Source organism: Malaclemys terrapin, chromosome 7, assembly GCF_027887155.1.
Source record: "Malaclemys terrapin pileata isolate rMalTer1 chromosome 7, rMalTer1.hap1, whole genome shotgun sequence".
Classification (NCBI taxonomy): Eukaryota; Metazoa; Chordata; order Testudines; family Emydidae; genus Malaclemys; species Malaclemys terrapin.
Window position 1 is genome coordinate 70,737,903 of NC_071511.1, and position 71,914 is coordinate 70,809,816.

At 43.6% G+C, this 71,914-nt stretch overlaps 2 protein-coding genes and 2 long non-coding RNA genes across 4 annotated transcripts in view; 1 reads left to right on the forward strand and 3 right to left on the reverse strand.

The window, feature by feature from the left end:
- The first annotated feature begins 618 nt into the window (after positions 1–618).
- On the forward strand, positions 619–27,623 carry LOC128840476 (uncharacterized). The gene is made up of 2 exons (XR_008445653.1): positions 619–788; positions 25,992–27,623. It is a non-coding gene; the product is annotated as an uncharacterized LOC128840476 (long non-coding RNA).
- On the reverse strand, positions 8,380–14,823 carry LOC128840475 (uncharacterized). The gene is made up of 2 exons (XR_008445652.1): positions 14,169–14,823; positions 8,380–10,321 (listed from the first exon to the last, which is right to left on the reverse strand). It is a non-coding gene; the product is annotated as an uncharacterized LOC128840475 (long non-coding RNA).
- Positions 27,624–30,306: 2,683 nt separating the features above from the next.
- Positions 30,307–40,726, reverse strand: LOC128840474 (uncharacterized). The gene is made up of 6 exons (XM_054034509.1): positions 40,581–40,726; positions 37,595–37,662; positions 35,756–35,870; positions 32,975–33,087; positions 32,041–32,155; positions 30,307–31,104 (listed from the first exon to the last, which is right to left on the reverse strand). Exons 1-6 carry the CDS (start codon positions 40,645–40,647, stop codon positions 30,914–30,916), a joined length of 669 nt encoding a protein of 222 aa, XP_053890484.1. The 5' UTR covers positions 40,648–40,726; the 3' UTR covers positions 30,307–30,913.
- Positions 40,727–49,756: 9,030 nt separating this feature from the next.
- The window catches only part of MAT1A (methionine adenosyltransferase 1A), a 29,552-nt gene continuing 7,394 nt past the window's right edge, over positions 49,757–71,914 (reverse strand). The window contains exons 2-9 of the mRNA XM_054034818.1: positions 69,231–69,308; positions 65,162–65,284; positions 60,985–61,097; positions 57,245–57,388; positions 56,184–56,402; positions 51,397–51,579; positions 50,723–50,856; positions 49,757–50,166 (exon numbers count right to left, since the gene is read on the reverse strand). Of these exons, the coding sequence (XP_053890793.1) occupies positions 50,058–50,166; positions 50,723–50,856; positions 51,397–51,579; positions 56,184–56,402; positions 57,245–57,388; positions 60,985–61,097; positions 65,162–65,284; positions 69,231–69,308 (1,103 nt within the window). The 3' untranslated portion in view covers positions 49,757–50,057. The remainder of the gene's footprint in view (positions 50,167–50,722; positions 50,857–51,396; positions 51,580–56,183; positions 56,403–57,244; positions 57,389–60,984; positions 61,098–65,161; positions 65,285–69,230; positions 69,309–71,914) is intronic.

A 71,914-nucleotide genomic window follows, 5' to 3' on the forward strand; every position in this document is an offset into this window, starting at 1 on the left:
TAATATGTTTGAAAAGATATGGGAATTGCAGCTAGAAATCTGGAACATTAAGAGCCAGATGCAGAGTATGGTGCTGTCTATGGAAAGAATCCCATTGACTTCAGTGGGACTGGATCAGGCCCTAATGGGGCAAATCAAAAAAATAAATCAATATATAGCTGTGTGTGACTAGTAAATAGGGTGACCAGATGTCCCAATTTTATAGGGACAGTCCTGATATTTGGGGCTTTTTCTTATATAGGCTCCTATTACCCCCGACCCCCATTCCAATTTTTCACATTTGCTATCTACTAGTAAGTGATGATGTTGATGATTTATTAAAAAAAAAAAAAAAAAGGACAAGCCATTTCCCTGCCAAGAAGTCCTTAATTAATAACCAACAAGTGACTCTTAAAATAAAGCTTTTGACATTATGCAAACCCACTGCTAATCGTTTCACCATGTTTCAAAACAAATCATCAGAGGCACGTGTGGTGAAGACAGATTAAGCCTACCTGAACATTACTTTAAAAGGATCATGTCACTTTAAGAACAACAAAGTGGGAGGTGATAGAGGCACCTACAGTACAACTAATCAGCGGTGTATACTTTAATGTCAGCCTTACTTGATCCCTTCTGTCTCACAGGCTAATCATGCTCCCAGCTAGCTGCCTTTGTCCAATATGCTGAACAACTTTTAAGAAAAACTTACTCTATTTCAGGCTGACAACCGGGAATGGAATCCGATGCAAAGCAACTTGATGGTATCAGTGAGATTTGAAAGATACATCTAAGACTTTAATAAGAAGGTAAGATTAGACAGGAAAAAAACAGAATTGTTAATGATACCATACATCATGCTTTCTTAGTTCCCTGTAAGAGTAGAAGAAGAAACAGTGCCGGAACAATTCAATCCAGAAAATTAGTTTATTAGCCAGGTTGCAAAAATAAGTGACAAATATGGTGACAGTTAATACTGGTGTTTCTAATTTCCTTTTTTGATCATTTTAAATTGCTGATTTTGTCATTCAATTTAATAATCTCGCTGCTAAAGCAATGTAGTCTATGATAACTAAATGGATATGGAGTATGGTCTGCAAATACATTGCCCTTGACAGTCCTTTATTATTTGAAACAAAGCTCCTGTAATGTACAAAGATACTAGATTCTCAGCCAGTGTAGACCGGCATAGTTTCATACTGTTGACTTCAATTCTAGATTGATTTACTCTACTGCTACTGGTTTCTGTTGCTTCCATTTTAAGTATTCTCAAAAGTATGAAAAACTAATTATAGATGTTCTATCATAGGAGGAGTTACTGTCCTATATATATATGGCCCCTAATTACAATAAGTACAGGAGACAGGTGGATAACAGACATATGCCAACAATTCCAAAATACACACAAAACATACCTGGATCAAATATTAAGAAAATTCTAATTTTTCATATTCTACAAAAAGACCCACAAACTTTCATTGAAATTTGGGTTCACACATTTTAAATAGTAAGAGAAAAATCATGGGTCTATTTCAACTAATGCAGTGCTGCTGTTTATGTGAGACAACAAGCTGAATCATATCACAATAACGGAAAAAAAAATACATTTGTCAGTGAAGTCCCAGTGATCAGAAATTGTCTTTTATTAATAGTATGAGATAAAATGATCAAATATACTGTGTAAGTGTATTGTTTCATAATGTATTCTCATTTAGTATTTTTCTTTTCTACTCCTTATTTTCATTGTATCAAAATATATGTCAACACCGAAATTTCATATTGTTTATAGAACCCCATCAAGCTAAATTTACATTAATTTACACTGTGAAATTACCAGCTTTATTATGTAATACTGTGACTAAACAATGAAGTCATTTCCCTTTAAAAAAATAAAATGAAGTTGCAACAGTATAATATGCTCAAAAGGAATTCCAGAAATAGATGGAAATATTTATGAATAACAACTACGAGCTTGATCCTACACTGAATGGGAATTTTTCAACAATAATTTTTCAGTGGAAAATGCCAATCTGTTGAAACCAAAACTTTTCATGGGAAAGGGGCATTTTTTATTACACTTTTGTTGGAAATGGTTTCTCATGTCCAGGATAGAATTTCTGGAGAGACAAAGAGAGAACACTCGTGTTAGATGCTGAAGACTCAGAAATTTCTCCCAAACATGCCCTAACCTCTGGGCTACTGCTATTCTGCGGTGGCTCTCTGATTTTCCACAAAAAGGTATCCAAAGGTTTGTTTCACCCTAATGGGAAATTTTTTGAAGTCTCACATTTTTGCGGAGTGGGAAAACAGTTTCCCACCCAGCTCTTTTACTACCCGTTTTAGTGCTTATTATTGTAAGTAGTAAAAATGACTTTTAAAATGGGACTTCTTGTAGCAGTAAGCACTATGCCCAGTAGTAGGTGTTTTCAGGATAAGAGTGTTTGTAAGGGGGGGTGGTTGGTTGTTGAAGAGCATAATTTCCATTAAAAAAAATTGACAGGCATTTAGGAGACTAAGTCTCATTGAAAGTCAGTGAGATTTAGGCATTTCCGTCACTTCAGTGCTTTTGAAATATATATTTGTAGGATTTAACTCAGGAGTTGAACATTTTTTGTTGGAAAGTGGCCTTTTTTAAAAATGGAAACTTGTTACATAAAATTTCAGATCATCAACATTTTCTGGCTCTCCAAGTTTTCTACCAAGCTTTTGACTGATGTGTTTGCCAATTTTTTCAGAAAGTTTAATCAAAATAATTTTACAATTTTTAATGACACATTCATTTTCCTCACTGAAGAGCCCTGCAAAATAAACTAAAAATTTCAAAACATTTCACAAAATTGTTTCCCTGTTTTGACTGGCTCTAGTTATTGTGTCTTACTGTTACAGAGACGGCCCAGGAACCCAACTTCTAACTGGTATATGCCCCAGGAGACTTGCATAGTGTAGCGTAGGCCCTTTAGGAGTAATTACTTTCTTTAGAGGAGCTGTATAAATCCATTCGATTGTTGTAACTATTAAAATATGGGTTTGGCAAACAGTAACAAAATGGGCATATAATGGAATATCATTTAAGTTAATGGAGACTGAATTAGATGAAGCAGAATCAGTACACAATTGTTATTTTTAATCCATTTTACATTATTTTCCCATAACCTATTTTAGAGCACCTGTCTCCACACAAGAAAGGATTTGTATATCCTTAATATAAGAGACTTTTAAAAATTTCCCAGTTCTCCAGCTGATGTCAGAACAGAAGCAGAATAGTACAGAACAAGCCCATATGCATACTGAAACAGACTTACGTTTAAAAAAAAAAGGGGGGGGGGAGCTAGGGAACTTTGATCATTGGAGAACGTTCACCAGCAAAAACCATCCTAAGTTAAGTGTTAAAACACCTTTACCTCCTGATTGTTTAGGCTTCAGAAAATGTCACATCTGTCTTGATGTGGATGCCTTAATTTATTATATACCCCACTACTAATATTGCATGCTTTATTTTTAAGCTGGTATGTATCATTTTAATTACCAGTAAGTACTCTAATATGGTAAACCAACAATCTAACTTAACTCATACTGTTTCCGTAAAGGGATGGCCTAGTGGTCTAAAAACCAGGTTTGAAATACTGAGACTATGTAGATGGAGGGAGAGAGAGAGAGAGAGATGTTCAGGCAGATGAGACCACAGTCTTTCATGCCTCAGAAAACTGAATTCCAGGATTGTGTCCTGTTTGCATTATGTGCACCTTATCAACCCCAATGAGTTTTTTTGTAAGAATCAGAAGTTGCTTCAATGTCCTTGGATTAAAGTTTTTCTCTCTTTCTTACTTTGCTGATTGTTTGTCTGGCAGCTAGCTTCTACCTGAACTGGCTATATTTCACTAACTTCTAGCAAATGAGCAAGGGATGGTGCTGCTGAGACGGTGACCACTGGCTGCTACTCTCCTTTACAAAAGCTCACATGAAGCCACATCAGATGGGCTTCTACTTGATGGTTATGCTGCTGCTGAAAAGGTGAAATTCCATCCTTCCACACAAAAAGAGGAGAGCTCCCTAAAGAGGGAACAGCCCAGGCCAATAGTCTTAATCCAAAAGTCACAACCTAACAAAATATATATTGGATCTATTGTGCTATCAGCGCTACACTTAGCCCATCAGGGCAGTGAAGAAAACTCAGGATCTTGTTAAATCTTGTAAAGATTTCGGGGGGGAAATCATGGGTATAGTTTGACTTCTGTATTTGGCTGGGGGCAGGGTAGAGGGATTTAACCAGGGCCACAGATGGCTAATGAGCAGGAGCCCCCATCCAGGGCAGTGAGTGCCTTGGAAGCCACATCTGGCAACCATGCAGGCTCCAGAGGGAAAGGAGGCCAGGGGAAGTGTGGGGGGATAGCCTCCCGACTCCCACGCGGGGGTTTCCTGTTGACTCAGAGCCAACCCCACTTGGTTGGTACACCACACCCACTCCCTGTGCGGCAGCTGGCAGAGCCGAGCCAGTCAAGTCACCGCTGAGCTGCACCGCCAGGGGAGAGGTGATTCTATGGATTTTAAATTAGCAATTGTTTTCTGTGCATTGATTTTTATTTATTTCATGGCACTCTTGTTGTGCAGTACGTGTTTGCTTCCACGGTCTGCTGATTGTATAGGAATTAGTATGTTTACTGCAGCATGGGAACATCTGAGCAGGTAGTCTCATTAAATTGTCCCTCACCAGCCAGGCTGCTCTGCCTGCGAGCTCCCATGCACAGTTGATAGAGCTCATTGCTATAAAATAATCTGAGAGAAAACATTCATTTACAGCAAATATTTCCAGCCCTGGGGACCAATCCTGCAGTCCCTTACTGATGGGAATAGTGGGAGGAGTCCCACTGAAGTCAATAGGGCTAGCCTCAGTGGGGTTTATAGACTTGGGCCCCTTCTTCTGTATGTGCTGAAAAGCAGCAAACCCCTTTCTGTAGGTGGCAGCGAGGAAGGATTCTCCTGAGCTCAGGCTCTCCACACATCACCCACGGAACCCTCAATGCTAACGAGAATGGGTGATCCCAGCAGGTTGCATGCACCCTATGGAAACTTAGGTGGAATCCCTGTGGTGGGGCCTGGCCTTCGCACGCTGGGGCCAGGCAGTAAGGAGTAGAGCTCCCCATTCAGTGCACCTGCACTTTGCTGCTATTCTTGTGTCATGAAGCAGGAACTCCCCACCCTACTGGGGATCTACCAAGCCCTGCAGTAGCCCGGAGCCACTGAGCTGCTGTGGTAGCTACAGCAACTGTAAACTGCAAGCATGGCCCCAGGTGAGGGAAGCACTGACCCATCTCTCTGTCTCTGCCTCCCGATACCTTCAGCAAGAGCCCGCCCTGGAGAAGGTGGGTTGGGAACTCACTGACCACCTGCGGAGTCCCAGGCTTCCCATGCCCCAACTGGGCAGGAGCAGGGAAGCTGCCCAGGGAAGAAAACTGCATTGAGTTTCTATAACCTATGAGAAGTCCTTCCCTATAAAGGTAAATGACACTCTGGAAAAAGAAATCTGTTGCAAACAGACTGGAATTAATTGAAATGATAAAATCAAGATAACAATCCCTTGCTACATTCTTCAGAGAGGGCAGCAAAGCAGGAGAACCGTCCAAACAGGTTCTTCCAGTCAGGTCCAACAAATATTGTATTCTTGTTCATGAAACATAAAAAATCATCCAGAAAATGCAGCTAAACTATACAAAAATCCTCTTGGCTGGCAGTACAGTGATGACAATAGTCAAGAAACTAGTAATTATAAGCTCTTCAGGGCAGGGACTGTTCCTTACTGTGTTTGTACAGTTCCTAGTTCAATGGGGTGCTCTTCTCAGTTGCCCTTCAGGCACTACCATAATAATGTTGAGACTTGAATGTCAGAGGCGCCATTCCAAGACAAGGAGTTAAATATTACAGTCAGCAGCTTGGACATACTTCACTAACCAAGTGCCTGCTAATTTCCTTGGTACCTCACTAATACTCACTGCTAAAAACCCACACTCAAGCTTCAAAGCTAAGGTATGTCCATATTTGCTTTACAAACCTTTAGCAGTTAGTTCTTGCTCAATGAAACACAAAGCATCAAGCTAATTCACTGTCAGGGATATTTTTTTCTATTGTTGCAATGTCTTGTGGTCTGTACCTGTCATTTAAGGGATGATGTTTCTCCAGGAGTTATTCAAGAGTAACACAATTACACTGAAACCATTTTAAAAAAAAGCAACCATACGTTTATCCACATGTCCTGTACATTTCCAGCTGACTGACTGTTAGCTGCTAGGTGCTATATGAGTGGCATTAGACACTAGTTGCTAAGGGGATATCCTAGTAGAAATGAGAGTACAGACTCGGTTATATTTGTTGTTATGAATACTTCAGATCATACGCCTCCATGGATTTTGGAGCCATTGTTTCATTTGGTCATTGTGTCAAGTTTTTGACAGCCTTCCCCAAGATGAATTCCATGTCGAACTTGCTTTGTACTTTTCCAGAGAGTAGTCAATAGTGTAAGATTTGTTGTCTTTGAACATTCTACAAAAGTTACCTAAATATTATGAAATCTAAAGAAGGACAGAATTATGAAGCACTTTGAACTGATCATAAGAACAAAGCTAAGAGTAGGGCACTAGGTTATATTCGCCACCCCCTTTGTGAAAGCCATTTTAAGATGTATCTGAGAATTGAAAACAAGAGACTAGCACAAGCTAGCTACTCTCTCTACCTATGCCTTTTACTCTCACTCTCCATTTCACTTTCCCTAGGCCTATGAACCCTTTTTGACCAGCTGCAATAAAGCAATTATTACTGCCAGAGACAGAAACTATATTAATGTGCTAGAACCTGCAGAAGGCTAAGAAAAGCCTTTTATATAGCTTCAACAAGGTGCTGGTGGGAAGACCCCAAGATGGGTTCCTTGAAGGGTAAAGGTGACTGGGAACTTGTCTCCTCTTCCTCCCGCACTTCCCCCACCCCACCCCAAAGTGCTATCAGGAGTGCCTTCAGTGATGATGATTAAGGGCACCAGGATCATTTCTGTTTCACACCTGTCAACAAAGACTAAGTCTTCAGATCAGAGCCGTAACTAGGTATTTTTGCGCCCGAGGCAAGAATCTAAAATTGCGCCCTCCCCCCGGGGCGGCTCTTTGGGGGCGGGTCCCTCAGTCCTTCTCGGAGGGAAGGGCCTGCTGCCAAATTGCCACCGAAGAATGGATGAAGTGGCGGCAGTACAGCCTGTGATTTTGGGGGGCAACTCATGATTTTTGACTGCTTGGGCTGGTAATGTTGCTTCCAAGATGGTCTTTGGTTCCAGTCCAGTTCCAATCCTGAGAGGAACTCACAGGTTAAGAGAGGAGGGAGGTGCTGGATATCAGCAGGGGCCACTAGGGATCAGCATGTGTCCTGAGAATGCTGGGAGTTCAGGTTTGCAGGGCAGGATCAGGGGTGGCAGGTATGTAGAAATTTTGGTGGTGCCCAGAACCTGCCCCTACCCAAACTCTGCCCCCACCCCACCTGCCCAAGGCTCTGGGAGGGAGTTTGGGGGAGGGAGGACGTCTGGGGTGCAGGCCTTAGGCTGGGGCTGGGGATTGGTGTGCAGGCTCTGGGAGGGAGTTTGGGGATGTGAGGGGGTCTGGAGGGAGGGGGTACAGGTTCTGAGAGGGAGTTTGGGGATGGGAGGGTTGCAGAGGGATGGGGTGCAGGGGTGAGGGCAGTGGGTTGTGGCTGCAGATGAGGGGTTTGGAGTGTGGGAGGGGCTCAGGGTGAGAGTAGGGGTGAGGGCTCTGTCTGGGGCTGGGAATGGGAGGTTTGGGGTGTGGGAGGGGCTCAGGGCGAGAATAGGAGTGTGGGGGGTGAGAGCTCTGGCTGGGACTGAGGATGAGGTGTTTGAGGTGCTGGAGGGGCTCAGGGCTCGTGCAGAGGGTTGAGGGTGCGGTGGGGTGCTGAAAGCTCTGGCTGGGGGTGTGGGCTTTGGGGTGGGGCAGGGCTGGGGATGAGTTTGGGGTGCAGGCAGGCTGCTCCGGGACAGGGGCCAGAGAAGAGGACTCCCCCCAGCCCTTTCTCTGCCAGCAGCAGCAGCAAGCTCTGGGGGAGGAGCCCGCACTTTCCCGCCCCCCCAGCAGCACACTCACCCCCACCACTGTCACTGCATGTGCTCCTAGGGGCCCTCTCAGGTCCAGGAATCTCCCTCGCCTCCCCGGTGGTGGGTGCCAAGTGGTGCTCTGTGTGCGCCTCCTCCCCTGCTGTTGCCCCTGACTGTAGCTTCACTGGGGGTGAGGGATGGGGCTGCCTCCTTGCCCAGCATGGGGCAGGAGTGGTGACTGCGGACAGGGGTGTTAGCCAAATGGGCTCGTTTCCCCCTGGAGCTGCCCAATTACCCCAAGGAGGCACGGGAGTCGAGAAGACGGCTTCAAGTTCTTTATTGATCAGTCAGCTGAGCGGGTGTCCCCCTCGACTTATGCCAGAGGGAGGAGCACACCTTACAAGCGTAGAGCAAGCCTTTTTATACCCAGTAACAAATGACTTAACGTGCATACTTTCTGCTGACCTAAGGAATTTTTAAATTCCTTTCTAGGGGTATATAGGATACATCTGTTGGGTCCCCTTGATTGATTGCCTTTCCAGGGTCCAGGGGTAGGGGTAATGGGATACATCTGCTGGGACTCCTTGCTGTTGGGCCTCTTTGATTGATTGTTTTGCTATACATTTATATACGGGAAATGGGGCTGTGGCCATAGGGAACAGGCGAGTATTTGGCCTTTGTTCTAACAAGGTTCTCCCCCCTTAAAAGCATTTTGAGAGCCTTATGGCCCCCAATCCTCAACTTTAACCGGTTGATATAATGCCATCATGCGTTGGCGTACAATTTGATTAGCCATTTATTGGACTAATGCAATTACACAGGGAGCCACTTTTGAGCCCCCCACTTTTGGGAGCTTCCAGCAGTCAATGCGGAATCAACGGACCGCCTCTCCCTAATCAAGTCGTCATATACCTTAATTCCTAATTTATTTTCCTGGATTTGGGGTAGTAGAAAGAATAAGGGCCTAATGTACCCAACATAACAAATTCCTGACCAATTTGGAGGCAATCTTTGATAAGCATATTGCCCACATATCCAGTAATGGCCTTTTAGGGCCCATTGTCCATTCGCAAAGGGGCCATCCCAGGCTTCGGGGTAGTCCTCGGGGCCCGGTTCTTCGTAATACAAAGAGTTACCCATCTCCAGGGGTCCCCCTAATACAATAGATGTACCGTCAGGATTACAATAGTCACATTTCCAGGCCCCAGCCCCTTCCTTTCAAGCGCAATTACAACCAAATTTAGGGCTATTGGTAGTAGACCAAAAATGATTAAAATGGGTTACCCGAGTTCCATTAGAATGTTGCCATGCCCACTGATACCAGCGTACCACATGATCCTTACTGTCGGTATTATCTTGCTGGCAACTTAGAAAGAGGGCATCAAAGAACCCATCTTGTCCAACTGCCTTACAGCCTTTACCAGTATGCTGTTGGTAGGAACATTGTACCCAGCTATGATTAGTGAGTTTTACGTGGGTTTGGTTCCATCGTCCCTGATATTTAGAACAGTCATACGTATGGCAACTAGGGTGATCATAGCAGTCAAATCCTAGAGATAGGGTCCAGTCACATTGGCTTTGGCCCACATACACCCCTTCTGGTTTTGTTCGGTTTAGACAAAGGATCCCCATCTCAGAGGAATAGAGTCACCAAGGGCTACTATCCTCATCCCAAACTTCTGTTCCTTTGTGGACTATACTTAAATTACTGATCCACCATTTAGCTTGCACTGGCTGGGCTACCCAAGGCCATTCATTCCAATCCCCTGGACCTCCACAAACCCAGCAGCTACTAAGATTGAAGGAACTCGCTATTATTTCTCCCAGTTGTATAAACCTATTCTCCCAACCATAGCCGTGATAGACACCTATGAACAGAAATATCAATAATGAGTTCATTATTGCTTTTTCCTAAACAGTCCTTTTAGCCCATCGAGTCCTTGATACTCCCAGACGGTGTCTTCGCCCGTGCCACCCCGGGCTTCCGGGGCCGGGGTGGGCAGAGGGCCGGTGTCCTCTTCCGTGGGATTGGTTCCCTGGTCAGGATTCAGAAACCGCTTTACCCGGGTGTGATGTGTCCATTTGTCGCTTCCAAGAATTTTAACTGCGGCCTGGCTGATGAGCGAAACAGTGTGTGGACCGTCCCACCTTGGCGTAAGGGGGTCGCGTTTCCACTTCTTGACAAGGACCTGGTCACCGATCCGGAACGGATGCACGGTCTGGTCCAAGGGGAGAGCCTGGAATGGCGCCGCGTCGATGCAGCTGTAACAAAACAGATTGCAACCCGGAAACCTGTTTCCATAGTAAGTCATTTCCCACTTCCCAGGTTACATCCTCCCGGAATCCTGGGATAAGTATTCGGGGTGGAAATCCAAAGACTAGTTCAAAGGGCGAAAGTTTAAGACCCTTACGTGGGGCTCTTCGAATACGGGTGAGGGCGAGTGGCAAGGCATCAAGCCACTTTAAGCTAGACTGTGTGCATATTTTAGTCAAAGTATCTTTGAGAGTTCTATTCATTCTTTCTACTTGACCCGAGCTTTGCGGCCTCCAGGGTGTATGTAGCTTCCATTGTATACCGAGTGCCTGGGACACCTGTTGCAAGACTTCAATACAGTCATGAGTGGGGCTGGTCTCATAGGAAACCCAAGGGTCAGGCAATAGGGTAGCTAGGTTGAGGGAGCTAACTGTCCTAAAGGTTAAGTTAGGGGCTAGCAAGAGCCCTACCTCATATCTGGTATGTCAACTGGGATTTAAATGCTTTTCCCCAGCGCCCGTCCCCAGTATTTGAGGCACCCCGTGGGGGACCACAACCTCAGTGTCCCCTCCCAGGGTTAATTTTTCAGCCTCTTGTACAAGAAGAGCGGTTGCTGCAACGGCCCGTAAGCAGGCAGGCCACCCCTTGGTGACAGGGTCCAACACCTTTGAGTAGTATCCAATGGGTCGCCAGGTTGGTCCCGACCTTTGGCATAGAACTCCAGCAGCCACCTCTCCCCTCTTGTGAACGTATAGAGTGAATGGCCTCCGAGGGTCGGGGAGGGCTAGAGCGGGAGGCTGAACCAAGGCTTCTTTTAGCTCTCGAAATGCTTTTTCCATCTCTTTGGTCCACGTCCAATGGAGCAGACCTTCTTTAGTTAAGGATTTATACAGTGGTTTGGCTCTTCCCCGTAGTCAGGGATCCAGAGCCGACAAAAGCCAGTCAGTCCCAGAAAAGCCCTTAATTCTCGGGGGTGCCGGGGTTGAGGGCTATTAAATATAACCTGGATTCTTTCTTTACCCAGACTACGACTTCCTTGGCACAAATGATACCCAAGGAAAGTGACCTGCTGCTTAACCAGTTGTGCTTTTTCCCTTGAGACCTTATACCCCTGTGCCCCAAGGTAATTAAGGAGCTTTACAGTCTGCTCTTTACAAGCTGCCTCTGTTTCAGTACTTAAGAGCAAATCATCGCAATACTGGACTATGTTACATGAGGGGTGTCTAGCCAGGAATGGGGCAAGGTCCCTTCTCAACTGGCTGCCAAAAATCTCGGGTGCACAGGTAAGTCCCTGTGGGACCACGGTCCAAAGGTATTGAGCTTTGTAGTGGGTATCTGGGTCCTCCCACTCAAAGGCAAACAGTCTCTGCTATTAACTTGTTAATTTGTCTTAGGTCCTGGACCAACCGATACTGCCCATTAGGCTTAGGCACCCCCATTATTGGAGTATTGTATGGGGACGTGTCTTCCTTTAACCACCCGCACTGCAAGAACTTTTGAATCAGGGGTTTTAACCCGATCCGAGTGGTTAGCTTAAGGGGGTATTGTCGAATTCGGACTGGGCTGCTTCCCTCCTTAAGAGAAATATGCACTGGTGTAGCATTCCTGGCTCGGGCCACGCCTCCTTCCTCCGCCCAGACCTTGGGATTTACCCCCCCATCCCACGGCAGCTGGCTTCCATCACTTCCCTTACATTCCAGGGAGTGATCTCTAGCATTTATGAAAGCCATCTGGTAATTAGAGGCTTGTTGCTTAGGGATTCTGACTTCCATTGTCCCGTTATCAAATGAGATCTCCGCCTGTAATTTAGTGAGGATATCTCGTCCGAGCAGCGCTATGGGGCAGGAGGGACTGCAAACAAACTGATGGGAAATTTGACGGTCCCCTATTTTTTACTAGGAGAGGCAAAGTTTTTTTTTTTTTTTTTTTTTTTTCCCCCCAAAGCTGTAGTTTGTCCCTCTATCCCCTGGACTATGGCACGTCCCCGAGCTCTATCTTGGGGGGGCTTATTAAGGGGGAGCAAACTAAGAGTGGCCCCAGTATCAATAAGGGCTTCAATTGGGCGGCCCTCCACTTTAATTTTTACCGTGGGATCCAGGCTGGCAGCTTGTGGTGTCAGGAGGGGCCGCTGGGTCCCTCGGCTTTTCTATGGGGAAGATCCCTCCCCTGAACGTCCCGTGTTGTTGTAAAGGATGGGAAGGGACGGGGTTTTGTTTTTACGTTCCTTTCCCATGGCCTGTCGCCGGGGGCATTCATTCTTCCAGTGCCCCTCTTCCCTACAGATAGCGCACTGGTTTCGACCCAGGCGGGGGTCCCGTCCCCTCCCAGGTGGCCCTGGCTTCTCCTTAACCTTGTCCCCCCTTTCTGCATATCCTTCTCTCAGGGCCATGGCCAAAACACGGGCCCCTTTCTTTCGCTCCTCATCATCCCTCCGATCATAAACCTTCATGGCTATTTCTAAAAGTTCCTCTATATTCTTGCCCGAAGCCCCTTACAATTATATAGCTCACTAGTGGAAAAGGGAACATATACCATAGTGAGATTACCCTCAGGGGCTACAGTTTCCTGCAGTGGACACAAATAATTCTGTTGCAGGGGCCCTTGGAGTCCCGGGCCACCCTTGCTCGATGAGCTAATAAGGGTAAACCGAATATCCCAGGGTTATAGTCAGATGACAAGTTCCACTGCGTTTCAGAGCTCTGAGCTGTCACAGGGCCAGTCTTTCTCCTGGTGTGGTTAGACACCTGGGAGCTCAGAGAGATCGGAGGGGGCTCCCGTTTGGAAAAGTCCTGGTCGCTTGGCTCACCCCTTTCAGTTGAGGCATTATCCTCAGAGGAGGGGGTGGGGATTTCAATTGAGGGTACCGGAGCCGGGAGGCCAGGATACAAAGGGGGAGGGGGCATAGGATCAGGGGCAGAGGGAATCTCAGCCCGCAGACAAGATTTCTTAACAGGGAAACAGGGTTTCCTAACAGGGGCACGGGCCATTAAGGTTTTAATAGTTTGTGATCTACATTTTTGCAACCATGGGGGATGATTGGCCACAAGGTCCTGCCAAATATCTATATAGGGATATTGGTCCCAATGCCCATCCCAGGTCACAATGCTATGTACTGCTTGTACAACCCCTGGTTTGAGCGTCCCTCCCTCGGGCCATTCCACCCCGAATGTCATCCATTCAAGAGTACAGAATTTTACAAGCTTGTCTTTACATAATACAATTCCATAATTAGCCTGGCGTCTAAACGCCTTCCAGTTATCCAGCATACATCCCAGGGGTGTCCAGGAGAAGGTGCTTTGTCCGGACCCCATTATGCTTTACCCAGAGTTTTCCGAGACAGAGATATCAAGAGGGGGAAGAGGTATAGATCTAGTTCTAACTCAGATATCCGCTGGGTCATGAGGTTCGGCTGACCCCCCTTGCAATCAAGATATCCTGGTCATCGGGTTTCCCCTTGCAGGAGTCTTGGGGCGGCTGAAGTCAGCTTAAGCCTCAGACCTGTCAGCAGCACTCATTCATCTTTCACACAGATCCTTTAATCAGTTACAATCTCGGTTTCCAACACACCATTAAGAGGAGAAACAAGATTACCCTTCCTATAAACAAGAGTAATCCCTGAGGTTGCTCCAAGTCCCAATAATTGTTAAAAACGGCCCATGGACTTGTGGAGTTAGTTACGTTACTCATTGGCCGTTATTTGCTTACCCTTTAACCAAAAACACAACAACAAGACATTTACAAAGCTACAATAATGTTAACATACCTTCCCGTATACAGGCTGCCTAGGGGATTTCCACTGTCCAACCCACACCTCGGGGGCGTTATTCCTCAAACCCAGGAGGTAAACGCACTTACCGCCCGAAGTGGCCGCGTCCGGCAGTCAGACTTCCCCTTCTTCTGAAGCCGTCTTGCTTCCGTGTCCTTCAGAGTTCTCTTTAGAGAGGACACAGCCGCCCCGGCCGATTGTGACGATCCGAGGCCCGAGCAAAGCAACAGCTCGAGGTGGCCACTCCTCGGAATCGCCCTCGGCCGTCGGTCAGTGCCCTCTACAGGGAGAGAAGTCCCGGCGGAGTCGCCATTTGTTAGCCAAATGGGCTCGTTTCCCCCTGGAGCTGCCCAATTACCCCAAGGAGGCACGGGAGTCGAGAAGACGGCTTCAAGTTCTTTATTGATCAGTCAGCTGAGCGGGTGTCCCCCTCGACTTATGCCAGAGGGAGGAGCACACCTTACAAGCGTAGAGCAAGCCTTTTTATACCCAGTAACAAATGACTTAACGTGCATACTTTCTGCTGACCTAAGGAATTTTTAAATTCCTTTCTAGGGGTATATAGGATACATCTGTTGGGTCCCCTTGATTGATTGCCTTTCCAGGGTCCAGGGGTAGGGGTAATGGGATACATCTGCTGGGCCTCCTTGCTGTTGGGCCTCTTTGATTGATTGTTTTGCTATACATTTATATACGGGAAATGGGGCTGTGGCCATAGGGAACAGGCGAGTATTTGGCCTTTGTTCTAACAGGGGGACCCCTGTGCTGTTGGAGGGGCCCACTGGAAAATGAAAGGGTCTGAGGGGGGGAGGGCAGGCTCAGAGACAGTGTGCCCTGGCAGTCGAGATGGGGTGCACTAGGACCCTGTGGCAGCAGTTGCTGCAGGGAGGAAGCATGGAGCTGCTCTGCTCCCGGCTGGGAAGCGGGGGGAAGCAAGTCTGGGCCGGGGGACACTCGGGAGAGGCGCGGGGGGGTGGCCCGTGGGGGGGAGAGATCACCTGGGTTATAAATATCTCCATGCCAGCCAGCGGCTTTTTTTTTTTTTTTTTTTCCTTTTGGCCACCACTTTCTGCGCCCCTCGGCTTTGTGTGCCTGAGGCAAGTGCCTCACTCGCCTTGCCCTTGTTACGGCACTGCTTCAGACCACCTGGCCCAAACATATTCCCATCTGGTGTTTAAACTCTGTAAATTCATTGTAGACTGTAGATTTGCAGACAAATACTAGACTGCAACTATACCATAAAACAAGGCCTTTCATCAGTACTTTGTGTTTCTGCAGTCCTCAGCAATGATCTTAAAGGCTATATTATAATTATGAGCCGCAAAGGAAGTCTTAGCTGTTCGAAAGAATGGAAGCAGTTCACCATCTTTTCAAGGTAGCCTGCTCTTTCAAGTTCTAAATTAGACTATTAGTCATATGCAGTCAATGAGATGTATAGTTTCATTTTGACAATGATGACAATAATAGACCTATTTGCTAAGGATGGGGACAAACATGTTTGAAGTTGTGGTTGGCCAAAGAAAGGGTTTTGTTTATTGGGTGGCAATTTAAACACTTCCATGGGATACCTTGTTCTAAAAAAAGAATAAATAATTAAGCTTCTGAATCTACTGCCCCTTTTGGTTCAAATACAAATACAGCTTCCACAAGCTATAGTCCACAGACAAGGTAGAAAGTGTGGCTAACTTCAAGCAAGTCTGAAGTTAGGGTTACCATATTTAAAATTTTAAAAAAGAGGACACTCCACGGGGCCCTGGCCCTGCCCCGGCCCAGCCCCAACTCCGCCTCTTCCCGCCCGGCCCCACCCCAACTCCGCCCCTTCTCCCAAAGTCCCCGCCCCAACTCCACCCCCTCCCCTGGGCGCCCCGCATTTCCCCTCCTCCCTCCCACAGAGCTGAGGTGTCTGGGGGAGCTGCAAGCAGTTTCCCCCGCAGCGGTGGCGGCGGCTGCTGCTGCTCCCCCCAGACACCTCAGCTCTGTGCAGCTGAAGAGCCAAGCTGCCCGAGCACTACCGGCTTCACTGTTTGCCAGGCAGCCCCCCAGACCTCCAGACCCTGCGCCCCTGGCCGGGTGCTTCCCCTCCCAGGCTCCGGCTGCGCTGGGGAAGCGCCCGGCCGGGGGCGCAGGGTCTGGAGGTCTGAGGGCTGCCCGGCAAACCATGAAGCCGGCAGAGCTTGGGCAGCTCGGCTCTTCAGCTGCACAAAGCTGAGGTGTCTGGGGAATCCGCCTGCAGCTCACAGCCTGCCGGAGCCGCTCTAAGGTAAGCAGGAGACTAGTATTTTCCCGGGCGTGTTCGGCGTTTTGGCAATTCCCCCCAGACAGGGATTTGAGGACCAAAAAGCCGGACATGTCTGGAAAAATCTGGACTTATGGTAACCCTATTGAAGTAAAATGGCTAAAGTGTAGGAGCCACCTCTCAGCTACCCTCCTCTGATCAAGTTTAACTCTCTCTATTTCTCCTAAAACCCCTCCCTCAAGGCATTTGTTGCCTGCTGCTATTGAAGAGTCATCGGCTGTCCTTGCTAGAGGCTCTTGCTATGCCACCCATGCTGGTCAGCAGATCTCCGGGATGCTTCTCTCATGAGTGTCCCTCCTTCCAAGGGATGCTACTCATTAGTATCCCCAAATCACTTATGTTCCACACTAGTTTGGTGTCCCCTCAATTCCATTGATAATGATTTACTTCAGAAATGAAGAGGAGGTTATGGACAGACTTATTTTAAAGGAAAAATTCCATCATATTTTATGTTCCCAGTATGAACATTTTTATTGTGACTGGCATCTAACACATTGTGTCCTACATTTGAGGCTTGGCAGGTTGGGAAATATGCAGGATGGTTGCTTGTTTGAGGAGGTGTTTTAAACCTATTTCTATAATATTCTGCATGCAAGGTCCCTTCATCTCAACACAAAGCTATTCATGATGGAAAATGTAATTGAAAGTGGTTGTAGGCCCATTTCAAAGGCAGTGGATAAAATATCCAAATGCTGACTGACATGTCACAATGAAGCCTGTTCAAATGGACATTGTCAACGTTGGGGGGGGGGCGGATCACATTGTCATCTGCAACTTCTGTATCTGCTCGTTACAATGAACCCGGATGTTTTTTAGAACTGACAGGAGTTAATAAAAATCTTTCCATTTGCCCCTCCCATCATCATAATACAAGTTCCTTATGAATTTAGCCCATTTATAAGACACTATTGAAACAAATGGGTAATCTAATTTTGAAATGAATATAAAGGTAGATTGGAATAAAAGGGCAAGAGTTAACTCAGCTACACAGCATCATTAATTCTCAATCCCCCTCCCCCCGAATGTCTTACACTCCATCTTTTTCTGCTCCATGTTGTATAGGTCATTTGAAGTAGGTAATTACTGGGATAAATTTTTAATGTGCTCATTTCATCTCAGCTCATTTCGTTTCCTCTCCTAATTAGCAGCTGAGGGGAGCTATAGAGCATTACATGGGAAAATAAACTTCTGGTGGAAAAGAATGATGCAGTTGAAAATTGTTTGTGTACATGTAGGAGTTGTGGGGGGAGAAAAGTGGTACATTAAAATAGGGTGGGGGGAAATGGAAACACAAATGGGAACAGAAAACAGTGGAGGAAAAGCAAGTGTCCAGGTAAAGGAGGGAAAGGGAAGCAATAGAAAAGAAATCAAAGGTTAAGACAAAACCTGAAGGAAAACTGAAAGCAAGAACAGAATGAAGAAAGCACTATTAGCAGAAGAGACAAAATAGGTTAGCAAAATGAAGGAGGGGGGGGAATAGTCTGAGACAGAGGTGTGCCAAGGCAACAAGCAGGGCCGGCTCTGGCTTTTTTGCCGCCCTAGGCAAAAAAGCTACCCACCCATCCACCCCCCACAGCGCGGCAGGGGAGGGCACCGAACCAGCCGCGGGCCCGCAATCCCCGACCGGCCGGAGCGCCAGGGGGAGGGTGGCGAGCCTGCCGCAGCTCCACTCTCCCCGGCGGCCAGAGTGCCGGGAGCAGGGTGGAGAGCCCAACTGGGGCTCTCCGCTCTCCCCGGTGGAGAGCCCCCGGTGGCTAGAGCACCGGGAGGAGGGCGGAGAGCCCGGCCGGGGCTCTCCGCTCTCCCCACCGGCCAGAGCGCTGGGGGGAGGGCGGCGAGCCCGCTGCGGCTCCGCTCTCCCTGGCGGCCGGACTGGTTGCATTCCAACAAGGATGACTATTTAACTACAAACATGCAGCTAAGATAACAATACAGATAATAATCACATTCATGCTTCAGGTTGTAAGCTGATCTGCCAGGCGTCTGGACAGAATTTCTTACTTCCGTGTACAGCATTGCACAATTTACTACAGGTGAAATTAATTCATCAAGTTACACTTATGTGGCTGAAGGGGAAGGGAGCGGCTTTGCTAGGTGCTAGGGAGCAGCTCTCCAAACAGCCTTACCTAGACCAGAGGAGGGGGATCTAAGATTGGGGTTTATGGACTTGAAGTTCAAAACTCCCTGCATAAGGGGAACAGAGTGGGTGCACTGGCACTCCATTGCCCAGAATGGAAGGGAAACTCCAGCTCCCCAAAACCCATGAAAAATTCTTGGATTGGAAGCAGGGTTCAGGATTTGGTCCTCAATTAACAGGTTCTGTTTTCTTTTGCCTAATGGCAAAATGAAGTTCCATTTGGAATCTGCTTGATGATAAATCCCAATGTTCCTAAAAAATGTGACCAGCAAAATCTTGCTAGCATTCATTAGCAAGTCAGGTTTGCCAGATACCTTCTCCACCCATGGGTCACAGGATAAGATCCTTATTACAGATCCTTTACCCTAGCCTTCAAGGTCCTGCACAGTTTAACTCCTGCCTACCCCTCTGCTCCAATCTTGCTCTTTATTGCCCTTTGCACCACCCGAGATACCTGACTTACCACTCAACTACACACTTTTTCCAGTGCAGGCCCCTTCAACGGACTCTGTCCACCTGGCTTCAAGTTTCTCCCCAAAAGACCTCCTCCTTCAAGGAGGTCTATATACGCTAATCCACTCTTAATATAAATAAAAACAAAGCAGCATTAGGAAACATGCTAGATACCACATCTCACTCATTTGCTTTCTGCTGCACCATATCCCTCACCTTTTGTCTGTATGTTGTCTATTTAGGCCCTGATCCTGCAACCTGTACAGTGAGGGCAGACCCTGGAATACATGCATTGATCATTGCAGAACTGGGTCCTTTGATTATAAGATCTTTGGGGCAGAGATCTCATTCCCTTACTTGTCCATAAAGTGACCTGCACAATTTTGTCACTATATAAATAGAGCCGATCAAATCTATCAAGAGAATTTCAGTGGATGGAATGGAAGTTTGCTTGAAAAAAATCTATTTTCATCAAGAAGTTGGGGGTTTCATCAAAAAGGAAGGAAATGCCAAAAACCGGAAAAAAAATGGGGTTTGAGTTTTTGGACAAACCCCCACAAAATTAAGAAAAAGGTAAATAAAGATGGGAAAAAATGTTTTTCCATCTACATTTTTCAGTGTTTTGCAGTGTTTTGCAGTGTTTACAAAACCAGTGTTCTCATTATTAGTCTCTCTTTGAATTTTAGCATATAGTTACAGTGAAAATTCATGTATTTTCTACTATCACATATTTGCGTGTCAGTATATACATATATGCGGGGGTCTGGACAGGGCACTGAGAAGCTCTTGTTATTGTTGTTATGCAGCAAGATGGATCTTGGAATGGGATACAGGATAAAGTAGGGCTGTCAAGTGATTTTAAAAATTAATCATGATTAATCGTGCTGTTAAACAATAATAGAATACCATTTATTTAAATATTTTTGGATGTTTTCTACATTTTCAAATATATTGATTTCAATTACAACACAATACAAAGTGTACAGTGCTCACTTTATATTTATTTTTATTACAAATATTTGCACTGTAAAAAAACAAAAGAAATAATATTTTTCAATTCACCTAATACAAGTACTATAGTGCAATCTCTTTATCATGAAAGTCGAATTAACAAATGTAGAATTATGTACAAAAAAACCCTGCATTCAAAAATAAAACAATGTAAAACTTTAGAGCCTACAAGTCCACTCAGTCCTACTTCTTGTTCAGCCAATTGCTCAGATGAACAAGTTTGTTTACATTTGCAGGAGATAATGCTGCCCGCTTCTCATTACAATGTTACCTGAAAATGAGAACAGACGTTCTCATGGCACTGCTGTAGTTCATGTTGCAAGATATTTACATGTGAGATGTGCTAAAGATTCATATGTCCCTTGATGTTTCATCCACCATTCCAGAGGATATACATCCATGTTGATGATGGGTTCTGCTCGATAACAATTCAGAGCAGTGCAGACCGATGTATGTTCACTGTCATCATCTGAGTCAGGTGTCACCAGCAGGTTAGTTTTCTTTTTTGGTTTGGGTTCTGTAGTTTCTGCATCAGTGTGTTGCTCTTTTCAGACTTCTGAAAGCATGCTCCACACCCAGGGCTGGCTCCAGGCACCAGCGTAGCAAGCTGTTAAACACCGGCTGGTGCTTGGGGCAGCCAAGGGGAAGGGGCAGCACGTCTGGCTCTTTGGCGGCGGGTCCCTCGGTCCCTCTCAGACCGCCGCGGTGGAGCTGCTGCCGAAGTGCCGCTGATCGCAGTCGCAGCATTTTTTTTTGCCCCGCCAATTGGAGCGGCAAAAACCCTGGTGCCAGCCCTGTCCACACCTCATCCCGCTCAGATTTTGGAAGGCACTTCAGATTCTTAAATCTTGGGTCAACTGCTGTAGCTAGCTTTAGAAATTTCACATTGGTATCTTCTTTGCATTTTGTCACATTTGCAGTGAAAGTGTTCTTAAAAAGAAAAACGTGCTGGCTCATCATCCGAGACTGCTATAACATGAAATATATGGCAGAATGCAGGTAAAACAGAGCAGGAGACATACAATTATTCCCCAAGGAGTTCAGTCACAAATGTAATTAACGCTTTTTTTTTAAATAAGCGTCATCAGCATGGAAGCATGTCCTCTGGAACAATGGCCGAAGCATGAAGAGGCATATGAATCTTTAGCACGTAAATATCTTGTGACACTAGCTACAACAGTGCCAGGCGAATGCCTGTTCTCACATTCAGATGACATTGTAATTAAGAAATGGACAGTATTAGCTCCCGTAAATGTAAACAAACTTGTTTCTCTTAGCGATTGGCTGAACAAGAAGTAGGACTGAGTGGGCTTGTAGGTGCTAAAGCAGGGGTAGGCAACCTTTCAGAAGTGATGTGCCGAGTCTTCATTTATTCACTTTAATTTAAGGTTTCGCGTGTCAGTAATACATTTTAACATTTTTTAGAAAGTCTCTCTCTATAAGTCTATATTATATAACTAAACTATTGTTGTATGTAAAGTAAAGAAGGTTTTCAAAATGTTTAAGAAGCTTCATTTAAAATTAAATTAAAATGCTGATCTTACACCACCAGCCTGCTCAGCCCACTGCCAGCCTGGGGTTCTGTTCACCTAGGTTGGCAGCGGGCTGAGCGGGGCCTGCGGCCAGGATGCCGGCTGCCGGGACCCCAGACCTGGGGGGGGGGTTCAGGGGTTAGGGCAGAGGGCTGGAGTGGGGTTGGGGGGTTCAGGGGTCAGGGCAGAGGGCTGGGGGGTCGGGGGGTTCAGAGGTCAGGGCAGAGGGCTAAGGGGTGTGAGGGTGCAGGGCAGAAGGCTGGGGATGTGGGGGGGGTTCAGGGATCAGAACAAGGGAAGTGGAGGTGTGGGGGGTTCAGGGGTCAGGGCAGAGGGCTGGGGTGTGTGGGGGGTGCAGAGCAGAAAGCTGGGTGTGGGGGGGGTTCAGAGGTCAGGGCAGAAGGCTGGGTGTGTGGGTCAGGGCAGAAGGCTGGGTGTGTGGGTGGGAGTTCAGGGGTCAGGGCAGAGGGCTGGGGGGGTGTGGAGGTGCAGGGCAGAAGGCTGGGGGGTGGGGGGTTCAGGGCAGAGGGCAGTGGGGAGTGTGGGGGGTGCAGGAGTCAGGGCAGAGTGCTGGGGTGTGGGGGGGTGCAGGGCAGAAGGCTGTGGGGGGGGTCAGGGCAGAAGGCTGGGTGTGGGGGGGGAGTTCAGGGGTCAGGGCAGAGGGCTGGAAGGGATATGCCCTGTTTCACCCCCTTCCCCAAGGTCCCGTCCCTACCTCTTCTCTGTCTCCTCTACGGAGCAGGGAGCATGCTGCCACTCATCCCCGTCCCCCTCGCAAGGGCCATCAGCTGATCGGCGCAGGGAAGGAGAGGAGGAGGGGCAGGAAAGCACCATGCTGGGGGAAGAAGCGGGGGAGGGGGAAGCTTGGCTGCCGCAGGACCAAGCTTCTGCCTCTTCCCCCACAGGGGAGAGCAGTGGGCAGGGGGGCTGAGTGGGGCTGGGGGCAGGAACCTCAACAGCATGCCACTCAAAATCGGTTTGTGTGCTGCATTTGGCACGCGTGCCGTAGGTTGCCGACCCCTGCTCTAAAGTTTTACATAGTTTTGTTTTTAAGTGCAGTAATGTAACCAAAAAACCTCCATTTGTAAGTTGCACTTTCATAATAAAGAGATTGCACTACAGTTCTTGTATGAGGTGAACTGAAATATACTATTTCTTTTGTTTATCATTTTTACAGTGCAAATATTTTAATAAAAAATAATGTAAAGTGATCACTGTACACTTTGTATTCTGTGTTGTAATTGAAATAGATATATTTGAAAATGTAGAAAAACACCCAAAAATTTTTAATAAATTTCAATTGGTATTCTATTGTTTAACAGTACAATTAATCATGATTAATTTTTTTCATCACGTGAGTTAACTGTGATTAATTGACAGCTCTAGAATAAAGCAGAGCTCTGGCAAGAACCTTAAACCCTGAGTGATCATCACAGTTTCTTGTTACTTTCTCCTGCTTTTTTGAATAAGGTTACTATTATCTCAAAACAACTGAAATCCGGAGATGCTTGGCCTGAATACCAGAAAAGCTTATGCCCAAATAAATGTCGTAGTCTCTAAGGTGCCACAAGGACTCCTCGTTGTTTTTGCTGATACAGACTAACATGGCTACTACTCTGAAAAGAGTCCATTATTCCAGCAGCTATATCCCATTTTGATGGGACCCTATCATAAGCTAGAGTGTGTAGGACAGACTTGACCCACAGCACTTGACAGACGGCACCTTTCCTGCTGAGCCAAAACCCCAGTAGTAAATCAAAGCACCACAATGAAGTTGGAGCGACCATACACTGCCTGAGCTGCTGCTGTGTTTCTGACAGACAGTTACAATGAGGTCTTGTCTACCTACAGATCCATTCGATCTCATGGATCTTCTTGAAAGAGTAGGAAGTGTTAAGTCTGGTGTTGTGGATAAATTCTGCCTTTTTTCATCATTTCCACTCTATTTTGAATTAGAAAAAGTATCTTTGCCTCTTGTCCTAGATTGTTACATGGTGGTGCTATATGGTATGAGACAGCTTCACCCGGAGGTAGCTGCATTTCACTGGTGGACGACGGGATCCTTGGGGACCATTTGTATTTCATTTCATATTTCAGGTTGTAAAGTACGTTGGAATTCTTTTTGCCATGAAAGTTGCTGCATTTAGGATTATTGTTCTCATCCTGCTTTGCTAGCAACCAGCTGTGTCACCATGGCCATATGGTGCCACCCTTCCCACCCTTTGGCTGTCTTGTCTCATTAGTCCCTGTCCCAAAGAGCTTACAATCTATCTCCACGGGCTTGTACAATGCCTCACACAATGGGGCCTGATCTCTGGGGGGCCTCTAAGCATGATCTGGTTACACATATACCTAATAATTATTCTAAGCTAGTGTTTAGTCCCCTAGAAACCACCTGTTTTCTAGAGGTGCATGGCTAGCACTGACAAATCTGAGTGGGATATTGAATGAATCTTGTGCATGTAAAGCAAACTCCCAGCCAAACTAGGGCTGATCGCTCACCTGCTGCAATGAGTTATGGCAGGTCTATACTAAATTGCTACAGCGAAGATGCTACTATGCCAACAGGAGAGCTTCTCCCATTGGCATAGTTAATTCACCTCCACGAGAAGTGGCAGCTAAGTCAATGGGAGAAGCTCTCCTGTGGACATAACTTTGTCTACTCCAGGGTTCAGGTCAGTATAACTACATTGCTCGGGGTGTGGATTTTTCAGGGGCAGTGCCTGCATTGTGTTTCTTTCTATAGCCTTGTGTAAACATTTTCCAAACACTGATTCTGCTCCGCTAGTGTCAGTGACATTGGGCACCATAGTGTAAACAGGCCACTGACATCCATTTCAGGTAATGCTGTTCAGAGCAGGTCTAACTGATGCGGTACTTAACACCAATGGAAGCTGTTAAGATCAATAAAGCTGAACTGGTGCTGGCACCCAGGAGAAATGTTTGCATATGTTCCCCTGTGTAAACAAGACTCTTGTGTGCTGGGGCCTGAGATCCGGGATTTCTTTGTTGTACATCTAGATCTGATTTACTGTATGGGCTTGAACAATACTTGTCTACCTCAGAGGGCTGTTGTAATTATTTACTGTCCTGTATTTGATTGTTTACGGAACAATAAACACTGTTAATCTGAAATAAACTCCAGAAGATTATGAAGGTGTGATCCAGTGCAGCATGTGCTAGGCTGGCAGTCAAGCATTCCGATTGTAGTCCCCGCTGGGCCATTCGTTTGCTGTGGTAGTTAACCCAATCTGTAAAGCAGGGATGCTAATGCACTTTACAAAAGTGGGCAACATCTGTGGATGAAAAGTACTAGCTTTATTAATAAGCTGTTACAGACAACAATGATTCTTGACATTCAAACTAAACTGTTCTTTCTCCATGTCATGTCCTTACTCTAAGTAAAGTGAGTGCAATGTCTCTAGTACAGTAACTCCTCACTTAAAGTCGTCCCGGTTAACGTTCTTTTGTTGTTACGTTGCTGATCAATTAGGGAACATGCTTGTTCAAAATTGTGCAATGCTCCCTTCTAACGTCGTTTGGCAGCCACCTGCTTTGTCCACTGCTTGCAGAAAGAGCAGCCCATTGCAGCTGGTGGGGGCTTGGAACCAGGGTGGACCGGCAGTCCCCCATCAGCTCCTCCTATCAGCTCCCTGCTCCCCTAAGTTCGGTGTGCAGCAGCTGCCCAGCAGGCTATCAATTGCAGCTGTCCCTCCCCGCACTGCCATGTGCTACTCCAATCCTCTACCTTGGAGCTGCTCCCCGAGACTCCTGCTTGCTGTGCGGGGGGGAAGGGAAGGAAGAGGGGGGCTAATGTCAGGGTGTCCCCCCCGCCCTGCTCCTGCACCCGGCTTACCCCATCTTCCATAGAGCAGGGGGGACACACGACAGGGATAAGGATGGCGGGAGCTTGCTGGCAGCAGCTGCGGTCTCAGAAAGCTGATCTAATTAATAAGGCAGTGTACTTAAGAGTAGGGTCAGCGTACTTAAAGGGACAATGCCCATCGCTCTCTCACACACACACACGGTGTGTGTCTCTGCGATGCTGTCTCTCCTCCTCTCCCTCCATTCCTGCTGCCTTGTAGAGTGTGAGAGTTAACCCTTGAGGGCTCAGCCAAATGTTAGTTCATCATTTAGCAGTAAGGCATACCCTGGGAAATATCCCACCCTTTGACTCCTCCACCTCAACCAAGCTTCACAATCATCATCACTGTGTACCTGTATTAAATTGTTTGTTTAAAACTTAGACTGTGTGTGTGTGTGTATATATATATCATATAGTCTTTTGGCTGGTGAAAAAAATTTCCCTGGAACCTAACCCCTGCATTTACATTAATTCTTATGGGGAAATTGGATTAGCTTAACAGCATTTCGCTTAAAGTCGCATTTTTCAGGAACATAACTACAACATTAAGTGAGGAGTTACTGTAATCTTCAAGCAGATTTTTTTAGAAAAAGACTTAAGTGTGTTTTCTCTTCACAGATTCAGGTCCTAAAAGTGAGGAAATCATGGTGGACACTGTCTTGGCACCATGGACAATAATCCTGGTGATCTTTGCTTCAGTGCTGATAATGAGCTTTCTGATGTTTCTCCCCCCTGTTGCCGTGGTGATCTGGAAAATGAAGCATATGCCCCAGATCTCTTTGCATGGAACTGTATAACCAGGCCTAATGGACAAAGAATCCTGCAACTAAACAAGCTACAAACTTACTCACAACTAGCAACTATTTAATAGGATCCATCACAAAAAAATTAGCTTTTCCTAGGCCTATGGCTGCTGAGGTCCTGCACGACACTGTATATATAACTTTATATTAACTTGCTATAGTTCCTACCACTCTTCCTACATCTAATTGACTGCACTGTACTTCATATCACTTGTTTCTTGGATTGTGCTTCTATTTATGACCATAACTGACCAACGTATGACAAAAAGAAAAACAAGTAGCACATGCCTTTGTAGTTATGACCACTTGTAAACAGCACCAAAAAGACACAAGGTAACTATATTAGTCTGAAAAGCATGGTAAGCCCTGAGATATATATATAAATATATTCAGCTTCTATCAAAACTATATATATATATATATATAGTTTGATAGAAGCTGAATATATTTTCCCTCAAAGGGAACAGTGCAATGAATGGCATAGTCATTGCTATTAATTAACCACAGTCTTGTGTCTGTTTGGTTTGAAAACTTGTTCTTCTGTTTTGACCATTTCTTGTTGTTGTTGGGTTTTTGGTTGGTTGGGTTTTTATTTAATTTTTTCCCCAAAATTCTAAGTGTCACAACACAAAGCTATCCCCATCCCTTGGCTAGAATTCTTATGTTCTTTATAACCCAGTGCTCAAAGCTCAACAGTGCAAATGTAAAACACAAACTGCGGCAAGTTAAAGCACACATGCTGCAGGAATTTCCCCTGAATTGTAGTGACCGAATTTACTATGGAAAACAGAATGTGATTATTTAGGTTTAAATATGTCCTGTAGTTTGTGTTCCTTAATGTGCCTTAGCACTTCTCAAACTGAATATTTTGGAAAGGAGGGACTAGGACAATTAAAAGCTTATTAGCACTCCTATCAGGAAAGCAACCTCCAGCATTTTATGTCGAACATACCCAATGTCATAAAAGACTGTGGGCCTGATTCTGCCCTTCTCATGCTGTGTTTAATAGGATGATTTGTGTTATATGTGGTTAATGCTTTCCACTACCATGCAGGTTTGCTCTGAGCCACATTCTGATCTGTGTAAATCTGGCATAAACATGTGCCACTGATCAGACTCTGTAGTTTGTCCCTTTATTGGTCACTATTATGTCAACTTTAAATAATAATAATAATTAATAATCAAGAGGCTAAGTCCTGTTGTTCTTACTCAGGCAAAAGTCTATAAAGTTTAGTCTAAACAAGGCTCAAAGACTAGATTTCTTTATTTTGGGGGGGAAAAAAGAGAAACAAGTCTGCTTCTTTTGAAAGGAGATAGCAATACTTTTTGTCTCACATGTAGGGAATTAAGCTACTGCCTGCAGTGTAACTGACTGAACCAGAAGACTTTTTTCTCTTTCCCTTGGCATCCTTTTCCACTTCCATCTAATAAATAAAGGAGGACTGTTCTGTTTAGTTATTGGGCTGAAATCAAATATTCTGGGTAATTTTACAGTCTGGTTTTTTATTTACTGACTTTTTAAAGCTATAACTTCACTTCTCAGATGCACAAAGTACAGTTGCCCTAAAATGACCTTCAGTGTCCTTGACGATAATGGCTAATGAGAGGGAAGGCTACTGAGGGCCAAGTGCAGCATAACAACGCTCTTTCTTTGGAACTACTGCTAAGAGTCATGAGGATTGGAAAAAGGAACTGATATGAAAAAGAACACGAACTGTGGGGGTGTCTGTTATCAGAGCTGTGGACATGGTGTACAGTCAACAAAAAAATAGAACAGAAACCTTCCAGACTCAGATCGCTTAGAAAACTAAGTAGCCACCAAACCCTTTGTTTATGTTTCATAATTGTTTGCTATCATGTTCTGTAACTATGTCACCCAACACAGATTAGTGCCGTATTTGAAAAGGACCTGGGATTGTTTTCTCGCTTTCTGCTCCAGGTGACCAACAGCTAAGTATTCTTTTCCTCTTCATGTTTCTCATTTAACTTGCTAAACGGTGATTAGATTTTTAGCAAAATGGGCTTAGCCTCAATCCTCCTCCAAACTTAAATGAGAGACCAAATCATTGTGTATCTCTTCTACCAAACCTGCCTCAGTATTGGATTGGAATCAGACAAGGAAGTATAGAAGGGATGTGGTTGGAAGCTATTGAAATCTTTCACGCAGCTAAGGGATTTGTACCTTCTCTGAAGGTAATGCATGAGGATGGGCTATTGCAAGTTCAAGGCCATGTGTCTCAAAACTCTTACAAGTGACATCATCAAAGATGCCTAGAAAAGTTCCATGCTAGCAGCCATCTGTGGTTAAATCCTCTGAAGAAGAATTTAGTGCTTAATTGAAGGGTCAAGGTAAAATAACCAGAGACATTCATGATCCTAGTAGAGCATACTCTCCCAACTGTCTAGCCTTTGCGAGTGGCAAAAGTGACTTATGCTGCTTGCTTATAACCATCAATTGAGTTCATTACACAGTTCATTGCTAAGGCCAGCTAAATAATGGGGGAAGGGGAAATAATGACACTTTTTTCCTATGCGAAACTCAGAACGTACAGACATTTTCAGCGAGGCATGTCCATGGGTATTTAAAGTGTATAAACTCTCCAACATTCTTGGCTATTGAGTATCATTAACTTTGCTCCTGCTCTGCTAAAAAATGTAGGCAGGAGTTGGAAGTTTGTGTGACATTAGGCATAGACTAGAAGTTAGTGCAAAATGTCCATTTGTATCTAATCTGTTTAAAGGAATAACTGCACATGGGTCTTCACTGAAAACAGATATACTTGCATAGGTTTTTTAATCTGTTTTTCATTAGCTCATGTGAGCTACTATTTGCTCTGTTGTGTTGCAATACATCTTCATTGGCAATGAAGTTTAAAATCCAGCTAATCTCATTTTATCTATTTATCAAAAAGTCTGCTAGGCTTGGCCAAACTGAGTAAATAGCTTTTACCACAGTGGTACATGATGCATCTCTAAACGGTTAATGCAAAATTTCCAAGCTGTCATTTAATCAGACTTGCTATATTGTTATACCATTGATGGGACTCCAGGCACTGTTATATCATCACTTTTCTATGGCATACAGTCCATTTTGAAACACTTTTCAGGGGTTTTGCACTCTATTTGTAGACCAGGCTATTAAAAAAGACACGCTTGTTTTACACACAAAGAGGGGATAGCTTCCTGAATGGACAGTTAATATCTTATAAATAAAATATAGAATTTTTAACAAAATGACCTTTTTAAAAATGTGTCAACTTTAAAAATGTAATTAATATCTCAGTGCTATCATTCCATATTCACTAAATGATCTTAGATTTGACACATAAGTGGTCTCAGAATCTTCACGTAGATGGCCTTCGTTTTGTCATTTAGTTGGCGTGAGTTTTGCACTTTAAAAGGGCTCAGGAGTGGTCTCAATTTTGCCACTTTAGTAGGGTGATTTTGGTATTTAAGTGGTTGCAGGGGTAACTTTTCCCACGGAAATCATCCCAGTTTTGCCACTTAAATGCCAAAATCACCCCACTAAGTGGCAAAATTGAGACCACTTAAGTGACAAAAGTCACCATACTGAGATACTTCAATGAGCTCTTTAATGAGATGATTTATGTGGCAAGTCCCCCCTTAGACTTCTTAAGTGGCAAAAGTCTCCTAATGTGGCAAAACTGAAACTATTCAAGTACTAAAACTGGAATATCTTAATTGGGAGAAGTTACCTCAGAGATAGCACTTATATGGTACTAGTAAGACACTAGTAAGCACTAGATAGCACTAGTAAGGCAACTAAAGTGGCAAAACCACCCCCCAGGACCAATTAAATGGCAATCACATCCGAGACCACTTATATGGAAAAAATGGGACTCCCTGAGTGGCAAAAAACACCTCTTAGACCACTAAAGGGGTAGAACTGGGAACATCTAAGTGGGAAAAGTCACCCCAAAGGCCACTAAAATGGCAGAAGTCACCACACTAAAATGGCAAAACAGGGGCCATTTAAGTGGCTAAAATCAACCAAGAGACTGCTAAAGGGACCACTAGTGGTAAAGACCACTTAAACAACAAAATCAGGGCCACGTAAGTGGCAAAAATAACTCATGAGACCACTAAAGTGGACGACACCAAAGCTGGGAGTGGTTGCAAGCATTTCGGAGGACAGGATTTAATTTCAAAATGACCTTATAAATTAGAGAATTGGTCTGAAATCAACAAGATTAAATTCAATATAGATAAGTGCAAAGCAAATGTACAACTACAAAATGGGGAATAACTGTCTAGGCAGTAGTACTGCTGAAAAAGATCAGTCCAGGATTGTTAAACTGACATGAAGAAAGTTTGCGCATTCACTACTCATGCACTACCTGTTCCCTAGATAAAGAGAAGACTTCAGTCTCCAAGGCTGTCAATTAAGCATCTTTCATCAGCACTGAACAAATTTAATCTACATAATTGAACACTTTCTTTATTACATGATACACACGTTGGGAAATAGACCGTACTGCCTTAGCTTCAGCTCTGAATTCTATGCAAACTCCATATTTGTGCGCATCTAAGGGCTGAAGTTAGTTCAAATGATGGATGTGCTCTTCAACCCTTCCTAAAAATGCCACATGTTCATTGATCTGAGAACTGTCCCATTAGATTGATATGAATTGACCTGCCTTTAGCTTTTAAAATATCCTATGACAATTACAAATATAGTAACCCACCTGCCTGTGCTACGTTTGTTGAACCATACACCTAGTTACCACACAATATACAATCAATTGCCATTTCACGTTTCTGAGAGACATCCTTCTCAGCCTCAGCAAGTTCTCTGAGGAAGATGTCTATCTGCTCGCTTTCAGCAGTGGCATTGGCTATTGTTTGTTGACAGCACATGTGAGTGGGGAAGTATGCAGACTTGACTCCACTGACGGCAATTGGTGAGGCTGTAAAGACAAAAGGAGATTAATTACAAATCTGAAACCAGTGGACTAGGCATGGCAAGGGAGTTTGGGTAGTGGCCCCAGAGAAACTATATCCACCCCTTCCAAGTGAAGTTCAGGAATAGCCTTTGCTGTCTGAAATAAAGCTGCTCCTCATTTTGACCCTCGCAATCAGCTCAAGTAAGAGTGAAATGAGTCTCCATAGTTCAGAGTGGAATGCTTTCACCAAACACAGGAAGGATGGCCTGGTGGGCAAGGCACTGAAGTAAGACTCAAAAAGTCTGTGTTCCATTCCTGACTCTCTCCCAGACTTCATATGTGACACGTAGTCTCTAGTCTTCATCTGTAAATGGTAGCTGATAATGCTTTCTGTGTGCTCCCCTTTGTCCATCTTGTTTATTTAGATGCTTTGGGGAAGAAATTGCCTTTTTATAGTGACTTGCACAACAGGTCCCTAATTGGGTTCTTTGCGCACTACTGTAATATAAATGGCAATCCTTCCTACTAATATTATTCCATGCATTGATACACTATCTACAGAAGACGTTAGAATCCACACATTGATCATCAAGCACAAAAAAACAAAGTAAAATATATGTTCAGGTATAATGTCATAAAAGGTACCGCACGCGCCAAGATGATTATTGGCTAATAAATGTGAAAAATTATCAAAGTTGAAACACAAAGTTGACTTTTCCTTTACTGTGAGTTTAAAACTAACAGTATTTCTAAACCTGCAGTAAATAAAACAGTACTATTACCCATACTGGAATATTTGCTAGTTAGAATTTTGGGAGTTTTCTTACATCAGTGGTTTCCAGGGGTCCGCAGACTATATCTAGGATTTCCAAAGGGTCCGCACCTCCATTCAAAATTTTTTAGGGGTCCACAAATTAAAAACAACTGTCTTAAATAATAACAGATTTCAGAAATACTCACAGATACAATCAGCCAGCCTGTTTCCACCAACTAGTTGTGTTGTCCAGGAATAACCAGTAGACTCTCCACATTTCTCATATATCCTGCTTCGTCTCAGAAATCCAAAGTCATAACCCTTGTGTAACACACATGAAAGAAATTCTATGAATTAGATGACATCACTGAATCATGTTTACTACAATAAACTATAATGTTAGTCCACTGGATTTCAATGAGAGTACTTGTGTTAATAAATTTATACATGTTTGCAGAATCAAAGCCTTCATTCATATATATGTGTGGTGATATATCAGGAGTTACACTATTAATTGGCAAATTGGAGGGAGTCAGAAGAAAGCCAAAAAGAAGGAATTTAAAAGGATCTGAAACTATGATGAAAAAAGGGAAATATAATCAGATCGCAGTTATAGGATAAAAACCTTGGGAGGAAATAACATTAAGGAGGCATGATTTAAGGTGTAAAATTAAGGAGTATTGACTTAGAACTAAAACAGGGGGAACAACAAGTTAAGTATCAGGACTCCATGAGACAACAAAGGAGATGACTAGGTGTTTGGAGTCCAACAAATCCAATAAAACCAAGCATAATGTGAAGTCATAATGAAATCTTCCTTCAGACAGGTCTAAAAAAAAATACAGCACGATTCTGTTCTGCAAAATCCTTCCTATTCCAAGCATCATTCTCCCCAATACAGACAATAAATGCACAACGATATATGGACATATGTTCATACAAAGATTAGGCTAAGGGTAGCCTTCAAACTTAACACTGTGATCTAAGTATTCAAATATGTCTGTGATGGGTGCAGGAAAGAACTAGAAAAGAAGAGGAGAGATGAGACCAGAGGTTTCAACACATACCTTTCAGGATAGAAGGGCTACTGCATTAATGCACTGAGTTAGTGTAATACTAACTGTAAAATTTGTACAATACCTGGTTACACATTGGCTTGCAGTACTGGACGCTGTCAATGCTGACACACACAAGACCACCATTTTGGGGAGCTTCTGGAACAGGGCAATTTTTTGGCATGAAGTCCTTGCAAGCTTTAGAAAGAGAAAATAATTCAGCGCATTGGAAATTTGGCAACCTTACAAAATTATGCTGTGTGTGACAGGGTCAGGCCAGACGACTACAGGAGAGTGCAGGGAAGGAAGGTATTAGCCACAGGATAAGCAGGTCCCTCTTCCCCTGGTAACTGAGCAGGGGTTACTTCAGGTTAATTAGGACACCTGGAGCCAATTAAGAACCTGCCAGAATGGGTTAAAAGCCTCCCCACAGCCAGTCAGTGGGGGTGATAGGTGTTGTGAGAATGAAGCTAAGTGATGTGGAAGCTGACAAGGACCAGGGGAGAACCCCACAGGTATAGTGATTGGGGAGAAACCCTACCCTAAGGACCCTTCCAGATCCAAAGACCTGAAGAAAAGGACCCTGCCAGAGGGGAGAGATTGAGCTGTGCATTTGGTGTGGCATTGCCATACCTGGAAGGGCTACTAGAGACTAGGGGCTCTCCCTCCCCTGCAGGAGGGTTGGGAGGAACCCTGCCCAAGCAAAGTGGGAACAATAAGCCAAGGGGCATGGGGAAGTAACCCAGGGAAGCTAGCAGCTTTCCTGGGAACTGACAGCATTAGGCTGCTCCTTGTTGGGGCCTGGAGTAGAGGGTGGGACTGCCCCCCACCCCTTCTTTTCCTCTCACTGGATGTCCACCAAAGAGGCCAGAAGTCCCAGTGAGGGCCTAACGGGCCCAGAAATGGGAAGGCTGGTTGAAGACAGAATTTACCAGAATTTATACACTGGGGGTGGGGGGATTCTGAGAGGCAAGATGCTATCCTGACCAACTGCTAGAAAGAAGCATGGGACCCACTGAGGCAGAGAAGAAGCCCTGCTACATGTGATTGAAACAAGTCATAATTGCACTCAATGCAATTATCACCATCAAATCTAGGGTCCGCATTCTCTTCCATGCTTTTGTCTCTATGTCTCACTCAGGAGGCTCAGAGCACACACTTTTCATGAAAATATTAGTTTTGTCAAACACAATTTTCCATCAAAAACTGTTTTGATAGAATACTCTTGACCAGACCTAGCTGTTATGTTTTAAAAGTTCATCATGGCTCAGGTTGGCATTTACAATCAGTGCAGAGAAATGTGAAAATATCACATTTAAAATTCAGATATTAGACAGTTTTATGGAAAATATGATAAACTGCCCATTCCTCAGTGCTACAGATTCAATAAACCTACTTACTGCAGCTACTTACATTTCTTAGAACATGAAAGGCTAGAAACATTTTGTTTTTAATAACATCTTAGGGTTTAGCTACACTGGTGCTGAAAAGTTAGTAATGTCCAGTTCAAGGAGAAATATGCACACTAGCTCTGATCAAGCTAGCGTGCTAACTAGTATCTCTAGTGTAGACACAGCAACACAAGGAGTGGAACTGACAAGCTGCCCAAGTATGTACTTAAGATTTCAGACAGGATCATACTCCTAGTAGCTAGTCCCTCCCATCATTTGCACCACCATGGTTATATATTTTTAGCATGCTAAGCTGATCAGAGCTAGTTACACCTTCCAGCTCCAGTGTAGACATTGTCTTAGATTCTGTAGAAAATGTGATCCCCAGAATAATACTCTTCACTACTTACTCAGGGGCATAACCCCAACTCTGAATACCTCTGGTCTAAAGCCAAGTTGTAAACACTAATATATCCTCCCATTTTATGTAGATTGTGAGGAAAGGACTTGATGGGAGAAATGGACACTATTGCTTCAAAAATCTCAGTAAACATCATTGCATTATCTTCTGTGTTTTGACATGGCGAAGGAGGAGAACTGGACCCAAGGAATATATGTATCTGGAAGGAATTCATGTCCCCAGCCACGCTCATAGCAATCCAGACAAGGATGTAGGTACACGTGTGTAGAGCTGCATAGGAGAACATCTCTTGCCTCTCAGATGCCCTTTGCATCTCAGCCTACTGAGGAATGTCTAGAGGGCAGACGGAACTGATGAAGCCCTTTTACCCTTGCTGGGGTTAGGGACACTGGTGGCAGGATCTTCCTTTTCCCCTCTGTCCCCATGAAGGAGAGGGAGACCAGCAAGGGGACAGATCTACCTGTAGCAGAAGGGAGGCTGTTAAGGGACTCAGAGCTTGGACAATTCTTCTCCAAATCCAGTTCAATATCTCTCGCTTCCTGGGTAGAAATTGAGGCAAAGGCCTCTCTGAGGTTGCTGGCTCTACACCTTTGGCTTTCTGGTCTGATTTCAAGGGTTAGGCCTTTGTGATGTCATTGACTAACCACATCTAAGCTTGCTTGTCTGAGGTCAAGGGACAAGCTGTTGTGAGATCACTGGTTCAGCATCTATAGCTTGCCAGGCTGTTGATGGCATAGGCCACTGTGAAGTTTCTTAGGCCCAGATCTTAAAAGGTATGTAGGTTTAGGCTTTAAGTACCTTTGAGGAGCTGGGACTTAATCATGATTTTTTCCTGCTGCTTCCACTTTAGACGTGATAAGTTCTCATTTTGTCAGCCAGCAAAGAGCAGGAGACGGGAGGGTTGGAAGAGCTGAAGGGGGTTGGATCTGACATTCTGGTTCAAGCCCATCATTAATGATGCCCAAAAAATTCCTCAGGCTAGTACACTATGAACATAGATTCCTCTTCAGGTAAAAATGAAGAGTTTTTTTCCAATAAAAGATAGGATCCTCACCTTTCCCTTGAACCTCTCTTAGGCGATCAAGTACCTGTTGCAATGACCATGCAAGGGAATTGATTTCAGTTCTCTTATCATTGGGAAGCATTTCAAGGAAGCACTGAGAAAACGTCTGGAGGGAGGAAAGACTGGATTGTTAATGTGGGAAAGGCTTGTGAAATTCAGAGAAAAGAGAAATCTCAGTGTTTTTCATTATTGTAACAAAGATAATTTTTCCCAAAAATAATTAACCTAAACCTGAAATTTGTGTGCTTATAAACAAATCTGCTTAAATAAATGCAGAGACTCGTGTGTTATTGCCGGAGAGCTCTGGGATATTGACCTTGGTTGTTTTATTTATATTATATATGTATAAGGAGCAGTGTAAAAGTGATTTTAAGCACAATTACCCCCACTGCCACCACATGCAACCTCTGATGCCTTCAGAATTACACAGAATTTGCAAAGAGAGGTGAGACAATAAGTAGGTACAAATCTGGGTTCCGCCAGAACAACCATGCTTGGATTTCCTAATGGCCTAAGCGCTAAGGGTATGTCTACATTGTATTGTAAGCCCAACAGTCGACTGGTATTGGGGAACCTGGGCTTACGCATCTACATTGTATCTTAACCCTATGTTAAGACTTTTCTAACCCGTGTTCAAACCTAGGGCTCTGGCATCCACACTGCAACGAGCAGGCCCCCAGAGTCCCTAGCATCCACCCCAAAATGTGCCTGCTCTAGCCCTATGACCATGGAGTACTGTGGGAAAACTTTACTGCCTGCCCTGCTCATTACCAGGAAGCAGCTCACTTTCCAAAAGGCTTGATCGGTTCGTTCTCCATTGCGAACCCGGGAGGCTCTCTGATAGCGTGCTTGCAGATCAGTGATCAGAACAGAATGGATTAATGCTGCCCTGAGCTACTCATTCACAGGGGGAAGGAGGTAGCTTCCATTTTCAAAAGAAGGGATTGCAGATTGTTGGAATAGAGAAGACTAAGAAAGTTGTCCCATGGAATTGTGGGATACTTCTGGAGACTCCCGGGACCCAAGACAAGCAGGGCTACATCTACACTGCAAAGCAGACCCTGGGGCTGTCGTAACTCAAGCTCATACCTTCCAGCCCTACAGGGTCCCGGGACCCTGGGTCATCCTTCAGCTAGTACAATTGCAATGTAGATGCAAGGGCGGTTAGGCTTGAGCCTGGGCTTAAGCACGGGCTTATGTTGCAGTGTAGCCATACCCTAAGACTACTGTGGTGCCAAGAAGAGCTGCAGGTGGCATGAGTGGAAGGAATAAAAAGCTGCAGTCCATGGATTGTCAGCAGAACCACTCCTCAGAACTGCAGCTGTCTGTGTGGTGGGTGTGCACCTTCTTTATGGTGAGAATGGAAAGAAGATCAAATGTATTTGCTTATCCGCCTGCCCCATCCCAGCTCCTCCATCTCCCTTCCTCTGCTCCACCCTTTCTCCAGTGCGAAAGGAGTCTTCTGCACAGAGTCCTGACATCCTGTCCCACCATTTCTTCACTGAGTGATTTGCTCCTAATAATGTTGTTAGTCCATATAAAGATGAGGCACAATTCCATGCAGAATCCTCCAGCCCATGGCTGCATTTATGCTTGTCTTGTACAGTCTTACAACTGAGGTGCAAACTCCAATCTGTCTGATTAGTAGGCAACAGCTCTACCAGCTGAACTAAAAGTGACCCTCTTCGTTCTGGTCTAGCCAGAAGGAACTGTTGCAGACTAGTGTACAATGTAAATCCCTCTTCTTTATACATCTTAAACCTCATCAGCTCCAGCCCCATACATACATACAGCTATGAGACCACAGAGTGTATAAAACCAGGTCTTTACCTTCACCTGATGATTCAAATCACTTAAATCAGCATTTTTACAATCAGCAGTTCCAGCTTCAATAAAATCTAAAAACAAACAGACAGGGCAGCATATATATCTGTTGATGCTTCTAAAAATAAAAAAAAGTACATTTTTCTCTGCCTGTTGGAATATTAGTGGAGCACTAAAAAAAGGTGAAGGGGGGGAACATTATTCTTATTATATTTATAATTACATGCACATTTTTCCTCCTTAGAGACTCATATCATAGGTACTAGCATCTGTTCTCAATGATATCACAACTAAAGAGACACTGGAACAGTGTAGGCCACATAACGCACTATTCTAAAAGGAAGTTAAAACCAAAGCAATGTCTTTAGCAGAGGATGACATCCTGATGCAATTATCAATATTTTGCTCATCCCATTCAGAAATACTTTGTGACATTTGTTGTGGGTAGGTTTGAGACCTAAACAGGTAAACTATGTCCATTTACCACATGGGACCAAATTCTGCTCTCAGTGACATGGATGTAAATCTAGAGACAGACCATTAATTTCAGAGGTGTTATTGTAGAATTATGCAAGTGTAACTCAGATCATAATCTGGCCTATAAAGTCCATTGGGAAGAGAGGATTACTACGGCAGTGGCTACTAGACTTTTGTCTTTGGAGACCTGGGTTTAAATCCTGGTTTAGGTCACAAGCAAAACTAAGCTTTGTTGGTTTTACCCAAATGTCTCCTCTGAGGAGGGCCTTCTAGCCCTCCAAGCCTGTACAGTAACTCCTCACTTAAAGTCATCCTGGTTAACGTTGTTACGTTGCTGATCAATTAGGGAACATGCTCATTTAAAGTTGTGCAATGCTTCCTTATAAAGTTGTTTGGCAGCCGCCTGCTTTGTCCACTGCTTACAGGAAGAGCAGCCCGTTGCAGCTAGCTGGAGGGGGCTTGGAACCAGGGTGGACCAGCAGCCCCCCATCAGCTCCCTGCTCCCTAAGTTCCCTGTGCGGCAGCTGCCCATCAGGCTACCAACTGCCAGCAGTTCAGCTGTCTCTCCCCTCACTGCCATGTGCTGCTCCTGCCCTCTGCCTTGGAATAAGGGGGCTAATATCAGGGTGTCCCCCTCCCCTCTGCTCCTGCCCCCCCGCTTATCCCCTTCTCCATATAGAGCAGGGTGGGGACAGGACAGGGCTCAGGACGGAGAGATCTGGCCACAGCTGCTGTCTCAACTTCCTGATCTTTTTAAAAGCAATGTACTTAGAGTGGTGTCAACGTACTTAAAGGGGCAATGCGCGTCTCTTTCTCTCTCACACACACACAGGGGGGGTGTCTCTGTCTGCCATGCTGTCTCCCCTCCCTCCATTCGTGCTGCCTTGTAGAGTGTAAGGCTACATTAACAACAATGTGTTAACCCTTGAGGACTCAGCCGAGTGCTAGTTCATCATTTAGCAGTAAGACATTTCCTGGGAAGTATCCCACTCTCTTCCACCCTCTGACTCCACCACCTCAACCAAGCTTCACAATCATCATTGCTGTGTACAGTATTAAATTGTTTGTTTAAAACTTATACTGTGTGTGTCTGTGTATATATATATACACATATACATATAAAATATAGTTTTTTGTCTGGTGAAAAAAATTACTCTGGAACCTAACCCCCCGCCCCCCATTTACATTAATTCTTATGGGGAAATTGGATTCGCTTAACGTCGTTTTGCTTAAAGTCGCATTTTTCAGGAACATAACTACAACGTTAAGCGAGGCGCTACTGTATATGCCAATATATTTGTTGGTCTAGTGAAAGGTATCACAATACCTACCTTTAGGGTTGCCAACCCTTCAGGATTGTCCTGGAGTCTCCAGGAATTAAAGATTAACTTTTAATTAAAGATAATGTCATGTGATGAAACCTCTAGGAATTCAGCCAACCAAAGTTGGCAGCCCTACCTACCTCGTCCATAGTTTTATTAGCACCAATACTGTCTTTAGCCACAAGGTGAGATTTGGCCTAGTGCAGAGGGTTGTCATTAGAAATCAGAGTTCTAATGGTGCACCGGGCTTTGTGTGGGGCCCTCAGCATTGGGGTGAACTTCATCCTGAGTAGTTAAGTATGTATACTCCCTTTGAGGGGGGGCAAAAAGATCTTAAAGGGGCCCCTGATGTCTCCTCTTGCCCTGTGTAAAGTAAATCCCATAGAGCCACCACAGCAGCTCCTACCTCACTCCCTGATCCCAATCCCTATCTCAGGGCGCATGTTTGAGAGAAAAGTGGTCAAGCCAGGGAATTCCTACCTCCCAGGAATCTCTGGCTGCTTGATCCAGCCTTAATCAGCCAGGTGTAGGTTAGATTGAAGCTGCTTTTACTTATGCTGAGGACTGCTTTTGTCCCCGGCCATCCTAGGTTTAGCTGGAGAGGTGTAAATGTTGCTTAAAGCCACCTTTGCCCCACCTCCCTCACTTTGCTGCACAGAGGACAGCTCAGACAGCCCCACAGCATGGACTTCTTGTTAACTCTTCTCCTTATGCATGACTAGTGTATCTCCTTTTGAAATTACTGCTAGGTCCCTAGCTCACCCACTACCTCCCCTGAAAAGAAATGACAAACTTTATGATCACAGTTGTCTGGAATAAATCTATCTTCAAGTCCCACTGTAAAGACTAAAGGTGACAAATGGAAAATAGGAGGTTTAAAACAAACAAACCTTGTCTGTCAAACAAAGGGTGTCAAATAAATAATCTCTACCAGCATAGTAAGAACAAGCAAAGCAGAAAGAACAGGGATAACTTTGTGTGTATTTTTGCAAGATAAGATGGTTATGGTTCAAATTCTAGCTTGGATAGCTGAGGATATCAATTTTCAAATTCAAACCAACTGCAGAAGGTGCTCAAATGCCCATTTTAGACACCGCCTTGTCTATTTGGGTGCCTGAAGGTGGAAGTAGCTGCCTATCTTAGGCTGAAAATTGTTTTCTGTAAGGTATTATTAAAGAACGGTCACAACTTACCTGTAATAAGCCACACGGCACTGATGAAAAACAGCATTCTCCAGAGCAGGTGGAAGTTGTACTTCATCTCTGCTTCCGTGGAGCAGGTAGTAGTTACTCTTTCCCTGTGAAGTCAAAAACAGAAGTGCAAGGGAAGCACAGACAAGGCTGTATTTGCACTGGGTCACTGGTTATTTAGCTTGTGCTTTGTCCAAAGTTAACAGTGTTCCCATCATGGAGTATGCGCATTGCCCAAGCTGCTGGGAACCCACTGGAGACACTGCCAGGAATGCACCTAGGAAAGATGTTTATTTACATGTGTAAGCAGAGTCAGGATGAGCTCTACCCTGACATCTGGTGGTGAATTATGGCGAGTGTGGAAAAGAACTCCAGGGGCTGATCTGGTTTGCATAGGCACACCCACTCGCCTGGCATAAACAACAGCAACTGAAAGTGGTTACTTTGGCTGGTGTGGGATACCCAGTTTCTCTATTATTGGGGCAGGAAGAATAAAGTTTTGTTACCCTGATTCTGTGAATCAAGGCCAGTGGAACTGTTATATGACAGAAGGACTGAGTGAGTCCTTCACCATTACCTAAGTAGCACTTGCTTGACAAGGGGCATGGGTTACAAAACCCAGTGAATGGAGAGAGGCTGTGGACAGGTATTTATACCTGGTGGTATGGACCCTTTTTGAGGGTTTGAAACACCAATTACACTACCTCCTCTCTCCACTGTTGAATGTCAGAGCTAACTTTGATTCCATTAGGAGTCTAGTTACAGGCTGCTGAGCTGAATTCGCTTTGGGCCAATGGTGCACTAGCACTGGGGCTCCCCTACTATGAGCTGAAATTGCTAAGAGCTGAAATCACAAAAGAGCTAAAGTTATTAAGAGCTGAGATCCCTGAGACTGTGTGAACTAGTGGGGGAGCCTGAAGCTATATTGCTAAGTGGCTGGTGGAGCAGCTAGCAGAGTGGAGCCTCACGGGGACGATTGGAGCGGAGCCGAGCGACTCACAGGTCGGTGAGCAGGCCGGAGCGGCTGGAGAAGCAGCGAGCAGAGCAGAGCCTTGTGGGAGCAGCCCAAGGAACGGCTGAAGTGGAGCAGAGCTGAGCGGCTCACAGGTCGGTGAGCGGAGCAGCTGCCAGAGCAGTTCGTGGATGGCGGGAGCGGCTCACGGGACAGCTGGTGGAGTGGAGCGGCTCGTGGAGAAGGCTGCGGCGGAACCCCACGGAGAGGCAGCCGGTCGGCCTCAGATCACGTGAGGTGCCCCTTAACACCCTGCGTGCCTTTCCTCCCCCGCCCCTGCTTGAACTCTGGGGCTGCACTGACCAGGGACAGAGACTTTGGGGGGTTGTTGGACTTTTGGGACTTTGGTGATTCTTGGGTTGCTGGTTTCAAGAACCAAAGGGAAAGGACACAGCCCAATTTGCTGGGGTGGGTTTTTTTGCTCATGAAGCCTGTTTGTGGTGTTTTTCCAATTTAATGCTGATGTCGTTTACCTCGTGTTATTAAACATTTTCTGTTACACTCAGACTCCGTGCTTGTGAGAGGGGAAGTATTGCCTCCTAGAGGCGCCCAGGGGGTGGTATGTAATTGTCCCAGGTCACTGGGTGGGGGCTCGAGCCAGTTTTTCATTGCGTTATTGAAACGGAACCCCTAGATACAGAACCCGGCCCTTGTTGCTGCCAACTTAGATGGGCAGAAGGGTTACACGTGGTATTGGATAGGGGCGCCCACAGTCCCTGCCACTGCTGCCACAACTGGGAAGTTCTCTGACTAATTCACTAGTTTGCTGTAAACCTTTTGATCACTACTTATTTTCTAATCTTCAAATGCCTGATTTGTCACCTTTAAAAAGAAAAATATCAAAAAATTGGCTCACTCACTACTAGTTTTCACCCACTTTAGCAAAAATGGGCCAAACTCACAGCTGGTTTTAGGATACTGCAATTAGCTAAGGGCAAGAGGTAGTTGAATCATTCATGGAGTTAACCCTTTTGGGCCTGATTTTCCACTATTTTCTGCCTTTGGTAGCAAGCTACAACAGTGCAAAGTGAGTGAAGAACAGCTCTAAATGCTACCACTGTGTAAGCAAGTGGATAATTCTGATTTGTTAGCATTTTGCCCCTGCTTTGTACCTATGTAAATGGCTACACAAGTTCAAATACAGTGGAGAATCAGACCCTTTCTCTGGGAATCATACACATATTAATCCTGATTTCTGCTATTTACTGGTAAGTTTTTATCAAGTTCAGACAGTTTATAGACTAAAGTTTGTTAACAAATTGCTTGCTTTGACTATTTGTTATTCATTATTCATGTTGTCTGAGCGGTCAGCTAAAGTCATATAAGATTGATTCTGCTCCCTCATTGGAGGACTTTATAAAAAGGTGAATAATTGATGGTGAATAGTATATAATAAATTGCAAACAGCAAATACCCCTTCTTTCCATGTGAAAAGAGCTATCCACGCCACAAAAAAAACCCCACACACTCTCCAAATCCAGCCATTTCCAAAACTTCCATGCAAAGAAAAACCTGTTCACATTAATGAATGCGAGTAGAAAATTAAAAGGAACATCAGCATGCTGGACCCAGAGAGCCACTAGGAATTTGAAGGGCTGTTGGAAAACACTGTTTTTGCAGGACTCCGCCTGCTCTATTTGAATCACTCTGGTAATATGCAGAAAGACCTCACTACCACTGCACATGCCGTTGTCTCTTCTGTGGATAAAGAAAGGATGGCTTCAGCCTACAGGATTGCCAAGCCAGCCCCTTTCACTAGTGCTAAATTCACCCTGATAAATTTGCTAGCATAGCTTTATCTAGATGTCTCTCTTCAGTTGCTCACTTGACCTCCTGAGGCCCAGATCTTCAAAGGTATTTAGGCACCTAACTCCCATTTATTTCAATGGGAGTTAAGCACCTAAATACCTTTGAGGAGCTGCGCCTGAATGTCTAACTTTCACATCTCATGGGGAAACAAATACAGAAGCAATTTGTGAAAATGTTGATCATGGTTTTGATGGTTTTGACATGACTTCTGCATATGGGTTTCCAGCCCAACGTAACAAACAAATGAGCTATTGTTTGCACTTTTATGGGAGCTTTGCAATTGACTTCAATGCTCTCAGGACTAGTGTGGGAGACTCTGAATGTGAGTAGGCCCCCAGCCAAGAGGAAGGGTAAGTATCTTAGCAAAGCATATGCCTTGGGCCAGATATTTTCAGGAATTAGGCACTGACAGACGAGGTGCCAGATCATTTATCTCGCTTCAGCTGCTTTGTGCTGGTCTGACAAAGCAAGCCAGCCACAATGCTAGTTGATCTAGTCAGCTGAGGCTTCCCCTAGAGTAAAGGGAATTCCTGGATTCTCCATGACAATACTTCCCCACAGCCATACTATAGGGGTCTTCTCCCCAGGGTGTTCTGTCTGTGGAGTATCTATGTCTTGGCAATCCCTAGCTGCTGGGACTCTCCCTTGGGACTCAAGAAGTACAACAAAAATTCTTTTAGGGTCAAACAAACTTTTATTGTGAGAAAATTGAAAAGAGTTGTTTCATTTTTGATCATTTAAAAATATTAAGAGGTTTTATAACATTAAAGAAAATGTTAAACCAAAAGGTCTTCTGAACCAAGAAACTGAAACATTTAATTCTGAAAATGTCTAAATGAAACATTTCAAATTTCTCAGATTTTTTTTTTAACTGAAACACTTTGGCAAAATAATACAAATTTGCAAAAGTTTTGGTGTCACCAGAGCTGCATTTTTCACTGATTTTTTGCATTAGAAGTCTAAGGGTAGGTCTACACTTACCCAGTAGTTTGGCGGCGAGCGATCGAACTTCCAGGTTCGACTTATCGCGTCTTGTCTGGACGCGATAAGTCGAACCCGGAAGTGCTCGCCGTCGACTGCGGTACTCTAGCTAGACGAGAGGAGTACCGCGGAATCGACGGGGGAGCCTGCCTGCCGCGTGTGGACCGAGGTAAGTTCGAACTAAGGTACTTCGAACTTCAGCTACGTTATTCACGTAGCTGAAGTTGCGTACCTTAGTTTGAATTAGGGGGTTAGTGTAGACCTGGCCTAAGTTTCATTGAGGAAATCAATGGGAGTTGGGTGCCTAAGTCACAGGTTCTTATGAAAATTTTACCCCATGTGTGTAGCAGTTGTTTTTTTGTACAATTAATATTGACAGGAAATAAGATCCAGTTTGACATAGGTTTTATTGATTCAAAACTACTGTACATTGAAACATGACAAAATAAAAATTAAACATGGAGGCCCTTTGCTGTCTATTTATTTTTCATACACAGAACCAACAGGAAATGAATAAGGAAAGATGTCAGCAGCACACACAGATCTCAACAAATAAGACCTCTTGGCAGAGAAAGCAGAAAAATACTTTAATCACAAACATGCTTGGAGATGGATTTTCACTTAAATGTCATAGGTGTAAAAATGTCACACAGACAGGCAGCTCTCTGACCAGCTACCCAATGGGGCTTTGCAGCATTCCTGCTATCCTCATTGCTGCTGTGCAGTTGCCAATCATAAAGGCTTTATCCCAGTCTCATAGTTACTGGTTTTGCTGGATATACAGGCTCCACAGGCCAGATTCTCAGCTGGTGTAGATCAGTGTAGTTTCCTGTTAGACTGATCCAGAATCTTTCTGGACAACTATGATGTAGGCAGTAAATAGCTAATTGACATCAGTAGTGCTTTGGTGATTTACACAAACTGAGGATCTGACCCTACATATTTTTATACTTTAAGAACTTCTCCTTCTATATTTAGAAATATCAAATTAGTCGCTTGGTGGTGATGCTCCTCCCTGAAAGAGGAGGCGGTATTTTATGCCAACAAAGGATATACATTTCTAGTCATGTGAAATGGGGCTCTCAGGTGAGAAGAACCTCAGCTGGTCTGTTTTATTCCATCACATAACATTCAGTATTCTATGCAGAGTTTTAATTCTTCCCAGCAAATGAAGCCTGGAGAACTACTGAGGGTAGTCACTTGGTCACTGCAGTGGCCAAGAGTATGCTGGATTGAAAAAAATTACCGGGTTAGATTCTCAGAGATGCTGAGCACCCACAATTCCCATGGACTTCAGCCAGACATACAGGTAATCAACCCTTCTCAGGATCTGGCCCATTAGCAGCTGCACTGAGGAGCAACCCTTAAAAAGAGACCTTGTCCGAAGTGGTTAGAAGAACACATTGGCAAGGAGATTGTCTATTGCAGTAAGAAGGAATGGTATTTTGCTTCATACCCACCCACTTTATTTCTGGGCAACAGCTACAGGGAGGGTGGGTAAAACACCTCCCTACTGAAAATGATTGAGGGGAGCCAGTTTTGAGCCCCTGTGTTAACACTCTTTGGCTGCCCCAGAGGAGGTGTAGCCATTACAGCACTTTTAGCTTTCAGATCTCAAACTGGTGGATGTGTGGAAACTAGAAGGCTGGTTGGTGGGATCATCTTAGTTGGTGGTGATGCAGTGACCCAGCAAGGTTGGGGCATCAGTCAGGTTAATGGGAGTTGGGTTGCTTGGTGAGGGGATGTATGTTGGGGATAACATTGGGGTGGGGCTCAGGTTAGGATGTTTGTTTGGGATGTAGCAGGAGAGTTTGGCAACTGAAGAGTGGGAGGCGGAGATGGGGGTGGAAGGATCAAATCTCTTCCGCAGGTGAAGTAGCGGTGTCAACCATTGGAAAAAATGGGGGGAGTTGGGTCAAAGTGCTGGGAATTGTGGGCAGGCTCAGCAGCTGGAAGTTAGGTGTTTGGGCATATGGAAGGGTTTAGCAACAGAGAAAGCAGGCTCGAGTTGGGACCTCGTGACAGGGATACATTATGGACAGTAATGCTTATCTGCCGTACTGGTTACAAGTAAACTCATCTGCAATGTTAATACTAGTATTTCTACAGCACCTTTTACCCACAGTTCTCAAACCACTTCCCAGTAACAAATTCACCCAGTCACCTCATAACACTTCTGTGAGGTAGGAACATATTATCCCATTGCACAGACAGGGAAACTGACACAACTCTGACTTACTAAGGATCACACAGGCAGAGCCAGGAATAGAACCCAGGATTCCTGATGCACACATTCCCCACTCTAACTACTAAACCAGTCAAGAGGAAAGTTTGCAAGATGGAACAAAGGAAAGGTAGATGAAAGAATCACGGTTTTCATGGTTAGTTGTTATTCCCATTCCACATTTAAATAACAGTAAAAAGAAGCATTGGCATACAAAGTAGCCACTATTATAAAGTTTAAGTTCCACAGACGGACAGGAAACCCAAAACTCAATCACAGTCTCCCATTGTGCTGGAAACAATTTTCCCCTGTCTGTACTAGCAGTTTAAACTGGTTTTCTCACTATTTCTGGTGGGACCCCCTGCTGACAAGTGACCTTAGCAACAGGTCAGTTTCCCACAGACTGGACTTCAGTGTGTTCTTGAATCACACATTTAAAAGCAGTAGTGATAGGATATGCAAAAGAACAAAAGGAAATTACTAAATGCAATATAAAATATAAAGACCCATTTTCTAACATGCTTATAAATTTTTTTCATGCAAACCCTGCTAGGTAAAATATATAATTGGCTCAGTGTTTTTATGTATCCAACATAAAATCCTTAGCAATTTTTATTTCTACCTGTAATGGGCTTCCCTGGCAGAGAACTGTTGCTACCATTTCCTATGAAGCAGCTTGAGTCGATCATGATAGGATCATGGCACTTTTATACGAGGATCAGCAATTTTTTTATGTATATTGAGTTCTTTCTAGGATTGGGTGCGGTGTTCTTTTTTGTTGGTGGCTTACTCCCTCTCCCAATAGTGATATAAATCGTTATGGTCCTAAGCCAATGCTCAATGAAGGCAGTGGAAAGATCACGACTGCAGGCGAGGCTGCCTGTGGACTCCTGGTGGAGTTCCTGGCTGAAGAATAGTTGTAGAACTGCAATCTATTTTTGCATAATAATCCTGAGGCAAATAGAACAGGTCACTTGCTTGTTATTAATAACCTCTATCTATTAGTAACTGTCTATCCTTGGGTGCAATATAGGCAGATAAAGGTTCATTAGGTAGTTTTTGAAAAACTATAGCACTTTTTTTTTTGTAATAACTGAGCAGCAAAGCATGTCTTTTATTTACCAACGAAAGTTACTTTGCAACAATTGGCCTTGTGGGCTCCTGTGTTCCTTGTATGGAAATCAATGAGAGCAGGACCAGACTCTGTAATGCAGTGGATCACCTTGTATTGCACTGCTAGGGTAATCTAGCCTTACAATGGCAAAATCATCCAGGGAAGATCAACCCAGAGTAAAGATGGTCCCCCGTACAGCAGAACCTATGTAGGGGCTCTTATGCCACTCACCCTCATTTTTGGGCCAAATGACTCTTTTACGTGCAGCTGCACTTTGATATTTTCCTACCAAAGGGCAAGCATTTGTGTGGCTAGAGGACATGGATTAATGTTCCAATTTCTTTTTTCTGGCAATATGGGTTCCAAGCCACACACAGAGAAACAAATAGTTTTTGGTGGGTTTTTTTGTTTTTCATTCTAGCTGGTACACATTGCACAGTCTAGCACAGATGCTGAAGAGGAGAGACTTGTTCCTTGAATAGGAAGGAGGCACATTGAATTTGAGATGCACTGAAAGGGGAGAAGTTTGCACAATACCTGGCTAAATCATACCTACTGTTAGCCAGTGCTATTAGTTCTTTATTTTAATCACCAAACTTAAACACACAGCAATGAGTCAGGCATTAGATAATTCCAACTGCTCCCATTTTCAGAACAAGTCAGGAGACAGTGTGCAAAGAAATTGCATTCTCCTGGAGCAAAATTTCTCCAATGCAGAAATTCCATACAAGGGCCACCTTAACCCTTATGTGAACTTTGAGTGGCATTTTCAGTCAACCCCTGCAGCAGCATTAATTTCACTCTTGGTACCTACAATATCAACATGAAATGGTGACAGAAGCCCAGAGCCTGGTTTCATTGAAGTCAATGAGAAAACCTACCCATGTCTCCAATATAACCAAGACTGGCCTGAAGTCCTTTGCAGAAATGGACTAATCCCGTTTCCTTTCACTCACACTTTAAGACAACACAGTATGTGGGTACACAAACGACACGCTCTCCCTCAACCAGCTATTGCCTGGATCACAGAGATTCCCCATCTACAATTTGTAAGTAGAACTGCAAAAGTAAAAAGCAATTGGTTACTTTTAACTTTGGCAGTACCATGTACACAACTCAAGCAATTTTGGAACATTGCCTAGAGCCAAGTGTTTTCTACAGATGTTAGACATATAAACCTAGGTGGGTAGTACTGCCATCTACAGGATTACTCAATCATTGACTTTCAGTTAAAGATGCTGTCAAATTTGGTAGATCCACATTTTAACATAAGGACCTTTTATTTCCAATGTGTTCTGGTTATTTTTGTGTGCCTATTTTGTCCCCGTATAGTGGTCAACATCAAAAATCAAAGCTTTGAGCCTACCACTAGTAAGCAATGCTCCAAAGCAAACCAGTGTGTGCATAAAAATAACAGATGGCATATTTCAACAAAGAAACAGATTTCAGTGTCATTCTCCCAAAGGGCTGTTGTTATAAACACCAGTGGGAGAAAAATAACTCCACAAATTGTGGATGATACCTTGACACCATGCCTTTAAAAATCTATTAAAATAGGATACTAACAGCACTCTGCTCTACAGTGTTTAAAAGCACTGTTCATATTAGCACAATCCAAGAGACGTCAATGGCGCTCTAATGCGCCATACACTGGGACGAGCCACTGACTCCAAAATTTGATGTGCTAATATATAAACACACAGAAAAGCAGCACTTATAAGTACATAGTAGCTAAAAGAAAAAGTTTGAGTCACCAAATCACAGCTGATTGGAACACTGTGGTAAGCAGAGATAACTAGTGAAGGAGGTCTAAGCACCTAACAACATCCTTTAAAGGAGCAGCTATGTTCCTTATCCTACGATAACGAATCCCCTCCAAGCAAAATTCCCCATAGGTGTATGCAATACCAGCTCCTATAAGAAAACTGTCCCCTGCAGATTTCCTAGTGTCCAGTCAGGGTGAAGAAACCTACTGCTCCTTAGCTAGAATGATGAGGGATACAGTGTGATCTTGCATTCAAAAGAAAAGGTAACAGAGTTAAGGCCCAAACGTTGGTTTGTATGTCCTAGTCAGATTTTGCCTTTGTCCGTGGAACCAACATAGCAGCAGTAAAATAAACTGTATTTTGTCTTCTTGTGATGATAAAAAGACTCTGCCTTTAGTGTTTTTGACAATGAAATAGGATAAGATTGAGAGTAAGAATTAATTCCCATGAGAATATCCTGTCCATTTAAAATCTGAAATTCCTTGAGCTGGATAAAGAGTAGTCAGTGCTGATTTCTGCCAACATCTTATTGACTAGTAGAATCTTCTTCACTTCTGCTTTGCGGATGGACCCATTATTGTTGAAACACAAGTTTCTTAGGCACCTCCCATGAAAATTCATTTCTGCCAAAGTGACCATAACAGGCAGTCTTCTGATAAATTGGCTTCTTTAAATCCAAATCCCTTAGTGTTCAAGAAAAAGAAAAGAAAATAGTTTAGTCTGAAGTGTAACACTATAAATCATTGTTTTAAGCTAGTTCCTCCTTTCAGTCCAGCAAGTGGGCTGAATTTTGGAAGTGCAAATGTACCAATGAACTTGTTTTATGGAATAATGACCATGAAAGTGTCTATAAGGATTAGTCTGAAGCCTTTTTGAGCCAGACTCAAAACCCATTGAAGTTCATGGAAATTTTGACCCAATTTTCAATCAAATATTTATGAAAAATAGTCTCAATTTCTCAAACAGCTCTAGTAAAAATGAGGTAACATTACTGTGAGCCAAAACTATTTCAATGCCACATACTACAGAACACACACATGTAGCTGTAGTAACCCCTATGCAGGGCCAAATTCTGAGAGGGGATGTACTATAGGGACTAATACTATATTAGGACAAGAGGTTGGTCAGGCTGATTTAATAGCTCTTTTTCTTCTGTAACGTCTATACTTCTTTGAGAGGAGTTCCAGGAAGTGTTCACTCTGACTGTTCCATATGCGTGTGCTCCTGCAACATGCTTACCTGACAATGACTCCAGGTCGAAGATCAAAGTTCTTGTGCACAATGTCCAGTAGCTCTTTCTCTGTTTTCTGGGAAGTTCCATAAGTGAACAGTGAAATGGAGAGAGGTTGAGCCACTCCAATGGCATAAGAAACCTTTGGCAGACAAACGCATTAGTTAGAAAACAAGGATGGAGCCTCATATGGCCAGCAGGGCATGTGACAGGACAATGAAGTATCAGAACACCCTCCGCCAGCACAGCAAGAAGAACCCCTAATGGGGATAGTCGATACCAGAAGACTGATGGATCCAGTAAATATCCAGAATAATCTCCAGTAAAATGTAAACTATCCAAAAAGTCCAGGCCTGAGGAAGCTACTATACTGAAAGCCCCCGTGACTCTGATCTTGAACTAAGCAGAACAAGATCTTTCTCCTGATCTTCCTTTTAAACTCAATCCAGCTCCAAGCTAAGCTTCCAGAATTCCATAAACTTCTGATCTCTCTCCACCTGTGCTATCACAGACATAATCAAGCCAAGGATAGCTTGATAAGTGCTGACCACCTCACCAGCTTTCTCCCTCACAAACCCATTTTTCTAAGGCACATTTTTCAGGGAAAAGGTAAAAATTAAGTGTTTTTTAAATAAATAAATTTCAAAAAGCAAAAATCAACAAGATTAAAAATGGAACATACTTGAACCAGAACACGATGACACAGCCCGGCTTTCACCAAAGACTTGGCCACCCAGCGGGCTGCATATGCTGCTGACCGGTCCACCTTTGTATAATCTTTGCCTGAAAAGGCACCACCTCCATGGGCTCCCCATCCTCCATAAGTGTCCACAATGATCTTTCGACCAGTAACGCCAGCATCACCCTGTAATATTCAAACAAGTGTCACTTCTTGTGCTTTTATTAGCTAATAGCTTTTTTGTGAAAAAAGAATTCCACTATTTCACTATCATTTTATTATACTGGCTCCAAGGAATGAACACTTAAAATGTCTGATGAATACAGTAATTGCCTCACAGACAAAGAGACTTCCAGAAAGCAAGACAGTGACTTGTGCATTCTTGAGGTGCAACTGTAGCAATTAACTTATCTAATTGAATTACCATAACAGTGGCTATGTAAGTTCTTTTAGGGCCAGATTCCAAGCACACTAGAATTAATGGAAAACTCCCACTGATTTCACTGCGCTTTGGATCAAGACATTAATGAGGAGCATTTAGCGGTTAGGCAAAGAGGTTGCAAGATGGCTATTTCTGCCAGCACTATTTCCTAATGCCTTTTTCAAAGGCAAATATTATATGCTTTCTTAGCTGCCATCAGATCCCAAGTATCTGCTTTAAAAAAAAATGACTTTTATACTGGAACCATACTGAAAAAAGATGCATTTACTTGCAATGCAAAAAGTTCCATTGACATCAATAGGAGTTTTTTCTGTTGATTTAATGGAAGCAGGATCAGGCTCTATTGCTTTGGATAAGATCTAAAGCTGGGTGAATAATTCACAATAAATACTGTATTTGATTTCCTCACACATGTTCACAATTTAAAATGAACCAACTCACTTTCAGGTGGGTTTATTTTTACTCTAGGGATACGTTGATATTGTTAATAATAACACTGGTCTACAATTTTTGAGAAGTCGTCTGCTTCAAAGATAAAATGTGCCATTTATTATGTATTTTGATGTGCTGAATTCAAATATGACAATTAAAACAACTGATTGGCTACTGTTTCTAAGATATTTAAGTTTTTACATTTTATGTCTATGTATATTGTGTAGATAGTAGAGTTTTAATCATAAATTGTAAACCTAAGTCTTTTCATATGTTTATGGTTGCTTTACATGATAATATTTCACCTGTCCTGTTTATGTAACACTTTAAAAATCAGCAAAAGGGTTATATAATATAATTTATTATGAAACAAAAGGCAAAAAACTATTATGTACATAGTTTAGTCCTATTCAGTGTCTACTCGGCGCTTCTTGGCTTGTCTCTTGTATTCATTAAATGGAGCATCTCTTGTCACTGTCCAGCAATAGTCTGCAAGCATTAATGGGCTCCATTTGCCCTGATAGCGTTTCTCCATTGTTGCAATGGCCTGGTGAAATCGCTCGCCGTGCTCGTCGCTCACTGCTCCGCAGTTCGGTGGAAAAAAATCTAGATGAGAGTGCAAAAAATGTATCTTTAGTGACATGTTGCAACCAAGGCTTGAGGAGGTTTTCCACCAACAACCTGTAGTTGTCTGCCTTGTTGTTTCCGAGAAAATTTATTGCCACTAACTGGAAGGCTTTCCATGCCGTCTTTTCCTTGCCACGCAGTGCATGGTCAAACGCATCATCTCGAAGAAGTTCACGAATCTGAGGACCAACAAAGACACCTTCCTTTATCTTAGCTTCACTTAACCTTGGAAATTTTCCATAGAGGTACTTGAAAGCTGCTTGTGTTTTGTCAATGGCCTTGACAAAGTTCTTCATCAGACCCAGCTTGATGTGTAAGGGTGATAATAAAATCTTCCTTGATTCAACAAGTGGTGGATGCTGAACACTTTTCCTCCCAGGCTCCAATGACTGTCGGAGTGGCCAATCTTTCTTGATGTAGTGGGAATCTCTTGTACGACTATCCCATTCGCAGAGAAAACAGCAGTACTTTGTGTATCCAGTCTGCAGACCAAGCAAGAGAGCAACAACCTTCAAATCGCCACAAAGCTGCCACTGATGTTGGTCATAGTTTATGCACCTCAAAAGTTGTTTCATGTTGTCATAGGTTTCTTTCATATGGACTGCATGACCAACTGGAATTGATGGCAAAACATTGCCATTATGCAGTAAAACAGCTTTAAGACTCGTCTTCGATAAATCAATGAACAGTCTCCACTCATCTGGATCGTGAACGATGTTAAGGGCTGCCATCACACCATCGATGTTGTTGCAGGCTACAAGATCACCTTCCATGAAGAAGAATGGGACAAGATCCTTTTGATGGTCACGGAACATGGAAACCCTAACATCACCTGCCAGGAGATTCCACTGCTGTAGTCTGGAGCCCAACAGCTCTGCCTTACTCTTGGGTAGTTCCAAATCCCTGACAAGGTCATTCAGTTCACCTTGTGTTATGAGGTGTGGTTCGGAGGAGGAGGATGGGAGAAAATGTGGGTCCTGTGACATTGATGGTTCAGGACCAGAAATTTCATCCTCTTCCTCTTCCTCATCTGACTCAAGTGAGAATGATTCTGGTGCATCAGGAACCGGCAGTCCTTCTCCGTGGGGTACTGGGCGTATAGCTGATGGAATGTTTGGATAATGCACAGTCCATTTTTTCTTCTTTGACACACCTTTCCCAACTGGAGGCACCATGAAGAAGTAACAATTGCTGGTATGATCTGTTGGCTCTCTCCAAATCATTGGCACTGCAAAAGGCATAGATTTCCTTTTCCTCTTCAACCACTGGCGAAGATTTGTTGCACAAGTGTTGCAGCATATGTGTGGGGCCCACCTCTTGTCCTGATCTCCAATTTTGCAGCCAAAATAAAGGTGATAGGCTTTCTTAACCATAGTGGTTATACTGCACTTTTGTGATGCAAAAGTCACTTCACCACAAACATAGCAGAAGTTATCTGCACTGTTCACACAAGTACGAGGCATCTCTGCTCACTTTGGCTAAACAGAAATATGTCCCTTTGCAATATCAAACACTGACAAATAAGAGCACGACACTGGATGATTTCTAGAGCTGATATAGGGCAATTTGTTCAGCAGAGTGATGTAAGCTTCGTTATGATTGCATCATCCATGACTTCTAGGAATAACACGATGCAATTCATATCATGTATGACGCAATACCAGCTTCAGATTGCATCATTCATTGTTTTGCCTAAAAAGCAAGTACTGTCCAAACCCAGTCATAGATTTATTCATAGATCCAGTCAAAGATGTATTTTAGTCATTTCTGGTTTAAATTGAGATCCCTTCCCTTTATAACTCACTTATCCTCCGCCATTCCCAAGTCAAGGGTCGTATATACTGACCCAATAGCATATCTTGAAAACTAGAGCCAACCAACAATTTTAAGCATCATTTTCATTCTCAGTGATCCAGAATTAGTAAAGTTTGACTACATTTATTTCAGAAGCATTTTGGCTGTAGAGCAGTGTAATTTGTGCCATGGCAGCACCCATAGGTCTGTCAGGCCTGAGTTTACATTATCCTGGGTGCTGTACAGATATACAGGAAAACCCAGTCCTTGCCCCAAGGAGTTCACAGTCTAATTTAAGATGAGATGCAACAAATGGGTGTAACAGAAATAATTGGGGAAGGAGGAAGAGGCTATCTAAACTAGTTATGCACATGACTTGAGGGTTCTTAGTCATTTTAAGTTTATGATTATTATGTATATTAATGACCAAATAAAACAGATATTCCCACTGGCCAATATTTGTCAGTACTGATGGTGCTTGTTAATAAAACAAGCTGTGCAGTATTAACTGACCACTTCTAGTCTACATTTCTAGTATAGGTTATAGTACAATGATGGACTAACTTTAACAACATGCCTTATACCATAATATCCAAGCACCAGTACATTAGGGTAACAGCCACCCTAGAAATACCTGAGATGAAATTCATTAGGTTTCAATAAAATTAACAATGAAGGATAAGTAGGTCTGACCATCTGTTTAGGATAGACAGAAAATTGGCCCTACAGTCAGGAGTGCTCCTGGTAAGAGGATATGGTGCTGGCCTAGTTATGTAAGGAAGCATTGTAGGGGGAAGCGGAACAAACAATGGCCAGGGAGGATGTTTTTCACAAAATCTGGACTAAAGGCCTGGTCCTGCAGCAGTGAAGTCAATGGGAATTTTGCCATTGACTTCGATGAATGCCACATCAAGCTCTAAATCCTGGCTCCTAAGCCTTAACCAGGCAAAACTCTCCCTCCCGTTCTCCTCTTGGACAAACCCGGCTATAGTCTGATTTTCAGAGGTGCTAAGCACCCACAGCTCTCATTGATTTCAACTAGCGTTGTGTGTGCTGAGCACCTCTGAAAAGCAACAGCTTTGAAATGTTTGGCTGTCCCATTTACTTCACTGAGTGTTTTGGCTGAGAAAAGATTGAGGGCCTGATCTTGTGAGATGCTAAACTCAATGGGATTTGAGGATGCCCAGCATCTTACAGAGCTGGACACTGAATATGCAAAGTAGGACTTGACCCAACTTGCTAATATCTATATGACATAACCATGCCTTCAGAGGTTTCTTTAGAATCCAGTGCATTAAGGCCTTGGTCTGGCTCCCATGGAAATTAGTGGTGATACTCCTATTGGCTCCAATGGTGCAGGACTGGTCTCTGAACAGGTGTTTAGTCTGTGCCCTTTTGTTAGAAATACAGGCTGAGGACACAAGTTAATCTGTAGCACACTATGATGGGAAAAGGAAAATTGGCAGAAGGATCAAAAGAATAACTAAACACACACCTGTGGCCCCCCAATGACAAAACGCCCACTGGGCTGAAGGTGGTAAATTGTTTTCTCATCCAAGTATTTGGCAGGAACGACAGGTTTAATCACACAGTCTCTCAGGGTTTTGCGCATGTACTCCAGCGAGATGGTTTCATCATGCTGCACAGATATCACAATGGTGTGAACACGGACTGGGATGACGGCTCCATTTTTCTGGGTATACTGAACAGTGACCTGAATATGAACGAGGGGGTAAAAGAAACAGCTGTATGATACATTACCGTATTGTATAGATACACCACACCAGGCAGTACAATAGCAGATGCACAGGAAGGTGCCTGCGGCAACAAAGTATGAGGAGATAACTGTTTAATGGGTGTGAGGAATGAAGTGTATGGTTTTCACGTTTGCTAAATACATTGGTGACCCAAATTCAGAAGGCTCATGTACAAAGCAAATATTTTACTTCTATGCACCATACACTCTCCAGTGACACCCTTAGCAATACATACTAAGACTGGGATTTTCAAAGGAGCCTAAATCAATTAGACTCTCAAATCCCATTGAAATTTAAATCCTTCAGTGAAAACTACAGCCTTAATTTGTAGGCACTGATGAATCAGATTTGCCCTTTAGATTTCCTGACACGTTTTCAGGCAGCAGGGAACACCCTGCTCCTGGTACTCAAGAGTTAAATATTTCTTCAGTGCTATGCAGTGTCATGTGTCAAACATCCAGGTGCATACTAACAGTTTTTGCGACACTCAGGAGATTGCATATAAAGCAGTTCCTCTGCTCAGCATTATTTAATTCCTAACTGATCAGTAGGAAGCTGAAGTCAGACTGTATGTTATAATGTGGAAATCCTGGATTATCCATTTAAAACGACATTCTGAACTGAACAAATAGTAGTAATTAAATATTGGAAAAAGAAATCCAGGATTTTCTGGGTAAAACAGTGGCTTTACCGAACCAGACAGATAGTTCATAGCCTGCAAGCGATCAGGACTTGAAAGGATTCTTTCCATAGCTCCTGTATTTAGCAGAGGGACACGCTGAGTGAAAGCAATATTTACCTGTGTCTTAGAGTCGGGTCTAAGCCAAGGGAGATCACCACTGTGTCTCAGCTCTGCTAACTTGCTGTTCAATTTGTGAGCGAGGACAATAGTGAGAGGCATACATTCTTCTGTCTCATCTGTTGCATAGCCAAACATCAACCCCTGTAATGGGAGAGGAGGGATAGATTTTAAATCACTGGGGCAAGCAAGGCTTTCAATCCTGTTAAATTATTAATATGAGCATTACAGAAGTGCCTAGAGACCACAAAAATCTCACCTGAGGCAAACAGTGCCCTACAATTACTTTTTATTATTGGTGTTACAGTAGCATCAGATGGTCTACACTGCCAATTTTTTTTTGCCAAAAGGCAACTTTTGGTGATGAAGCAGCAGAGGTGTACATACTGCAAAGCCACTTTTTGTGACAAAACTCCTCAGTTGCAGTGCTGTAATAAAACCACCGTGACAAGAGTGATAAGGCTTTTTGCGCAAATATTTTATCGCCAAAGTGCCAGTGTAAACACCTTGCTTGCTTTTATCGCTGTAAATGGCCTCCAGAGATGCCCAACAATGCCTCCAGTGACTGTGCCCCTCCCGTTTCAAAGCTCCATTCTGACAGCCTGCATGCTGTGCTGCTCTGAGAAACAGAGCAAATCTTTAATGTGGCTGGAATGCTCCTGCTGTCTCCCACACTAAGAACACAGAGGCAGGCAGGGGTGGATGTATGTGTGTTAGAGAGAGAGAAACAGAGACAGAGAGACACAGACAGACAGACACTCTGTGCAGAGCCAGGGATGGAGGTGGGGGCTGATGTCAGGGTTTCCCCCTTCCCCAGGACAGGTTGCTTTCAGCTGGCTGGCTGAATTTAGGAGACAGCATGTCGACACGCTCACTCTCCCCGCAACACACACTGTCTGTCTCTTCCCCTCACCCCATACACACACGTGCCCCGTCTCACACTCTCCCCCCTACACTTCAGCTGGAAAGTGGCTGGCAATCTAGTAGGATGCCCATGGAATGATGGGATGGAGAAACCTGCATCATGTGATGCCGTACCTGCCCTATGAGGCATTGCAAACCCTTCCCAAACCACCCTGCAGCCAGTTGCACAGTGGGATAGCTACCCACAGTGCACTGCTCTCGGTCGTTGCAAGAGCTGCTAGCGTGGATGCACTTCATCAACACAAGGAGCAGTGTGGACAGGCAACAGTGGTTTAATTAAAGTGCTTTAATAAAAGTGGTATAACTTTTGGCAAAAAAAAAAAAAATTGGCAGTGTAGACATAGCCTTAGAGGCCTCAATTGAGATCAGGCCTCCACTGTGCTAGGCACGCCCTAAACACATAATCAGAGACAGTCCCTGCCCCAATAGTTTTCAGTTTTTGTTAAAACATTTTCAATGTTTGGCTGAAAAGTCTGACAGAACCTCAAACTTTTCTGTGGCAATTTGTGTTTTATTGAACAGCTTGGATGGAAAATTTTCAACCCACCCTATTGGCAAGGACTATACCCAGATAATATGAGTGATTTATCTAAATGCAAAAGTGTCCAGGCATATTTTGAACCCAAGCCTTGCTTCTCTTAGGCAGAACTTCACAATGAGTAAGGTGGCCTGGATAGGGTTAGAAATAGGGCTTGGGGTTAGGGCTGACGCTTGTCTGGGTTTTCCCAAGATCACTCCTTTTTTGTGGTAGCGGTCCTCAGAAATCCATAACCATGCTCAGTATACACTGCCAGCTGCCTGATTCATGGGCTCAGGATCATTCCAGATGTCCCAGTTTTTTGTATATCAGAGGTGACAACCCTGTCTGAAACTTTCATTAGTGAATGTTGTCACACTATGCATGACCAGGCCAATGCTGGGAGTTAGCAAGGATATTTCCTTGGTGTTACCGTTTCCTGTCAGGCAGTTCAGTGGAATGGCAGCTCATAAATGGAATTATTTAAATACTGCAGAGAGGAAGCAAGGCCAAGTGCTTAGGACTTGGGAGACCTGGTACTAGTCATTTTGTCTCTCAGTGCCTCAGTTCCGCACCTGTTACATGGGGACAATAGCACTGCCCTACCTCACAAGGGTGCTGCAAGGATAAATACCTTACAAATTTGTAAGGTGTTCCACTCCTGCAGTAATCAAAGCCATGTAAGATGCATAGATGCATTTCTATTTGGGCCATCTGCTGATAGAAATGCCTATTAATTTAGTCCTCAGGAGGATTTGGGGGTAATATTACTTTGGTTCCAAGGCTCTATGATGGTTCTATTACAATTCTCAACAACATTACCAAAAACTAGATATTACTGCTAATGAGAACTACTGTAAATGTTAAACACGCATTCATATTGGCTTCAGTTGGAGTTGCAGGATTTTTATGTTCTTGGGGAGAAACTGTAATCATCTCCATTTGCTATTCAGCTCACTGAAATAGGACTTGGACAGTCTTAATTATGCGGAACGCCAATTATACTAAAACCGATCCCTGCCCAAGTGAGTTACAAATGTTCAGGCAGAATTGCCTTCATTTTAAAAAACACTGCCATCCTGCTTGTACTTGACAGAACACCCCTTTACAACGTCAAAGCTCCAATGTTATGTAAACATGGCAGGATCTTATATGATTTTGTTTATTATTTATTTACTTAATCTTACTGGGCAAGTCCTGCTGCAAAAGGAAATAGCTGATTAATCTAACCCTACTAAGACAGAACTAGGAAGCATACTTGAAAAAAAGCTAACTTTGCTAAGCTTTAGGGCCCAGATCCTTAGCTTCAACAGTCCTTGACTTCAACGAAGCTATGACAATTTAGATTAGCAGAGGATCTGCTGCATGGTCTCCTGTGTGGACAAAAACTGTCCTTGGTGTAACTCCACTGAAGTCAAAGAAGTTACACCAGTGATTAATTTTGCCCTGTGTGTCCCATGGGAGCTCCATCAATGTATTCACACAAATATGCATTTTATTCTGTGTTAGCAAAGGATGAGATTGGGCAAACTCATGAACTGTGACCATGCTGGTTTTCAGGGCCAGCTCCAGGCACCAGCCAACCAAGCACGTGCTTGGGGTGGCACCTTGGAAGGGGCGGCCAATCTTGGGGTGGCGGGGGCGCTCGGGGTTTTTTGGGTTTCTTTTTGGTTTGGTGGGGCGGTGCTCGAGGTTTTTTGTTTGTTTGTTTTCGTTTCAGCGGCGCGGGTGGGGCGGGGGCTTCGGCGGCGCAACGCTGGAGAAGCGAGGGTTTCGGCGATGCGGCGTGGCCCGGCGCTCAGGGTTTGGGTGCGGTGGGACGGGGTGGTCCTCAAGGGGGGGTTGGGGGTTTCAGCGGCCTGGCCCAACCCGACCCAGCGCAGTGCTCGGGGAGGGGCGGGGGTTTTGGCAGCCCGGCGCGGCGCTGGGGGGGGGGGGAGGTTGGCAGCGCAGCACTCGGGGGGCGGGGGGTTCGGCAGTGCAGCGCTGGGGGGGGGTGTTACGGCGGGGTGGTGCTCTTTTTTTTTGCCTGGGGTGGCAAAAAACTTAGAGCCGGCCCTGCTGGTTTTGATTTAGAAAATATGACAATGGGATGGGTAAACCCTCACTTTCTAACCCTGACCTTTTCAGAAGAAAATGTTTTCATTTTAAGGTGATACAGTGATCCTATCTCTCCTAGCACTGGGAGTAAACAGAGCTGGGAGTGTACTAGCGAGCTGCCCTAATGAGCTGATAGGATGATTGTAGAGTATGTTTTATTTTACTATTGTTTTTGTAAACAGGGATGACTTTTGATTACCTGGTCACCAGCACCAACATCCTCTTCATTCCTGTACAGATGAACACCTTGGGCAATATCAGGCGACTGTTGTTCCAGTGCCACCAGAACATTGCAAGTCTTGTAGTCGAAGCCTGTTTAGAAGAAGACACAGGGATAAATTAACTTCCTTTCACAGCGAAGCACAGCTACATGAAACCATATGCCAGAAATTCCAATCCTGGACAACAGTGCCTTCAAAACTCAGAATCTGCCTGCTCTTTGCTTTTACATTTTTGTCAATGCAACAATTCTAATGTGTTCTTCTCCGTTCAACCTCACAGCAAGGTCTCATCTCTCTTAATGCTTGGCCACAAGCATTTAGTCTAAAGCAGAGGTTCCCAAACTTATTTGGCCTACCGCCCCCCTTTCAAAAAAAAATTACTCCGCGCCCCCCTGGAAATCTACCTTCTTTAAAAAGCAACAGAGGGTCCTGTGGCACCTTTGAGACTAACAGAAGTACTGGGAGCATAGTCTCAAAGGTGCCACAGGACCCTCTGTTGCTTTTTACAGATTCAGACGAACACGGCTACCCCTCTGATACCTTCTTTAAGTGAACAAACAGAAAGATGCAGTGACAAATTTGTGTTCTTTTATGTATCTATATTTCTACCTACGTCCTACAATATAGTAAAGAAAGATGTTGTTGTAAATATGACACCTTGAAGCTTGAAATTATAAAATTATTTATTAAAATCAACCATAGTAACGTTCGCATTACACACAGAAAATTAAGATAACGAAGGATAATATTAAAATAAAAATTACGAATAACATTAAAAATAATCCTAATGAGAAGGATGAACCTGGTGCGCTGCTATCAATTTATTAATGTTCTGCTCTATTTTTGTCAGCAGGATTCTTAAATCACCGCGATTAGCTATTTGCAGTCGGTTTCTTTTTTTAGTTAACAGATTTGTGACCGCACTGAACCCACGTTCCACTAAACATGATGAAGGAAATGCAATTAAAAACTTTTGTACTATAGCCCATAATCCAGGATAAAGTGTAGGTATCTGCTTTTGCAGCCAGAACTGTTGGTAGCCGTCTTTGAATTTAAATTTAAATTCCTCATTTGTTGTTACTTCTATCAGTTCTTCTTGTAATTTTGGAGATTCTTCTGTGTTTGTACTTGAAAAAGGGTCCAAAACCCAATCAGGTATGTTCATTTTAAGAATATCTTCAAATCGTTGATTGAAGTCAGAATGGAGAGCCTCCAAGTGTTGACAATAGGTGAGCAAGTCTTCATCATGTTTTTCTACTGTTGATAAATTTGGAAACTGGCTGAATTCTCCTCATCCTAAATTTCGTTTGTACAGAAGAAGTTATTAAATAAATGTTAATAGTTAACAGTTTTTTTACGATTTCATTCCCCTGTTTTCGTTAATATTGTAATAAAAAATATGACAAATATATTGACTGTACACTTCAAATAGTACTGTACCGACACAAGCCTGCTACGATTTTATTATTAGTAAGCACTAGAGACACAGAAACATACGGTAGATATGTAAGAAAATGTATAAAAATATTCACGTGTAAATTGCTGTTTTACTGAAACAACAATAATACAATTTGCTTTGTATGTGATCCATAATCCGTAAAGATCGAAGGTATCGAATATGAATACAAATTTTTAAATACTTACTGCACTATTGTTAACTGCTTTTTACACAATTCAGAAACAATCTAAATTAGATTTCATACATGTCGCCTATTTATAGTATCGTATTGTAAACAAGTCTTTACACGTACATATTCCTGCCGATGCATGCTGGACTTCCCGACAATGCGCGACACGCTCGCCTGCCAACACTTGCTTGTTAAGAGCTGTTGGTGGACTTGACACCTGATCGGTTATAATTTGTGAATTTATTTGGAAAATAAAGTAATCACTTCAACTTTAACTCTATGTTGCACAACAGATGAAACATGTACGAACGGTTTTTCAAAATTTTCTTTTATTCTCTTCTTTCTTTATGCTTCCACCGCCCCCTTATTTTTATTCAACGCCCCCCCAATTGCACCCGAGGCTACTACTGCCCCCCGGATCGTTCCAGTGCCCCCCAGGGGGCGGTATCGCCCACTTTGGGAACCTCTGGTCTAAAGCAATGCTCAGGAAAGTCCCAAACAACATGAAAAATAGGAAATGACAAGAGAGAAAATGTATGACCACAGCTGCTATGGTCCTTGCAGAATTTCTCATTTTCTTCCCCAGTTGTGGTAGAAGATAATCAGCTTTTCTTTATGCTCGCCTCTCCCAAAATTCCAGCTACTGACAGCTGCTTACCAAGTCTAGGATCAAACACCTATACATCAAATATACACATCCAGACAAGTATCCACTTGAAGAACACTCCATGCCCTCTTTCCTTTAAGTAGGCTGTGATGGGAAAGAATTCCCTAAGGGAAAAAGTTGTATGCAATTCTGCCCCTTTTAGCTTTTCTCCTATAGTTTCTGTAGGGCAGGGTTTTTGACTGGGTTCACTACAGGGCCCACACTGCTTTGGTGGTAAGGAGGTAAAAAGAGGAGATTTCTACACTACTGGATCTGGCAGTATTATGTTAGATAATATTCTGCCTTTGGTGCCAACTAGCAGATGTGCTTTTACAGCATTCTCGCACCATTCTCTCTTCAGAAGTCTTGTACCAACAAGATTATATCAATCAGGAAATACCGCTTTAAAAAAAAAAAACTTTTGTAAAACAAACATACTTAATCTTCATGGCAACTGTAAAACATTTGCAATATGTAAAAAATATGATCCAGTTTGCAATCTGTATAAATGTATGTTGAAATGTATCTCGGATATAAAACACTTTTTTGCATCATTAATACACTCCACCGTGCTATGAAATTTACTTTGATTGTAAGCACCTCAGGGTAGGGACTGTCTTTTTGTTCTGTGTTTGTACAGTGCCTAGCACAAGGGGGAGCCTAAGCTATGATTGCAGTCCCTAGGTTCTACAGTAATACATAATAATCATTAAATAATCATAATAAATAATACAAATTCACAAAGTCTTCTATTTCCATTCCATCTGACCAATTTACATTAGTCTGGTTGGCCATTTGAACAACATGCAAGTTGCAAGGAGTTAAACTGAGAAGTAAATTCTATAGCACAAATTATCAGCTACTTTGCCTGTAGTGAAGTGAGACTCACCAGTGCAGCACCTCCTGCTGGTCATCTCAGGAATTAGCTCTTGTCCAGCTCAGAGCACCCTCTGTTGGCCAGTGGCTCACCAGCCTTAGGCCCCCGTGTCCCTCCCAGACTCCAGTGCCCTTTACCTCAGGGTTCTGCCCCAGCAGTACCCCACCATGCTCTGGGTCTCTCCAACCCCCAGCCCTCTCACCCTCAGTGGCTACTGCCAGTCGTCATCTAGCCCCCTCTCACTGGGGCAAACTGCAGTCTGTAAAAGCCACTCATCATTGGCAAGGGGGTCAGACCAGCTGCCTCTGCCTAAGCCCAGGCTGCAGCCTCTGCAGTACCTGTTTTAGCCTTTTAGCAAGGCCCGCAGCTTGGGGATTTACCAGGCTGGAGCTCCTCTTACCTTTCCCCAGTCCTGCTCTGTTTCCTGAGCTCCCAGGCAGCCAGGTCCTTCTTCCTCTAAGGCTGGAGAGAGATAGACTCAGCTCCTGACTCACAGCCCTTTTATAGGGCCAGCTGTGGCCTAATTGGGTGTGGCCCCAGCTGTGGCTGCCTTCCCCATCAGCCTATTCTTATTGGCTCTCAGCCCCAGCCCTCTCCAAGGGTTGGCTTTTAACTCTTTCAGGGCCAGAGCAGGGTGACTGCCCCACTACACAGCCAACAGTATTTGGTCCTGCCATGAGGGCAGGGGACTGGACTCGATGACCTCTCGAGGTCCCTTCCAGTCCTAGAATCTATGAATCTATGAAACATGCTCCAGTTCAAAAAAATATCCTAGCTGCCTTTTCCTGCTGTGTGTGTGTGTGCTTTAACCATACAGTGAATAGTTTCTCCTCGGTATGTGATGGAGTCAGAATGTTTCTCTCATGACAATGTTTGAGCAGCTCCTAGCCAAGAGCTTGCAGAAGCACAAATATGCAAGTGGAGACAGACCTGTTCTGCAGCTACTCACTGACCAGCACACCATGTTGGCAAGAAACAGGATTCCTGGAATTTTTTGCACCAACCTTTAGCTGAATCATCGTAGCCGATTTGCTTAATTGTGTCTCGAACTACTCGCTGATAGTCAACAACGGCGAGGGATGTGATCTCCCCACAGAGCAGCACCATCCCTGTTTTACACACTGTCTCTACAGAGAGCAGAAAGACAGAAAGAAGGAAAAGGGATAAGGGAGGGCTGGATAACTCAACATGCTTTGCAAATAACTCCACTTCTGGCAATGGTGAATTCTGAACAGCCCCTACTGAATACAAATAATATAGGTAGTTATCACTCCCATCTCCATAGTATTAGTTCCTCACACATATGAATCCATTTATCCTCATTACACTCCTTGAGGTGATTTGATGACTTGCTCAAGGTCATACAGGAAGTTTGGGGCAATGTAGGAACTGAACTGAGATTCCAGAGCATCATTCCAGTGCCTTAACCAGAAAAACATCCTTCTACTCTGCTTATGGAGTAAGTTTGGGCCCAACAATCCACACTAATGGCCCACTGGTTTGCAACCTTGCCTCCAGATCTTCAAAGACCCTGTCTCCTATTATTTCCAACAGGAGTTAAGCACCATGATTGAGGAACTGGGCCAGAGAGACAAAAACTGGTGGCTGTTTTTTCATGAATGCACAAGGCCAAGTTTGCACGAGCCCCAATTAAACTCTGTTTTGAGATCTTAAGTGGGACTTACGTTGAACACAGGCCAAATGCCAAATATCAACCTCAGGTGTAAAGGTTGAGGGGAAAATGGGTCATTTCCATCTTGAAAATGATGGCATTGGCCATTTACAAATCTGAGAATTTGGAGACATTTTGCTGACTTGCTCACTGAGGGTCAAATTTCAGCAGTTTCAACATCTTAATAACAACAAATGGCAGACATAACCAAAACCGGTTAAAACATTTTTCTTTATGATGAGCTGTCAGGAAAACACTTAGAGTTAGCAATGAAAAATTTAAAGTATCTATAAAGCCAAATAAGTGTACTTTGCTACAAATGGTCACGGGTTCTTTGGACGATCGACGGTAGTGGAATTAAATCTCTTTTCCTCTGGAATACTAATTACATTTACAAATAGAAAAGAGCATAAACGCTGCCAAATTAAGTACAAGAATGTAATAAGAAAAGCCAAAGAGGAGTTTGAAGAACGGCTAGCCAAAAACTCCAAAGGTAATAACAAAATGTTTCTTAAGTACATCAGAAGCAGGAAGCCTGCTAAATAACCAGTGGGGCCTCTTGATGATCAAGATACAAAAAGAGCACTTAAAGACGATAAAGTCATTGTGGAGAAACTAAATGGATTCTTTGCTTCAGTCTTCACGGCTGAGGATGTTAGGGAGATTCCCAAACCTGAGCTGGCTTTTGTAGGTGACAAATCTGAGGAACTGTCACAGATTGAAGTGTCACTAGGGGAGGTTTTGGAATTAATTGATAAACTTAACATTAACAAGTCACCGGGACCAGATGCATTCACCCAAGAGTTCTGAAAGAACTCAAATGTGAAGTTGCAGAACTATTAACTAAGGTTTGTAATCTGTCCTTTAAATCGGCTTCTGTAGCCAATGACTGGATAATGTAACACCAATATTTAAAAAGGGCTCTAGAGGTGATCCCGGCAATTACAGACTAGTAAGTCTAACGTCGGTACCGGACAAATTAGTCGAAACAATAGTTAAAAATAAAATTGTCAGACACATAGAAAAACATAAACTGTTGAGCAATAGTCAACATGGTTTCTGTAAAGGGAAATCGTGTCTTACTAATCTATTAGAGTTCTTTGAAGGGGTCAACAAACATGTGGACAAGGGGGATCCAGTGGACATAGTGTACTTAGATTTCCAGAAAGCCTTTGACAAGGTCCCTCACCAAAGGCTCTTACATAAATTAAGCTGTCATGGGATAAAAGGGAAGGTCCTTTCATGGATTGAGAACTGGTTAAAATTCCTACAAAGGGTAGGAATTAATGGTAAATTCTCAGAATGGAGAGGGGTAACTAGTGGTGTTCCCCAAGGGTCAGTCCTAGGACCAATCCTATTCAACTTATTCATAAATGATCTGGAGAAAGGGGTAAACAGTGAGGTGGCAAAGTTTGCAGATGATACTAAACTGCTCAAGATAGTTAAGACCAAAGCAGACTGTGAAGAACTTCAAAAAGATCTCACAAAACTAAGGGATTGGGCAACAAAATGGCAAATGAAATTTAATGTGGATAAATGTAAAGTAATGCACATTGGAAAAAATTAGCCCCAACTATACATACAATATGATGGGGGCTAATTTAGCTACAATGAGTCAGGAAAAAGATCTTGGAGTCATCGTGGATAGTTCTCTGAAGATGTCCACGCAGTGTGCAGGGGCGGTCAAAAAAGCAAACAGGATGTTAGGAATCATTAAAAAGGGGATAGAAAATAAGACGGAGAATACATTATTGCCCTTATATAAATCAATGGTACGCTCACATCTCGAATACTGCATACAGATGTGGTCTCCTCATCTCCAAAAAGATATACAGGCACTAGAAAAGGTTCAGAAAAGGGCAACTAAAATGATTAGGGGTTTGGAACAGGTCCCATACGAGGAGAGATTAAAGAGGCTAGGACTCTTCAGCTTGGAAAAGAGGAGACTAAGGGCGGATATGCTAGAGGTATATAAAACCATGAGTGATGTGGAGAAAGTGGATAAGGAAAAGTTATTTACTTATTCCCATAATACAAGAACAAGGGGTCACCAAATGAAATTAATAGGCAGCAGGTTTAAAACAAATAAAAGGAAGTTCTTCTTCACACAGCGCACAGTCAACTTGTGGAACTCCTTACCTGAGGAGGTTGTGAAGGCTAGGACTATAACAGCGTTTAAAAGAAAACTGGATAAATTCATGGTGGTTAATTCATTAATGGCTATTAGCCAGGATGGGTAAGGAATGGTGTCCCTAGCCTCTGTTTGTTAGAGGATGGAGATGGATGGCAGGAGAGAGATCACTTGATCACTGCCTGTTAGGTTCACTCCCTCTGGGGCACCTGGCATTGGCCACTGTCGGTATACAGGATACTGGGCTAGATGGACCTTTGGTCTGATGCGGTACGGCCATTCTTATGTTCTTATGTAATACTGTACACAGCAATGATGATTGTGAAGCTTGGTTGAGTTGGTGAAGTCATAGGATGGAAGAGGGTGGGATATTTCCCAGGGAATGCCTTACTGCTAAATGATGAACTGGAACAGCTGAGCCCTCAAGGGTTAACACATTGTTGTTAATGTAGCCTCACACTCTACAAGGCAGCACAAATGAAGGGAGAGGAGACAGCATGGCAGAGAGATACAGAGACACACACCCTATGTGTGTGAGAGAGTGATGCACATTTCCCCTTTAAGTACACTGACACCACTCTAAGTACATTGCCTTTTTAAGTAGATCAGCAAGTTCAGACAGCCCCTGCTGCCAGCACGCTCCCTCCGTCCTGAGCCCTGTCGTGTCCCCACCCTGCTCTATGGAAATGGGGTAAGCGAGGGGCAGGAGCAGGGGGGAGGGGGACACCCTAACATTAGTCCCCTTCTTCCCCCACCCCCGCCCCTGCACAGCTAGCAGGAGGCTCCCAGGAGCAGCTCCAAGGCAAAGGACAGGACCAGAACATGGCAGTGCGGGGAGGGACAGCAGAACTGCCAGCAATTGATAGCCTGCTGGGTGGCTGCCACACAGGAAACTTAAGGGAGCAGGGAGCTGATTGGGGGGCTGCCGGTCCACCCTGATTCCAAGCCCCCACCAGCTAGCTCCAATGGGCTGCTCTTTCTGCAAGCAGTGGACAAAGCAGGCGGCTGCCAAACAACTTTATAAGGGAGCATTGCTCAACTTTAAACGAGGATGTTCTCTAATTGATCAGCAATGTAACAACAAAACAACGTTAAGCGGGACAACTTTAAGTGAGGAGTTACTGTACATATATTTTTGAACACAATAATTAGAATAAAAAATGAACAGGCACATGTTGCCATCAACCTCCTACATTTACACATTACAAAGGGAAAATTACAAGCACTTTTCCATCTAGTCTAAGTGCAAGAAGAAAATGTGTGTCCTTACCACAAGCAACCTTGGCATCTGGATCTTGTTGAAGATGGGCATCTAGCACAGCATCACTGATCTGATCACAGATCTTATCTGAAAGAGAACAGATCAATGTGTCTAAAAACTGTGTTCTCTACAGAAATTATGGACTGTTGACATCACAATGAAGAAGAAAATAGTTTGTGGAGCTGTTTTTGGCTTATCACCTATCTGTCTAGCTAGCTAGCTAGCATACTTATATGGCCCCATTACTGTAGTTTCTAAGCTTATATAGATTTTAAAAACCCTATGACACATTGTCCGGGCAAAGAAGATACACAGTGATGGTGCTTCAACCTGTTCAGCATCAGATGCCGTATGGTATTGGTGATGTAAATTAGCACTGAATGCAACTTTACCTGCCAGTTTTGCCTGTGAATTAAGGGTGAAAAATGATGGGGACAGTCTTTCCAACAAGACAATTTTCAGCTTTTAAGATGACCCGCTCCAGTCCTACAGAGAGTATAATACATTTCTAGGTAATACAGCAGTTAAAGCCTAAGAAAGAGACGTTAAAAAATCTTTAAAGAAATTATAAACATCCGTAGATCTCCAAATAAATAAAGCATATTAATAAAAGATGTATCCACAATAGAAAGGGCAGCCTCTGGAACAGCCAGTTTCCCCCAGCCAGAAAATGGTAGTTTGCCTCATCTTACTCAATAGGATTTTATTTTTCCTAACAACCGGTTTATTAATAAGTTCAGTTATTTGATGCAATTGCAGCGGGATCATGCACTACATTTCAGGAGATTCAGCTGCCTATTAGTTTTGGTCTCTCATTTAAAATTCGACATTCCTGATTTTAGCAGTGATTCTGTTTAGCAGGATTTGCATATACTGGATTCTGCCATTTAAGTTTCTGATCTCAGCTGTCCAAGTCTTTTTATTAGCTGCTAAATATGACAGGATATGTCACATCATTATTATGTTATTACTGCTTTACCCATCTCTGGGAATGCATTATCCTCCACAAAGTTAATAAAAATATCACAAACTTTTCTAACAGATAAATAGGGAGTCAGCAGGACCACACACAACGTACAGTCCTTTTCCCTAATTTGAGAATATGGGCAACAGGACAGTGATTTGAAGATAGAATTGCACTGTTAGTGATTCCCTTCACTGGTCTCATAGGTTTACTAGACCAAATAAATAAATAAAACCACATCCTATCAGAGTGAAAGAACATCTCAGATTGTCCAAAGAGAACTATGTTTGGGAATTCTCATCCAGAAACCCAATCACCATGTAGATGGAGTTCCTTTAGCAGATGTGCTAATTGTGTAGAGAAACAACTTTCCATGGCTACAGAGGGAAAGGAAGTGTCTAAGAGAGTTGATGACAGAATTGTCTTAAAATACCCCACTATTAACTTATCTTCTTTAGTTAGTATTTTAATGAAAAGGCTGATGTCTGCAAATTAGTGGTACACTGTGTGGGTGTGCGTATATATATATATAAAGTGAAGTCTTCTCCAGATACTTGGACATACATTTGTCATACAGACATCAGTTTGTCAAAATAAATGCCTTAATTTTCAGAAATGCTAAGCCCCCACAATTGAACCCCACATCAGCAAAGGTAATGGGAATGTTAGTGCTCAAGACATCTGAAAATCAGCCCACAAGAGTCTTTGGATTCACAAGCTTAACTGACTCACAGAAAAACTCTTCTATGAGCGATAGAGGTAGCCAGTGCATCTCCTCACCCAAAATGAATTTCAAATAGGCAAATATTAAAATTAAAGCAGGCCAGGAAACAATTTTACTGTTCCATGAATTATTTTCAAGATATCGAAAAAATGTCATGTTGTTAATCAGGACAAAAAGCCCAAATCGTAAAAAATTTCATGAAGTAAAAATCCAAAACAAAAAAATAAATGGTTTGGGTCAATTGAAACATTTCATTTGATCTTTTCAAAACCTAACATTCTAATTGTGACCTTTTCATCTACTTTTTTTACTCTGCATTTACTAAAGTTTCTAAACAAAAAGTCATTTAGCCTGGAAACAGAAACTTTTTGTTTTGAAAAAGTTGAAATGGGACATTTTGACAATTTCAAAACTTTTTCTCCGCTCAATATTTTTTTAAGTCAGGAGATTTGTTCAAACTGACCTTGTTTTGTGAACAGCTTGGGTTTCAACAAAAACTTACATTTTTTAATGAAAAAATGAGTTATTGAAAAATTCCTTACCTCTTGTTAAAATATGTTTGTAACCAAGTGAGTAGCCAAATAAATATGGCACTTTCTTACTTCCTGTTGTAGAAAAACAGGTTCTTCAAAAAATATCTCCCTTTCCTCTCCTATGTGTTTTTGTAGCTCATCTACTTCTTTAAGAACATAAGAACAGCCACACTGGGTCAAACCAATGGTCCATCTAGCCCAGAATTCTGTCTTCCGACAGTAATGTCAGGTGCTTCAGAGGGAATGAACAGAACAAGTAATCATCGCATGATTGTTTCATTGAAACAAATTAGATTTTACTGCCATCAGCAGTGCTGCAGAGCCAATATAACTAGGGTAGGGCAAGGTGGACACTATTATGTCTCATGCCTCATCATCAAAACTGCCAGCTAATTGTGAAATGCTGGATGTTTGTTATGATGCAAAAGGCTGCAGAGAACCCAGCTTGGTTTTCCATTGCCAGATAGACAGG

Coding starts and splice junctions, on each gene's coding strand:
- LOC128840474 (XM_054034509.1), bottom strand. CDS start 40,647: ATGAAGTACAACTTCCACCTGCTCTGGAGAATGCTGTTTTTCATCAGT. Junction 33,088..35,755: donor AAGAGAGGTTCAAGGGAAAG/GTGAGGATCCTA, acceptor CTCTTTCTAAAG/CTTGCAAGGACTTCATGCCA. Junction 32,156..32,974: donor GCAAGCCAATGTGTAACCAG/GTATTGTACAAA, acceptor GTGTTACACAAG/GGTTATGACTTTGGATTTCT.